At 41.1% G+C, this 53,437-nt stretch overlaps 1 protein-coding gene across 1 annotated transcript; it reads left to right on the plus strand.

The window, feature by feature from the left end:
- The first annotated feature begins 1,975 nt into the window (after positions 1-1,975).
- Positions 1,976-51,768, plus strand: COL28A1 (collagen type XXVIII alpha 1 chain). The gene is made up of 36 exons (XM_075831501.1): positions 1,976-2,126; positions 12,023-12,591; positions 14,422-14,442; positions 17,018-17,077; positions 18,776-18,829; positions 21,289-21,333; positions 23,579-23,605; positions 24,032-24,076; positions 24,467-24,511; positions 24,860-24,913; positions 25,899-25,967; positions 26,449-26,517; positions 27,218-27,286; positions 28,035-28,103; positions 28,271-28,339; positions 28,425-28,493; positions 28,719-28,787; positions 30,854-30,925; positions 31,173-31,241; positions 31,570-31,641; positions 32,200-32,268; positions 32,568-32,636; positions 32,852-32,920; positions 33,027-33,095; positions 33,578-33,646; positions 34,367-34,435; positions 34,598-34,666; positions 35,101-35,181; positions 39,196-39,231; positions 39,383-39,419; positions 39,799-40,356; positions 42,882-43,225; positions 47,190-47,298; positions 47,517-47,657; positions 48,083-48,274; positions 51,713-51,768. Exons 1-36 carry the CDS (start codon positions 1,976-1,978, stop codon positions 51,766-51,768), a joined length of 3,804 nt encoding a protein of 1,267 aa, XP_075687616.1.
- Positions 51,769-53,437: the final 1,669 nt, after the last annotated feature.

A 53,437-nucleotide genomic window follows, 5' to 3' on the forward strand; every position in this document is an offset into this window, starting at 1 on the left:
GCATTGGTAAATGAACGGTGTATATCACATAGGAATAGACTTCCACAATCAGTTATTCCTTGTAAGGAGAAGCTGCTGATTAAAGGTAACTAAACATTCGACAATTCAGACCCCCACCAATCGATAAAACGAAGCGGTAGAAGCGCTCGTGTGAGCGCTGTGTCACTTCGTTTCTGTTCGGCTTTTCTCGGAAAGCTGATGTAGCGGTGTACGGGCCCATAGACTTTCTATTGAGCCCGTACACCGCTACATCGGCTTTCCGAGAAAAGTCCAACAGAAACGGAGTGACACAGCGCTCACACGAGCACTTCTACCACTTAGTTTTAGCGATTGGTGGGGGTCTCAGTGCTCGGACCCCAATGATCAAAACTTTTGACATGTCACTATAGCATGTCAGAAGTTTGTTGAACGATTAGTTACCCTTTAAGGAGAGAGCAGTGGTGGCAGAGATGAAGTATGGTACTGAGAGCCTAGTTGCAGTATTCAGCTTACCCTACTTCAGATCCACGGTAGAGTGGCCATCTAGTCCTGAATTAAAGGGGTTTGCCGGTCTTATGTTAATAAAGCTTAATCACTGAATGCGTACAGGTTTACTGCCTTTGAATGTAAACAAGTGTGTTCTCATTTACTGACAGCAAATATCTTGAAAATGGTGAAGAATTGAATCACAAAGTATATTAGAAAGTTGAATAACTTGTGTCAATTGAGAACAGTAGGAATTGGTAAAAGAAGGTGGGCAAAAGGGGGCTTTTAAATGAATAACTGCCCATCCGACAGCTACCGAGGGTGATTCGGTGCATTCTGAAACCCCTGCCATAGGCACCAAGCGAGCTTGGGGCTGTCAAACAAAAATTATTTACGAAATGTCACCTAGCCGTGTGAAAGAAGTCTGATCAATTAGGAATTGGGACCCGGAACTCCCAGCAATCCTGGGCACTGACCATTCCCGCTCCCAGCTATCGATGGAGAAGCATGGATGTAGGGTCACTCTTCACTAAAATAAATGAGAGACTAACAGGGGCTTTTATTCATACTGACTGATGGCTGGGCCAGAAACAGATTATTTTATGGTAAAAGGACTCACTGGGGGATAATTTACATGTCATAAAAAGTCTATTATTGGACACCATCGTTATCAGAGTGCATATAAGAAACTGTTAAATGGAATTAACCATAATTTTTATAAGAGTTTATACAATTACATTATTGATTGTCACCACACGTTTCTGTGCTGTTGGTCTGATTGGCTCTTTGCATTTTATCTTGTGTAATGACAGATCATCGTAGTGTTGTCTGCTGATTGGCAGTCATGGTCATGTGATGTGTCGTCACTGTCGACGGTATGTCATCGCACAATATTGGGGCCTTAGCTGTCAAGTGGCATGGGGCAAAGAGAGGACTGGTAACATAAATGTATTGAATTTTTTTAATTGTGTGTGAATAGCTAAACCTTTACCTAGAGCCATAGCTTAATATCTGTGTCACCAATATGTGCAGAGTGCTGCAGATTATGTCTGAAATTTATAGATTAGTATAAAACTGAATGAACTCGACTTTACAATAGTGTGTGCATTTAGCACTCCAGAAAACTCTCAGCGCCACCTAATGGCTGAAATGCATAGAAACAAACACCTGGCCAATAGAATGCTTGATTTTTGCTTTCAGCTATATTATGTCACCTACATTTTTGAATGATCCATAGTTATTCACCCTCATATATGACCTCAGTCATTATAATAAGCCCTAGTTTGTGCCAATTGGATAGAATAAATAATTCATTAGAAACAATATGGATAAAATATGGATAAAGCTACAGCAGCCAGTTAAAAGAATGCATTTATCTGTCTACTGCAAGTTACATCATGAACACAAATGTCTGACTGACGCTATCATTTGAAAGTTTTTAGAAATTATTTTATGCTTTGTAGGGTTTTCTTAAATTAATAAATAATTAATTTTCCTTCATAGGTCAACCATGTTTCCTCGGGTCTGGTGGTTCTTGTTCTTATTACATGCCCAGGCTTCTGTGGCACAGAATTATTTTGAAGAGAAGAGACTTGGAAGAAATAAACCCAAAGCATTAACATCCGGTCCAGTGGAGAAGATTCCCAACCTCAGTGAACAAGGTAAATCAAAGCGTGTCTTGAAAATTAAGTTTGGGTTCTTGTCTTGTGTAATATAGTTTATATAGTGAAATAGATAGATTGTCTTTTCAAGAAAGAATTTGTTTCGATTGTAAATGTGGAATCATGTATTTTGTTTCTGTTTCGTTATTAATCATGCTACACCATACAATGTGTTTATGGCACCCTTAGTACTCTGATAGCACCCTACAGTATGACTTTACTGCTTCCATAGCAACAGTGCCCCCCATAGCACCATACAATGCCCCTGTAATACCACCATAGCATCATTATAAACATACGTCTCACAGGTCAGGTAACCGGTTAAGTGCAGTCAATTAGGTATCAAAGCACTTCCAACGAAAAATAGCCGACACCCATATATCATAGACAGAATAAGAGAACAATGAGTCACAATGCCATGAATAAATAGAAAATAGTATACATTTTATTATAATAAAAAAGACAAACAGTATAAAAATGCAAAAGAGGATCTAAAAAACATTGTCTGTACATAGACCACACAAACAGTAATAATACATTCACGGGTAGATATTCACTGATACACACGGAACAACGTTATATACCATGCGGCTACAAAAGGACACCTGTTTCAGTTCTAAGTACTATTATGGTATCAAAGTGTTGAGACGTAGTATATAGTTTAGAAAAAAAGGTACAAGTTGTACATAAGAATATATGTGGAAAAAGGGGGGAAAAACTGCCTGAGTTACCACAGATAAATCGAGTAAGGGTGTCCTGAGATAGCCTTAAGTGTGAGTCTATACCCACCTGGTAACACCAGGGGGGTCCGTGTGATAAATCTTACCCATGGAAATAAGGAGAATGTAGTGGTCCGCACAATGGTTGCAATGCCCCAACGCGCGTTTCGCAAGTACAGCTTCTTCAGGGGGGTATTGAGCAATAAGTGTCATGTCCAGTTTATATCCGGAATCCCGTGTAGTCAGCAGGTGTGTTTCGGCGTATCACGTCCGATGGTCAACGGCGCATGCGCGGGACTCACCTGAGATCCCGAGTCCTCTAACGCCTGTCGTCACACAGCTACTGCGCGTGCGCATCCCCAGGACGCGTCTCTAAGGAGACAGCGCACGCGCAGAGCCCGTGTATTGACGAGAGGAGAGAGGAGGCATATCCTCAGTGTCACGGCCGCATGCGCTACCCCAAGGGAGAGGAGAATGTCGTGAGTATATATCTACAGTTTGGAGTCATATAAAGTGGCTTCTATGTGCTGAATTGAACATATCCCGGAGAGGATCTAACCAATGTGTACAGGATGCAAACTAGTTATAAAAAAGGGAGGGGCAAAAAATGATGTGAAATGGCAGTTAGTCAAATGAATACAGATACTATATAGTATATGCAAGGGATAAGAGGAACCCATGAAAATAATGAAACTACATAAGGTGAGTGCCAAAATAGTACAAAAAGTGTCATACACATAAATAAATCGCGATGTGATGTATCAATACGAAAAAAAACACAAAATAAATAAAAACAATAAGTGCAAACGAGTGATATTAAGTACATGAAAGCCATGTAAAGAAGATGTGAATGAAACTAAGCAATGCAATAAAGGTGATGTAATATAGAGAATAAAGGAGGGAGGGGAGCTGTCAATTCAGAAAAACCAACACCATTGATTTGAGTCAAAAAGTATCCACGAGAGAAAGAATCTCTCATTAAAGGCTTGTTGATAGATGGTCAAGGAAGTATCTGATGACTCCTGATATTATATACACCATCACAGGTACTCGTCTGATAACTCCTCACAGTTTGTATATCGTCACTGGCACCCAAGTGTCAAGCACTGTAAGGAATCCTCTAACAGGATCTAGACATGGACAGAGAAACAAAAAGTTAATAACATATGATAAAAATAACAGCAGAGCAGAGGGAAGTAGACCGTTTTAACCAAGAAAATGGGGAGGATTAACATAACCTTATAAAAAGGCAGCGAAACGTAATTTTTCATTGAGGCCGAATGGGGTCATAGTTCCTAGTGTAACAATCCACCTACATTCCTTCCGTGCAAGCAACGTCTTAGCATCTCCCCCTCTGACACCACAATGTATCATGTCTATACCCCAAGCCAGAAACTTTTTGGGGTCACACCCATGGTATAATTTGAAGTGTTTAGGAATAGTCTTCAGTAATGTTAGGTCATCAATCTCCTTTGCAGCGATTATATCTCGTACATGATCACAGATGCGAATTCTGAGTTGTCTAGTTGTTAATCCTACATAGACCTTTGGACAACCGCATGTCGCGTAGTAAATGACATGAGTCGTACTACATGAAATGTAGTGTAAGCAGTGGCGTAACTACCGCCGTAGCAGCGGTAGCGACTGCTACGGGGCCCGCGGCATGAGGGGGCCCGTGTCGCCCGCCGGCACGGGCCCCCACCATGGCCGGAAGCTCCGCTAGCAGCCGCTATGGCTGCTACAGCGGGACGCCACTGAACACTATGGCAGAGCAGGGAGGTATCTCCCCGCTCTGCCATTAAACAAAAGACATGTATCCCCTCTCCACAGGAGAAGGGATACATGTGTGATCGCTGGCAGTGATAGGGAGAACGGGGGACTGAAAGTCCCCTGAAGTTCTCCATCACAAACCTCGGACTTCCGGGGTCTGTGTCGGCAGCTCCGTAGAAATGAATGGAGCGCCGGTCGCGCTTGTGCGCATGCGTGACCAGTGCTCCTTTCATTTTTATTGAGCTGCCGACACAGACGCCGGAAGTCAGAGGTTAGTGATGGAGAACTTCAGGGGACTTTCAGTCCCCCGTTCTCCCTATCGCTGCCAGCGATCACACATGTATCCCTTATCCTGTGGATAAGGGATGCATGTTATTTGTAGGACACATTATAGGTCGCATTTGGGGGGGGCTGTATGGCGTTCCCTACAAGGGGGGGGCGCTGTATGGCGTTCCCTACAGGGGGGGCGCTGTATGGCGTTCCCTGCCGTGGGGGGGGCGCTGTTTGGCGTTCCCTACAGGCGGGGGGCTGTATGGCGTTCCCTACAGGGGGGGCTGTATGGCGTTCCCTACAGGGGGGGGCTGTATGGCGTTCCCTACAGGGGGGGCTGTATGGCGTTCCCTACAGGTGGGGGGCTGTATGGCGTTCCCTACAGGGGGGGCTGTATGGCGCTCCCTACAGGGGGGGCTGTATGGCGTTCCCTACAGGGGGGGCTGTATGGCGTTAGCGCCATACAGCCCCCTCTGTAGATAACGCCATACAGTCCCCCTGTACATAACGCCATACAGTCCCCCTGTAGGGAACGCCATACAGCCCCCCCTGTAGGGAACGCCATACAGTCCCCCCTGTAGATAACACCACACAGCCCCCCCTGTAGATAATGCCACACAGTCCCCCCTGTAGATAACGCCACACAGCCCCCCCTGTAGGGAACGCCATACAGTCCCCCCTGTAGATAACGCCATACAGACCCCCCTGTAGATAACGCCATACAGCCCCCTCTGTAGATAGCGCCATACAGCCCCCCCTGTAGATAATGCCATACAAACCCCCTGTAGATAACGCCACACAGCCCCCCCTGTAGGGAACGCCACACAGTCCCCCTCTGTAGATAACGCCATACAGCCCCCCCTGTAGATAACGCCATACAGCCCCCCTCTGTAGATAACGCCTTACAGCCCCCCCTGTAGATAACGCCATACAGCCCCCCCTGTAGATAACGCCATACAGCCAGCCCTCCCTGTAGATAACGCCATACAGCCCCCCCTGTAGGGAACGCCATACAGCCCCCCCTGTAGATAACGCCATACAGCCCCCCTCTGTAGATAACGCCATACAGCCCCCCCTGTAGATAACGCCATAAAGCCCCCCTCTGTAGATAACGCCATACAGTCCCCCTGTAGATAACGCCATACAGTCCCCCTGTAGGGAACGCCATACAGTCCCCCCTGTAGATAATGCAATACAGACCCCCCTGTAGATAACGCCATACAGCCCTCTCTGTAGATAACGCCATACAGCCCCCTCTGTAGATAGCGCTATACAGCCCCCCTGTAGATAACGCCATACAGCCCCCCCCTGTAGGGAACGCCATACAGTCCACCTCTGTAGATAACGCCATACAGTCCCCCCTGTAGGGAACGCCATACAGCCCCCCCCTGTAGATAACGCCATACAGCCCCCCCTGTAGGGAACGCCATACAGCCCCCCCTGTAGATAACGCCATACAGCCCCCCTCTGTAGATAACGCCATACAGTCTACAGAGGGGGCTGTATGGCGTTATCTACAGGGGGCGCTGTATGGCGTTATCTACAGGGGGGGCTGTATGGCATTATCTACAGGGGGGCTGTATGGCATTATCTACAGGGGGGACTGTATGGCGTTATCTACAGGGGGGGCTGTAAAAAAGGCACTATCTACAAGGGGGGGGTTGTGTGACACCCAGGGGAGGGGGGGCCCCAGTCAAAAATTTGCTATGGGGCCCAGTCTTTCCTAGTTACGCCCCTGAGTGTAAGATTTTAAAACGGTGTCCATTTTTGATAGAATCAAAAGAGGTGGTCCGTAAAATGTTGACACATGCCACGCAGCCTCCGCATGGGTAGCATCCTTGGATCGGACCCCTTGTTGAGAAGGGGTTCGATTGTATAGGTATATAATGGATTTTCAGCAGTAGATCTTTAAGGTTTTTGCTCCTTCTAGCCGTCATCTGTGGATTTTCGGTTAGGACTGTTGACAAAGTTGGTTCCATCTGTAGGATGGGCCAATATTTTTGTAATATGGCTCTCATTGTCTGCCACTGATTATTATAAGTTGAAATGAATCTGATCTTACTATTAGTCATGTCCTTTTTTATCATCCCACTCGGGTGTAGCAGTTGTTTACGTTCCATTTTTTGGGCCCGACTATACCCTTGCTTTATGCATCTCTGGCTATAGCCCCTTTCTCGGAATCTATTTTTAAGATCTTGTGACTGATTCTCAAACTTAGTCTCAGAAGAGCAAATCCGCTTCATCCTGAGAAACTGACCAACTGGGACAGCTCTGACCATAGAGTATACGTGTGCCGAGGTGGCATGCAGGAGGGAGTTGACCGACGTCTCTTTCCTGAAGACGTCAGTCTGTAATACTCCTCCCTCATCAGCCTCAATGGACACATCTAAAAAATCAACCCTTCGTCTATCAAGGGTGTAGGTCAATTTTATGTTCAAAGTATTGATGTTTAATTCCTGCATGAACTTAATCAGTTCTAATTCTGTGCCTTGCCAGATGATAAGTACATCATCACATTTATCTGTGGTTTACTCGGGCAGTTTTTTCCCCCTTTTTCCACATATATTCTTATGTACAACTTGTACCTTTTTTTCTAAACTATATACTACGTCTCAACACTTTGATATCATAATAGTACTTAGAACTGAAACAGGTGTCCTTTTGTAGCCGCATGGTATATAACGTTGTTCCGTGTGTATCAGTGAATATCTACCCGTGAATGTATTATTACTGTTTGTGTGGTCCATGTACAGACAATGTTTTTTAGATCCTTTTTTGTATTTTTATACTGTTTGTCTTTTTTATTATAATAAAATTGATACTATTTTCTATTTATTCATGGCATTGTGACTCATTGTTCTCTTGTTCTGTCCACCATAGCATCATACAGTGCCTAGAAGGGCCATAAAGCAGGGGCGTAGCTAGGGGGGGTAGGCGGGGCATGTGCCCCGGGCGCAACTAGGTGGTAGGGAAGGGGGGGCGCCGCAGAGCAGCTGATCGCTGCTGATAGGCGCCCTGTATTTCGGACACCTGCAGCAGCTTTAGTAAAAGCCAGGAAATCACGCAGCGGCATTCTGACTGGGGTCTGTGACGGCCAGGGAGTGGACCAGTCCAGACACCTTACCTGTCACCTGACCTCAAGTCAGTGACATTAGGACAGATGACTCAGGTCAGGGGACTGGACTGGTCCACTCCCGTGCTGCACCCTCACAGCATGTAGGGTGCGCCACTGGGCTCTGCCTCTACTCTGTGCTCTGCTGTTACACACACGGAGTAAATAACAGCCGAGAAGCAGAGGCGGAAGCTCCGCCCAAACGCCTTCTGACCTGTGATCCTTTCAGCAAGGAGTCATGGTGAGTGTCTGTGTGTATATGTGTGTAGTGTGTATACAGTATGTGTCTCTGTGTTTGTATGTGTATATGTTACAGTGTGTGTTAGTGTGTGTGTGTGTGTGTGTGTGTGTGTGTGTGTGTGTGTGTCTCTGCATGCGTTTGTCTCTTACATCTACTACATTATCTGTACTCAGAGAGTTATCGCTGTGTTATCTGTGGTGTTACATAGGACTGCAGATAACATCTACTACATTATCTGTACTCAGAGAGTTATCGCTGTGTTATCTGTGGTGCTACATAGGACTGCAGGTAACACTACTACATTATCTGTACTGTGCATATATGTGCCTGTGTGGGTATATAATGGTCTGTTTGTGAATGTGTCTTTGTTTTTGTATATTTGTGACTTTCATGTATTTGTATATGTCCCTGTCTGTGGATTTATCTGCCGGTGTGTGTGTATATGTGTTTGTATGGCTATATATTTACCTATATGTAAGTATTCCAGAATGTGTGTATGTATATTTGCTCTTATGTCTAAATATCTGTCTTTATGTATGTACAGTATATATGTTCTAGCATGTCCATATATGTGGTTAATTTTTGGTTTGTGTAGGGGGCGGCAATAGAGAGTGCCGCACAAAGCGCCATCCAAGCTAAGGCCGGCCCTGGCTGTCACCAAACCTAGTCAGAAGGAACTCCGCTGCTTCCTGCGCCGCATAACCTCCTCGACTCCTCCGGTAAGTCACACCAGGCAGAGCGGAGAGTGGTAGCGGTAGGCTACCGCTCACCACTCTGTTTACAGTGTGGCGCTAAGTACAAGTGGGGAGCGTGGCGCTATTTAAAAGGGGGGGAATGTGACACTATTTACAAGGGGGGGAGTGTGGCACTACTTACAAAGGGGCAGCAGGCTGTGTGTAGCACTATCTACAAGGGGGGGAGTGTGCTGCTATTTACAAGGGCGGAAGCGGGCTGTGTGTGGCACTATTTACAAGGGGGGCTGTGTGGCCCTATTTACAAGGGGGGCGGTGTGGCGCTATCTACAAGGGGGGATGTGTGTGGCACTATCTACAAGAGAGGGTCTGTGTGTGGCACTATCTACAAGGGTGGCTGTGTGTGGCACTATCTACAAGGGGGGCTGTGTGTGGCGCTATCTACAGGGGGCTGTGTGTGGCCTCTTCAATTTATTTCCTTTTAATTTATTGTTATGGTAACTCCCTTATATAACTATATTGCTTGTAAAACGTAGAAATGCCTTTATGCTCGAGTTACATTACAAAAATTGTGAAAAAAAATTACACCTCATTGATTAGTAGAGAAAGAAACCATGGCGAGGGGGAAGGAGATGTCGGGAAATAAGTTGGGGGTCGCTAATCTGAATCTTTGCCCCGAGTGCAGGAGAACCTAGCTACGCCTCTGCATAAAGTTTTAATTTTTCCCAACTCCCAAGTCTGGCCTGGTTTCCTAGGCAGCAGGTCTCTTCTGGCCTGTTGTCTATCCAGTCTGTGTAGAGATGCGGGACTGTACAGTTATGTCATCATGCTAGCCTGTTTCTCAAAAAGCACCCACTTTAATGTCCGCACACACTGCAGGCCTACAAGTTACAAGTGTCGCCAATTTCTGACACCCAGAACTTTTCTAGTTCTCCGTCGATGGAGCTGTGTGAGGGCTCTATTTTTGCGGGCAAGCTGTAATTTTTTTAATACCATTTTGAGGTACATGTGACTTTTTGATTACTTTGTATTCCACTATTGGAGGGCAGGCAAAGTAACTTAAAACCATCAATTATGGGGTGATTTTTTTGGGGAAGGGGTTTTATAGTGTTGACCGTGCAGAAAAAATAATGTTATATTGTAATACCAAGAATGTTGATTTTTTTTATCTGTTTTTCAACTTGAAATCCTTTTTTCTCTATATTTTTAAAAACGTTATTACATTTTTTTAGTCCCACAAGGGGACTTGAACATGCAATTGCTGGTGCAATAGACTTCAATAATTATGTATTGCAGTGTATTGTGCTTTTTGCTGTCTCCTTGTGTACCTAACTTTTCGGGTGACATTTCAGAATAAGCTGTCATATGTGTGTACATGAGGAATAACACTATTTCTGGCAATTATAAGACTTGTATTCTGCATTTTTTTGCAGTTTTCCCTTCTGCAGGCTCTATCTCTATCTCTCAATTGTCTCTGAGCTAGTGGACGGAGCCTAATGGCTATTATGTCTTCTGTAGTCAGCATACATAGAAGAGGAGAATCCTGCTCTCCTATCTCTATCTATGTATCACATATATAAAGAAGCTGCAGCAGCATGGAGGACATTCAACCTCAGTAATGAGCAGTGTAGCTGAAAATCCAGCACTGGGGTGAGATACAACTCTTACCAGGAAGCTGCAGCACGTCAGTGTGTGTCTCTCGCTCCTGCTCCCCCCTCTCCATAAACTTGTATGAGAATGCGTTCTGTGTTTATTTCTCTTCTCTTGCTCCCTCCTCACGCTTCCCTTCCACTCTCCATAGAATTCTATGGGCACCGTGTCTGTGTCTCTTTCACTGCTCCCTCCCCTTCCCTCCCCCTCCACAGACATGTATTGTCAGGCAGTAAAGAACCCCCCCCCCCCCCCTTTCTGCAGTCCATCTGTAACTAGGCACAGATTTTGCTTAACAACAGGGGGTGGACAGAAGATTACAGGAAGTCAGACATCTAGTGGCAGTAACTTCACACAGAAATTGCATAGATAAAACATTTTAACAGTAAGTAAATTAAAAAGTTTATACGTCAGGTATACTATTAGAGTAGCATAAGTTGCTTGAAAAGCAAGTGTACATTTAAGCCCTGCCTCTGGTGCACCCACCTTTCTAACAGTTTAAGTGACATGGTCACTAGCGACTGCGGTATCTAAGTGGTTAAACAGCTGGGATCGGAAACAGGTGACACCTACTCTGTATGGAGCGGGCTCAGCTCATGTTCTCGCTCCATACTTCCCCTCTCCCAACCATGATGTAAATGTACGTCAAATGTCGGGAGAGGTTAAAAATACTCTACTGTTTTGTCTCTACAGCTCTTATGCAGACCCATGTGTCTCCATGGTTACACACTACACACTACAAAACTAACCTAAGGCCGGATTCACACGAGCCGGCATCATGATGACACTCTGACACTCTGGTTTTATGTTTACAAACAGAAAAGCACGTGGTGCTTTTCTGTTTTCAATAATTAATGTTACTGCTGTTGCGCGAATTACGCGCGGCACCCGGAAGTGCTTCCGTGTGCCGAGCGCGATTTGCACGCACCCATTGACTTCAATGGGTGCGTGCAGCGCGAAACACGGGCAAATATAGGACATGTCATGAGTTTCACGCAGCGCACATACGCTGCGTGAAATTCACTGACAATCTGAACGGCCCCATTCATTAACATAGGTCCGTACGACGCGCGTGAAAATCACGCGCGTAGCACGGACGTATAACACGTTCGTGTGAATAAGGCCTAACAAATATATAAAAGCAAGCAGTAGGAGACCGATGGGAGTGTGATTGCAGGATTAGTCTACACAGGGGTTGCCTGCAGCCTGTAACTATGGAGACACATAGACCTGTAGAGGAGCTGTAGACTACTGTAGGAAAATTTTAATCAAGACTATTTGCACAGTTGCTTTACTTTTATTTTGAATGCATTGGAGCAATATTGGTTGTAAATTGTACATACCCTTTATTCATGTTTTTAATAAATGTGATTATCATCATTAAGTAATTTGCACCTACACTCTACGTGGACCTAAGTTTATGTCCTGTGATCTTATTACAGATGAAGACTGCCTTCTGGAAATGGCCTTTCTCCTGGACAGTTCTGAAAGCGCTAAAGAATATAATCACAATCAAGAGAAAAAATTTGTTTCTCAAATGGTAGACAAACTAAAGGGTATGCAACTGGACTCCAAGAGGCCTTTCAGCTGGAGGATGGCACTTTTGCAGTACAGCAGCACAGTATTGATTGAACAAACATTCAGAGACTGGAAAGGACCTGACATTTTTAAGGCTCGCATGGCTCCCATTGCATATATCGGTCATGGTACATTCACCTCCTATGCCATCACAAACCTAACTCAGCTGTATATGAATGAGGGTACACACAAAAGTGTGAAGGTGGCCATACTTCTAACTGATGGGGTAGACCATCCCAGAAATCCTGATATATTTGCAGCCACTGCTAATGCCAAGAACCATGATATTAAGCTTTTCACTGTTGGAATGACATCCGTAGCCAAGGAGGCCTCCAATGCTGCAAAATTGCGTCTCCTGGCTAGCGTGCCTGCTACCAGATTTGTCTTTCATTTGCAGGAAATTGACATGGTGGATAAAATCCTCAAGGAAGTGGTAAGTAACCATATCACTGTCTTGTATTAAAGGGGTTTTCCATTCTTTAAAAATTATGTGCAAATATTTTAACTGCAGTAAGATTAGTCACTTACTAAAGTACTGTCTGTAGCTGAAATGTCTCTGTAAGCCAGTCTTACGTGCAGTCACACGACCATGCTCCTGGTGTTTATCCCCTGCTTGTGTGACGTTCAGTACACTAAAGACATGGTTATCTCCCCTGTGTCTCCTCCCTGAGGTACAGGGTGTCACACATCACCGGCCTCCTATCTCCCCCTCCACCCCTGTCTCTGAAGGGATCATGTTTCACATGCTGGTCTGCAGATATAGCAGCAGAACAACAGAATTGTTTCCCAGTAGCAGACAGTGAGTACTAACAGCACTATCTTACACCTTGTAATAGAGAGGTATGCAGGCAGCTGTAAATAGAAGCAATGTCTATGGGGGGAGATAGGAATTATGGGAACTGTAGTCCTTTACATGGTTATCCCGTCAACAGAAAGCCCTAGCAAAATGAAAACAACAGTGCTGCACAGAGCTGGGTAACAAAATGAAAATGAAAAATAACTATTTCTGAGCTATGGTGGAATCATCTGGTGACCATTCAGACACGTATAGTGTAAGTGCTTTCAGGTTTGTTTATAAGCTCTGAAAACTCCTTTAATTAATACCTATGCAAAAATGCAATTCTCGTTTGTATATAGTGGAACTGTCTGTCACACACTTTCTGTCTGTGATTTACTGGTTCGTAATGTATTAGTATATTGCCCCATGTCACATACCACAAAAAGGTTACCTCTATACAGATATAATAATAAAATAGTGCCAATGACAGCAGGAAATACCAGTATTATCATCACTGGGATCTCTAGTATAAGGCCTCATTCACATAATAGTGTTCCCAATCTGGATTCTGTAATTTACATTCCCTTTTTGTTAGAAAGGTGCCCTGAAAATACACTGATCACCGGTTGTTCCACTGCTGGGACCTCCAGTGTTCAGATATAATCTGCGGGGAGCATTACAGGAACTGTTCCACTCCTCTACAGCGCAACTACAGGGTAAATTGGGTATTACATGGTGGCAACTGAAATCAACTAGCTATTTGTGTTATGTGGACATGCTGGGTCCTCCAAAGAGAGAAGCTCTTTGTAGCCTATCTCTGTTCTGGACAATTTATGGAGGTCACGAATTAGGGACCCCCTTCTAGTAACAATCTAGCAAGAATGTCCTTATAGTGTACTGTATTTAAAAATTGATTTTCTATACCAGAAAACTCTTTAAAAAGAAGCCTAAAGGGTGACTTGCACCACATTTATCAATTAGTAACATTGTTTTGCCACCTAGGGACAATTAAGATGCTTGAATTTTGACTGCGGTAGGGTGCGGTGGGAGTGTGGATTATTAATCATAGATATGGGACATATTTATCAACATCTTAAGAAAGAATTTTGCTTGATATAAGTGGGCCACATGACAGACCTAGTCCAAAGCTGCATTCACAATTCTTCTGGTTCCAGAACTATAATCCACCAGAAATCCTTACTATTTTTATTTTTGTTTAAATTTAATGTAATGTCTGCCACATTTTTATTATATATGTAGCTTACAGCCACCACCCGCCCAGCCTAAGTAACATTGACACAGCAGGATGGCACAGAGCTTGCAATTTATTGATAATAATTTGTATTTATAGATTCATATCTTGTTTCAATGTTTTGATACGTTTTCTTTGAAATTTCAATCGAAATATTTAATAATGTTTGGTGGTTTGTACTTTGTAGAAAGCTTCATTCTCCCTTATGCTTTGTATCTTTTTTCCTTTTGCAGAAAGAGCTCGCCGAAGAAGGGGTAAGTTTTCAGCTGTCAATTTAATAATTTTCAGTATTTTTTATGAAAAAAAACTTAGAAAATTTGAAGAGTGTAGCTAAATATAAGGTAAAAAGATTAGTAACATGACAGATGGATACACTGAAGATAGATAGATAGATAGATAGATAGATAGATAGATAGATAGATAGATAGATAGATAGATAGATAGATAGATAGATAGATAGATAGATAGATAGATAGATAGATAGATAGATAGATAGATAGATAGATAGATAGATAGGTAGGTAGGCAGGCAGATAGATAGATAGATAGATAGATAGATAGATAGATAGATAGATAGATAGATAGATAGATAGATAGATAGATAGATAGATAGATAGATAGATAGATAGATGATAGTTATGAGATAGATAGATATGAGATAGATAGATATGAGATAGATAGATAGATAGATAGATAGATAGATAGATAGATAGATAGATAGATAGATAGATAGATAGATAGATAGATAGATATGAGATAGATAGATAGATAGATAGATAGATAGATAGATAGATAGATAGATAGATAGATAGATAGATAGGTAGGTAGGTAGGTAGGTAGGTAGGTAGGTAGGTAGGCAGGCAGGCAGACAGACAGACAGACAGACAGGTAGGTAGGTAGGTAGGTAGATAGATAGATAGATAGATAGATAGGTAGGTAGGTAGGTAGGTAGGTAGGTAGGTAGGTAGATAGATAGATAGATAGATAGATAGATAGATAGATAGATAGATAGATAGATAGATAGATAGATAGGTAGGTAGGTAGGTAGGTAGGTAGGTAGGTAGGTAGATAGATAGATAGATGATAGATAGATAGATAGATAGATAGATAGATAGATAGATAGATAGATAGATAGATAGAGAGATAGATAGATAGATAGATAGATAGATAGATAGATAGATAGATAGATAGATAGATAGATAGGTAGGTAGGTAGGTAGGTAGGTAGATAGGTAGGTAGGTAGATAGATAGATAGATAGATAGATAGATAGATAGATAGATAGATAGATAGATAGATAGATAGATAGATAGATAGGTAGGTAGGTAGGTAGGTAGATAGATAGATAGATAGATAGATAGATAGATAGATAGATAGATAGATAGATAGATAGATAGATAGATAGATAGATAGATAGATAGATAGATGATAGATAGATAGATAGATAGATAGATAGATAGATAGATAGGTAGGTAGGTAGGTAGGTAGGCAGGCAGATAGATAGATAGATAGATAGATAGATAGATAGATAGATAGATAGATAGATGATAGATAGATAGATAGATAGATAGATAGATAGATAGATAGATAGATAGATAGATAGATAGATATGAGATAGATAGATAGATAGATAGATAGATAGATAGATGATAGCGGCGCACTGAGTAAATAGCATAGGCGTGTTACAATACCGCTGTAGCACACCACAGCAAGTTGTGACTGCTATATCTGTATGAGGAATATTAGTTTGATGTTCTGGTTAATAATCAAGCTTTACAATTCTACAGTTATACAAGGGTTGTCTCACCAAGACAACTGCTTTTTAGAAAGAAGCCGGTGAGTCAGGCGATATCATTGGCTTCTTTTTAAAAAGGGGTCGTCTTTATAAAACACATCTAGACAGAGATTTCCCCTGCAGCGGCATTACATTTTTTACATGCCAGACTTTCACGTTTTCAATTACCCTGCAGCGCCACCACAGGGGTAATGAAGCGTTACACATTTCCCATTAAAAATCAGTGGGCTGTCCATGTATTGCTCAGAAAGCAAAAGGCCCTCTTTCTGCTCTGCCTAAAAGACACGGTAGCTGAAATGGGGGTTCCCCTCTTCACCCAGAATTCCCGAATACGGTATTTTAAAATGGGTTGTCTAAACGACACTGCTTTTTCCTACAACATGCTAAAGGAAAGAATAATAATATTCTTTATTTATATATGGGGCCAACATATTCCACAGAGCTTTAGGGCACGTTCAGACATGGCAGAGTTTTTCCGCTGCAAATGTTGGTGCAGATTTGGGGCAATTACGCAAAGAATCTGCACCAACATTTGCATATTTGACAGGTAATTCAGACGTTGCAGAAAACACAGCGGACTTGCCACAGATTTCAGTTTTTGCATTGCAAAGGCTGAAATGCGCAATGAAATTCCGCTTCTTCTCCGCAACAGACAGTACATGCTGCGGACTGAGAATTCGGCCTATGTTCCGGAGCAGAGTTTACCGCAATGTCTGAACTAACTTGCCTAAAAGTGTATTGAAACAACTGTAAAAAACGGCCACTGGAGAATTCGACTGCGGACTGTTCGCAGCGGCATTCCACAGCAATTCCGCCACGTCTGCCCGTGCCCTTACAATCAGCTATAAGGGCTTGCTATAATGTGAAGATTTGTATTTACTATGCACAGTACATGTGCATATTGCTGCCGGTTTATATGTCAATTCCCTGTAGCAATACGTGTACTAGTGTAAAAACACTGATACATCTGCCCCCAAGTGTACTGTATGTATCTACCAAGTGGCAATTCTTACTCACTGACTACTCTTTATTTACAGTGCCGACAATCACCTGTATGTACCTGTGAAAAAGGTGAAAAGGGACTTTCTGGAACACCTGTAAGTAAAGCAAAGCATTGATATTGACTGTGACAATAATATTGGATCTGCAGACATTCTTCATACATGAAATGTACTATGTACAATGTCAACTGTTGCATATATGGTAATTCAATTTTAAAGCTAAAATTTTTTTGAGATTAACGTTTCTTTTTGCATTTTTGCCCTCAGTTCCCATCAGTATGCTACCATATTTGTCCACCATTTTTAACAGTTTTGTCTGCAAATAAGACAAAGACTATAAACTGTTGTAAAATAGTCCATAGTCTTCTGACAAGGTGGCAGGAAACCCATGGGGACCATCTTACTTCTGTTAGCAACATTATATTAAAGGGTAATTAAACTTTTAAAATACTTTAGACATGTCATAGTGACATGTCAGAGATTTTTTATCGGTTGGGGTCCGAACACTAAGACCCCCACTGATCGCTAAAACAAAGCAGCAGAAGTGTTTGGGTGAGCGCTGTGCTGCTGGGAAAGCCGAGCAAGTGGTGTACAGCTCAATAAAAGGTTTATGACCGAGGAAAGCCAATCAGAAACTAACCTGCAGAGCGCTCACCCAAGCGCTTCTGATGTTCAGTTTTAGCAATCGGTGTGGGTCTCAGTGCCCAGATCCCCACCGATCAAAATATCTGACATGTCACTATGAGATGTCAAAAGTTTTTAAAAAGTTTAGTCTCCCTAATCAGGGAGAAGTGTTCACTGGATGGCTTCCCTCCAGCTTCTCCCCGCCGGCTCATCTTGATTGACAGGTTTCTCCCTATTTATGTAGGCAGCCAGGGGAAAGTTGTAGGGGTTATGCCCACCTCTTCAAACCTGGCATGTATTAAAACTATGATTTAAAAAAAAAAAAACAACGCAGTTTAGTTTAATCAGGGCGCCTGTCGCTATATCATTCTGCCTGCAGTTATTGTTGTTTATGCAAGTCTCTCTGTCATTAAAGAGTTGTCACCTGTCTCTGTTCCAAAGGTTTAAAATGTTACTTGAAAATAAATACCTTGATTGGTTCTCCTTAGCTTCTATCAGCTGTTATTGCCAGAGGTTTCTGGAGCCGGCTTCAATCCAGAAAGAGATTGTTGTGGTTAGACAGTCCCTTTAAGGCTATGTTCACACTGAGTTTTTTGACAGGTTTTTTGACGCGGAAACCGCGCCGCAAACTCGTCAAAAACGGCCCGAAAATGCCTCCCATTGATTTCAATGGGAGGCGGAGGCGTCTTTTTCCCGCGAGCAGTAAAACCATCTCTCGGGAGAAAGGGATATGCCCTATCTTTGGGCGTTTACGCCTCTGACCTCCCATTGACATCAATGGGAGGCAAAGAAAGCCTATTTAGCGGTGTTTTATGCCCGCGCAGCTCAATGGCCGCGGGCAGAAAACGCTGCGAAAAACGTTGCGAAAATCGGCGTGCAGGGAGAGGAAAATCTGCCTCAAACTTCCAAACGGAATTTTGAGGCAGAATTTCCGCCTGCAAAAAACTCTGTGTGAACATAGCCTAAGACTCTGCCTACTTGACACAGGAAGGAGACGAGTAGTTTCTGGTCATACAATTGGTATTCTAATACTTTCATTTTTGGTGCATTTTTAGTGAAGCCACACTTATAAGTAAGTTTTCCCGAATTTATTCTGCTCGCGCCGTAACAAGTGGAAGTAGAAGCTTTTTTTTATTATTGTACCATAATGCAGATTTTTCTATTTCATAGGGTAAGAAAGGTCGGCCTGGTGATGATGGTATTCCTGGACTGAAAGGTGGTAAGGTACGTTATCCCAGATACCTGAGATCATGTAAACACCTAAAATGTGAAGAACTTAATTACATGTATTGATTCTTTTATATAAAATCCTTTTTACAATTGATAAAACTATGCTGGCCTAGGGTGTAACTTCCAAACATGTGGTTCATCAAAAATATCACAAAATTGAATCCTGGATGTCTGTCCTTTTTTCCGGCAGCACCCACTAGTCCTTGTTCCATTTTCATTTTATTGTGTAACTACAATGAAGAGAAAATAAAATGTTTAGGTCCAAAATTGTAGTCGTGCCTGAGTCTGCTGGGGAGTTTCAGCAGCCCTCTTTTGGCTGTGACGCATCATGTCAGCCTGGAGACGGGCTTGGGTCTGTTAAGAGGTTTCAGCAGCTCGGGCAGCAGCCATGCGCTTTGCTGCAGGAGTCCTTCGTCCAGTTACTTTTTGGAGGCATGACTGGTGTGAAAGATGTTACATTTATGAGAATGCTGAAATCCAGTATAGGTGCCTTGTAGTATAGGTTTGTTATGGAAACCCAGTGTAAAACTGTGTGTATATCAGTGAGGCTAAGGCTTTATTCAGACGAACGGGAATTACGGACCTATATTACTCTATGAGGCCGTGCAGACATGTTCGTGATTTTTACTCAGCGTGAGTCCGCTGAAAAAAAGTCACGACATGTCCGTTCTTTGGGCGTTTTGCGCGAATCACGCACCCATTGAAGTCAATGGGTGCGTGAAAACCACACATGTCGCACGGAAGCACTTCCGTGCGAACAGCGTGATTCGCGCAACAGTTGTCAAAAGGATGAATGAAAACAGAAAAGCACCACGTGCTTTTCTGTTTACAAACATCCAAATGGAGTGTCATTATGATGGCGGCTGCGCGAAAATCACGCAGCCATGCATCATATGCTGCTGCCCCACAGAGCTGTTAAGTGGCTTTTGCGCACGCAAAAACGCCACGCTCGTGTGAACCCAGCCTAAGAATGAAGAACCTGCGAGCTTCTATTAACTAATACGGGTCATGTGATGTGATATGGATGAGGACCCTTGATGTGAAAGCCAGTGGTGCCATATTTGCTATTGTATTGCAAGTTTTTGTGAATATGTCGAGAACAGTAGGCCCTAGAGAGCTGAAACCAGGTGTAAAACCTTCGAAGCGCCTGATCTATTTGTGTGCCAAATTTGATGAAGATTGGTCCAGTCGTTTGCACGGAAGCACGGGAGCACAGACCGCAAAAAGAGAGGACATGTCTTATTACGGCTGCATTTTGAAATGAATGTACACGGGCATGTGCACGGCCAGTGATTTGTGGATGGCCTTACGGATGACTCTCCACGGCCGTCCAAGCCACAAACCAGGGGCCGTGCACACCACTATGGTTGTGTGCATGAGCCCTTATTGTTTGCATTGTGTGATAAGGGATTAGGGGCCTCTCCTGTAACAACTCTGTATGCAAATCCTATATAATAATACTGCCTATCTATGAACAAGCTATAACTTGTTCTTGTATCCAAAGTTAGGGATGCTCACGCAGGGCGGATACGCTGCGTAAAAGCACACAGCATATCCGCCCTGTGCGCCGCAGGGAATTCAAGCCGAAAAACCGCACCAAATTGTGGTGCCGTTTTTCAGCCGGAATGTCCGCTACGGAAAACTGCACGGTCACATGGGTTGAAACGGCATCCCAGGAGGCCGGCCTGGATGAAAAAACACAAAACACGCAACATCTGCTATTTGTTGCGGGTTTTTCCTCTCCATTGAATTCAATGGGAAAATCCTGCAACAAGTAAGCAGCGTTTAAGCAAATACAATTGACATGGTGCGGATTAAAAAAACATATGTCAATTTCTGAGAGTTTTTCCGCTCAGCATTTACGCAGCGTATAGACGAGATTTGTTCAAATGTCATCCGCTTTGCTGCTACTGTATTATGCTGCGGATTTTCCGCAATGAAATCCGTTGCGGAAAATCTGCAGCATTTACGCTACGTGTGAACTGACCCTAAGGTCTTATTCACACGAGCATATTTTGCGTCCATGTTACGCGCGTTAAGACAACGGCCATCACACAGACCTATGCAATTCAATGGGTCCATTCAGACATTCAGTGTTTTCACGCAGCGTGGGTCCGCTGGGTGAAACTCACTGCATGTCCTATTCTTGTGCGTTTTTTGCACAAGTCAATGGGAGCGTGAAAATCACGGACAGCACACAGACGCACATCCGTGTGCTTCCGTGATTCACGCAAACGTTGCTTAAGAAATGATAAGAAAAACACCTCCTTTATTTATTTTTTTTGCTGACGTAAAAAACGTGTGAGATACGGATGACATACGCACGTAAAAACCATAGAAACGCGCTGTACACGGATGTCGCACAAAACTGCAACGCGTTTTTTACGCGCGCAAAATGGACACGTTCATGTCAATAAGGCTTAAATGTATGTTCCTCTTTTTGTTCTTTGCAGGGTGAATCTGGCCTTAATGGTATTCCTGGAAGAGACGGTATAGAGGTAAATTTTTAAATCATATGGAAATAAAATATTATTATAAAGAAATACAGGATTGTGTGGGTGATATTTTACAATACAAATAGTGATGGCACCTGGGTGATAGAGCGGCAGTGTAGTGTGAACTGTACCTCCCAACACGGTGCACGCCGGTTGGTCACCACCACTTTACTGGTTCAACTTGAAAGCCACGCCCCCTTGTACCAACACAATCGACAACTGTTGTTGTGGGAGGGTTTTAATAAATGTGGCATTCAGCATGGCAGACGGGTGGCAGAATTGTATTAATACATTTCCCTTCTGATTGCCTATGAGGCATTAACTGTGTATGTCTGATATTACAAAGAGAAGAAAGACTGCAGCACTCCAATAGAAAGAATATTTCCTTTAAGGGTATGTTCACACGGCGGGGGTCCGTAACGGCTGAAATTACGGGGATGTTTCAGCCTGAAAACATCCCCGTAATTTCAGCCGTACCGGCATGTGCAGGCGCTTGAACGCCGCGTCAATTACGGCCGTAATTAGCGCTGCTATTCATTGGAGTCAATGAATAGCGGCTCCAATTACGCCCCAAGAAGTGACAGGTCACTTCTTTGACGCGGGCGTCTATTTATGCGCCGTCATTTGACAGCGGCGCGTAAATATACGCCTCGTGTGAACAGACAAACGTCTGCCCATTGCTTTCAATGGGCAGATGTTTGTCAGCGCTATTGAGGCGCTATTTTCAGACGTAATTCGGGGCAAAAACGCCCGAATTACGTCCGTAAATAGGCCGTGTGAACATACCCTAACTCTCCAAGACACGACTCGCAACGTTTTAACCCTCAAATATACGTCTGATATTAACTACTGGTTATAATTCTAAATCATAAAGTTCACATATACAAGAACTTTTGGAAATAATACATTTAGAGAAGTTAATTCAATATATTCAACATTCATCAGTCCTTACCGTGCAGCTCCAGTTCGGAGCCATTTTAAAGAAGACCCGTCAAATAAAACAAGCAGAATGGTCATCACATTTGTGATCCGCTCGATCTGCGGAAGAATTAGACAGAGACGGAGATGTATAACTTTATAGTAATTGACGCAGCAACAACTCATGTTTTAAATGCAAAGTCTGTCTAGCTGTCTATTTACTAGAATCTCAATCACTTACATGTAAGAGAAAAATGCAGAAAATGCATCGTGTGTGAACAAGGTCTAAAGGATCATTAAAAAACAAAACATTTTAAAATGCAATTATCATTTAATTTCGTTTTTCCACCAATAGATTGGTTGGGTATGACTGCTGGGACCTCCATTAAATTCTAGAACGGGGATCCCTATCTCACCTCGTCAGGAAAGTCATGGATATGAGGAGTTCCATGGAGGGGTGGCTGAGCAATCAAGCTGCTTTTCCAAGGGTGTATTTACATGTAGGCGCTCATATCATGTTTTAGACTTCAACGGATTCTATGAAAGAATTGGAAACTTATGAGGGTGCTCACTCATTAACCTAGGACTGTGCCGCAAAAGGGTGTGGCTTATTTTAAGTTAAATAAAAAGAGGCGTTTCTATGCCATTTTGGGGTGTTCTAGGGCTGAACAGGGTGAAGCTTAAATATCTGGCTCTGCATAAGAACATCTGATGAGCATAATGAACATTTACAATGGGAAACCCCCAATTTTTACTCTTAATTTTACCTGTTAGGCCACGTTCAGACGTGGCGAAATTGCTGTTCAATTCTGCTGTGGACAGTCCGCAGTGGAATTCTGCAGCAGACGTTTTTTTACATTTGTTTCCATACATTTTTAGGAAACTTAGTTCAGACATTGCAGAAAATAACTGTGCGGAAATTAGGCTGCGGTGCAGAATTTTCAGTCTGCAACATGCACTGTCTGTTGCGGAGAAGAAGCGGAATTTCACTGCGGATTTCAGCCTTTGCAATGCAAAAACTGAAATCTGTGGCAAGTCCGCTGTGATATCTGCAACGTCTGAATTACCTGTCAAATATGAAATTGTTGGTGTAGATTCGTTGCGTAATTGTCCCAAATCTGCACCAACATTTGCAGCGTAAAAATTCTGCCACGTCTGAACGTGGCCTTACACGTGTTTACTCAGACTTGTCACAGGTCAGGACTAGTGATTTTTTGGGTTCTGTTACATGCGTAACATATACAGAATTAGTTCTATTATTTTTACTTTTTATGATACTATTCACATTGTCTGCAATTAATGCTTCTATTCACTGTTCTTTTCTTCTTAGGGAAAACCTGGATATAAAGGAGAGCAGGTAATGTATTTGGCTTCTCAACCAGTGATTTCACATTTATAAGGACATACAGAGCATTACGTTATTAGATATTGACCCTTTAGTTTCATCATTCTGCATCATTCAAGGCCATGGCAAAAATGGTACAAGAAATTATTGCAATCATTTTTTGTAACACATTGATGGCATATTGAATCACTTGAATTAGGCAGAGCTGCAATACCAGACACAGCCTATGGAGAAGAGTGGCACTGTCTCTAGAAAAAAAAAACGCAAACCTTGTGTCTAGTCTCATTCAACCCCTTTATGTATATCCAACCCTGCATAGCCTATATTTTAATTTGTTTGTTTGGTACTATCTTCTCTTTTATTATTTTATAATACTTTCAACTCAAAAATGTTAGAAAAACTAAATAATATTTGGCTTAAATGTATGTTTTATTTTAGGGAGAGAGAGGAGAATGTGGTATTCCTGGTGTCAAGGGAGATCGGGTATGTTGTAAAACAAGGTGATACAATGGAACTGGAATATTTTATCAAATTATTATTATTATTATTTTTTTATTTTTTTGTTTTCACAAAGGCCATATTCAGACTTGCTGCAGATTTGAGGACATGCTGTATATTATCAAATCTGCATGGATTTGTGGATTTGCCCCAGATTTCACCCCTTGCAATTTTTGACACCACACCTGCTGCATGATAGCAGATTTAGCAGATAATAATGTACATATAAATGTAGATGCGTAAAACAAATATCTTACTGCAGTGTTGTGTTATATTTGCACTATTACCTCTATTCATGTATCCGATTGATATGCATCTGACCATTTTCACAAACATTACGATTATATGCTAATATTTTTTACTTTGATCATTTAGGGTCCTGAAGGTCCAACAGGCCCAAGAGGACTGAGAGGAGTGCAAGTAAGGAAGCAATGACTTGGAACCTAAATGATGCTTATTTGAAGCAACAATATATGAAGTTACATGACACGTCACATTTTATTCACTGGAAGTAAACAATGAAGATTATTATTCCAAGACAGCAAGCTGAGATCTTGAAAACCATGAGAAATTGATACAGAAAGTCTATTAGAAAAACTTTTTATTATTTAAAGAATAACCTTTATTTACTTAAATCGCAATACACCTTTAAGTTTAACATAATTTTGTTGAATTACGTATGGCCAACAGCTTTCAGAGATAGGCATATGTAGTGGTTCATACATTAGTAAATAAAACATACAAATAAGCTTTACTATTTTTCTATAGGGCATTCAAGGACCCCCAGGAGATCAGGGACCCGAAGGATTTCAAGGAGCAAAGGTAAATAAAAAATAAAATAATAAAAAAAATAAATGGATAAGACACAAATCAAATTCCATGTAGGCTGTCAACAGACTGCTGACTTTTCTGCAATAGTCTGTATCATTTGCTGCATAAAGAAACGGTAGACAGTTATAAACAGTGGTCTATAGTTTGTTGATATTTCGAGGGTCAACCATGGAGATTTATTTTACCAATGTTGACCCTTTATTAGCTGGAAATGTATCAGAAGGTCAAAACGTATATTAGTAGGCTGCAAATAATACAGTACCCTAATTCCATACTTCAGGAAAACTTTTTTTTACTAAGTAACTTATCACTATTATGGTATAATAAAAACTCATTATGGAGAAAACATGTGAAAAAAATTACACTGTATAGATTGTGTTTAGCGACCAATTAAATCTTGGCTTTTATTTCCTAAATTTGTACTAGTTTTCTTGCATTATTTAATACCAAGTTATAACATCACTCTTTATAAATTTTCCACAACGTATTACTTAAAGTATATTTACCCTCATGGGGATGTAAAGGCGTAAATTGAACTTCCTAGGCCCCAATGCAACGTCTGTAATGGCCCCACCATCTACCGTGTGCGATTTGGCCCCCACAGGCACCATGGCGACTGCCGCCTCTGTACCTTCAATAGTTACGCTTCTGACAGAATGCCTTGTTGGATTTGTGGCCTTTCCCACCCTTAATTCTAAAGAAGAAAATAGCAATATTAATTCAAATGAAAGAGGTTTTTTAATAGAAGCCGTTTAGGAACATGCACCACTATGGGGGTAGGCTTCGTGCTTGGCTGATTCTACATTGTCTAATGTTAACTCTTTCTGAGGCAAGCAAGTATTCAGAAAGCACCACCCTGATCTTTCAAGCAGCACTCGTAAAACATAGCAATGTTTAGCATCATTTAGTCATCAAGTTAACCTTTAACAAAAACGGTGTTGCTATGAAATCAATGCAATCTTATTGATTGACACAGGGGGATAGAGGCGTTGCTGGACCACCAGGCGTACAAGGAGAAACAGGAATAGGACTACCTGGACTCAAGGTAAGAAAAATCAAAAGTGAAGTGTTTCCTAGCAGTCGTCAAGAAGGCCAACGCCTTAATGGATAAATAAAAATTTCAAGAAGAAAGTTTCACAATCTAGCGACTTTTGCATGAATGCAGCCAAAATTAATCTAATCTCCCCAAAGGACAACTCTAAGAACATGCACATTTGTAAATTTTAACATAAAATCTTGAGTGCAGTATCCAAAAATTTGCTCTTACTATGAACAGTTAACACATTAAAGGAGTCGTCCTTGACTTTAATGGGCGACCATGTAATACAACATTTTTAACTGCATCAAAATGTGGACATGCCAGCAGCTACGCCAATCGATAACCTGATCGCTAGAGGTAGAGCCTACAATCAGCTCACAGTGGGGGAGATGCCTCAGGAAAGGAGGTCGTCCATTAATAAACTTTTTAATCAATTTTATTTTCTTTAACCATTGATGAGTCAAATACTGTAAATTAATAATTTTAGGGAGACATGGGTCTACAAGGAAGACCAGGACCAAATGGACCACCGGGAATTGGAGAACCGGGACCAGCGGTAAGTATTTCTTCACATTTCCAATGGTTCACACTGAATGAAGCTATTGAGATGTAGACCTCAAAAATAAATGAACCCTTTTGGTTCTTTAAGAAGATCAATACAATTCTGTAGTATAGTATGTGATTTGCTTTAAATGTCTTGTAAATTTTATATCAAAATAAAAATCTATATTTCATAATACAAAAATATATTTAGTCACATCCTCTCCTCAACCAACAGATTTTATATGGAATGCAATAACCAAGTCATTTTCTAAACAAGGATCATGCTGGGACAGGTTTCCGGAATCTATTCTGATTCTGACAGATCTTCAATAAATTCTTTAGCAGAATTTATATTAACTACAGTTTTACAAAGCTCACAAACAAAAACATTTTTATGTATAAATCTCAAAATATACTGTTTATTGAGCACCAGTGACTGACAATTTTAAGATGTAACGGATTAAGATTAAGTCTCAATGAACAATAAAAAGTTTAACATTTCTGTTTGACACAATCAGTAAAACAATAGGAAATATTAGCTTCCAGTCATAGTGATTTTGTCAGTTGTCTTATTTGAAGCAACATGTCGGAATTATTGTAAAACAAGTCACAACTGGATATCCTGGAAAGAAAAAAGTGTTTGAGCATTATAGTGCCAACTACTCAGACATCATATGTGAAGAATGATATATTGTATGATTTCATTGTAACAGGGCCCTCAGGGAGCGCAGGGTCTCCCAGGAGAACGGGGATCACAAGGAGAAGGACTACCTGGACCTAAGGTAACGCCTATCCTATACATATTAAAGGAAAAATCTGGAAAAAATAAGTTCCACAAAATAATTCTTAAGAAGTTCTTTAGTCACCTCCATTGTATAATCTTTGTTAGCTAAGCAGAACTCAAATATGTTGACCGCTGTCCTGCAAATTTCTACCAAAATACTCACTTGGCATGATTCCAAAAATAACATGATATCAGGGACTTGCTATTTATGTATTTCACTAATATAATTTTTATACGGGTTGTCTGATCCTTTTTCAAATTCCCTATTAGGGAATTTTGATTTAATAGGGAGGAGGTCCCCAATTCAGTACCCTACTCTATCAGCTACAAAGAGTGTCTCTTGTTCTGGAAGACCCAACATATGATGCACTACACAGCCAGCATTTTGATTACAATGGGAACTGTGTAATGCTTCATTTCCCCTGTGGTGGCACTGCAGGGGATTTGTACGCTTTCTGTTGGGTTCCCAAGCAGATTACAGCTGATCATTGGGAATCTATGCAGTGGGGAAACCTATGATCAGCTTGTTGTCAAGGGACCTTTCTAACACAAAGGGATTGTCCAAAGCAGACAACTACTGTAAACACACTAAAACATTCCAAGAAGACCCAAAAAAGATTTGTTGTTTTTTAGTTAAACATAGTGGATTAACTTTTAACCTGTCCCTGTATTATGCCTATTATGTGTAGTTAGTTAAAATATCAACTTATTATGGCAAAAATGTAATGTACTGTTTCCTTTTATAGGGAGACCGAGGATTTGAAGGACCTAGAGGAACTCGTGGCCCACCAGGTTCTGGCATTAAAGGTGATAAGGTAAATGTGGCACTGTATTGTTCTGTTTCCTTAACTGAGTCCTGTAATAAACTATTAATATTATTATGATTATTATTATTATTATTATTATTATTACTACCACTTTATAGAATTGTTCCTGTTTTGCTTGTTATTAGTCTTTTTCTTATCTGGCTCTTGTTTCCTAGGGAGAGTTTGGACCTCCTGGATTTCCTGGCCCAGTTGGTTTAACTGGTGTTGGAATACAAGGAGAAAAGGTAAAATAAAATAACACATTAAGTAAAGAGTATTTAACACAACAGGAAATTTAAAGTAAAAACTAAATATTTTAACTGTTTTCAGGGAGTTCAGGGTCCTTTCGGCCCACCAGGCATGAGAGGACCACCAGGAGAAGGACTCATGGGACCTAAGGTAATAAAAATATAATATTATTTCATAAATAAAAATACCACATAGTTGTGGTTTGCATCATTTAATTTCCTAATTATTTACCTGTAGCTGGTTAAAACACACATGTGTATCTGTGGGAAGAAAAATCTTCACAAGGTTACCATACAGAAAATGAAAATCATAACTAAAATGTCATGTAAAATATTATCAAATAAGTTCCTATAAACCTTTCTTATTTATATACAGGGAGACCAAGGTCTGCCAGGAGAATCTGGACTATCTGGAGAAAGAGGGATCGGTGAACCTGGAGCAAAGGTACTTTATTTAATAGGACTATTTAATAGGACAAGGTTAGAAGAATAGTTTGGCTTCTTTTTTAGAAATAGTGTCTCTTTTGTCTAAAGTCTATGTCTGGTGTTACCGTTTATCCCCAACCAAGTGAATGGAGATGATCTGCAATACCAGACACGTCCTTTGGACAAGAGAGGTGCTGTTTTCTGGCAGAAAAAAACTGACTTTGCCTTCTAATCCTGAACAACCCCTTTAAGGTCTGCCTTTTATAACTTGACTTCTTATCTAAATTTTTACCCATAGTTGTTGACCAGCAGTGCTTAAAGTAGAGCTTATATAAGCTTCAGATCATCTGAGCCTATGAGAAAGTAATTGTAATTTAAAGACAATTACCTGGTTCATATAAGTTGTTTATCACCCTTAACATTCAGAAACAACATATTGTCTTACATAAATATAATGAAAAATATGGGATGTAGGCTTAATGCTATATTTATGAAGTCCTGTGCCACTTTTTCCCCTTTTTCAACATTTTTCTACTTTTTTGACTATGCCAAATTCATAAACTGAGCGTGAGTGCCAGTATTAATATTAATTTTACCAATTATATTAAATCAAAATAACATAGGCCTGCATTAGGATAACATTAAGGGCAAAGCCACACGTGGCGGAATTGCTCTTGAATTCCGCTGCGGACACTCCGCAGCGTTAATCCGCAGCGGACCCGTTTCTCCATTGCCTTCCACTTCTTTTTAGTAGGCTTCGTTTAGACGAAGCTGAAAATTCCGCTGCGGAGCATAGGCTGCGGTGCGGAATTTGGTGTCCGCAGCATACAATGGATGTTGCGGACCAGTGGCGGACTGGTTGCGGACTCATTGCGGAAGTTCTCCATTGACTTCAATGGAGATTCTAAATTCCGCAATGAAGTCCGCAGCTGTCATGCACATGTTATGTGTGCTGCGGATGCGTCTTGCTTTTTGGATATGACATTTCTTCATTCTGGCTGGACCTATGTATTTCTAGGTCTACAGCCAGACTGAGGAAGTCAATGGGGCTCCCGTAATTACGGGAGCGTTGCTAGGAGACGTCAGTAAATAGTCACTGTCCAGGGTGCTGAAAGAGTTAAGCGATCGGCAGTAACTGTTTCTGCACCCTGGATCCCAATATACAGCTACCTGTAAAAAAAATAGAAGTTCATACTTACCGAGAACTCCCTGCTTCTGTCTCCAGTCCGGCTTCCCAGGATGACGTTTCAGTCTAAGTGACGGCTGCAGCCAATCACAGGCTGCAGCGGTCACATGGGAGGTCGGGCTGGATGCCGAAAGAGGGACGCGTCACCAAGACAACGGCCGGTAAGTATGAAATTCGTTTACTTTCACTAGGGAAAGTGCTGTCCCTTCTCTCTATCCTGCACTGATAGAGAGAAGGGAAGCACTTTTACCGCAGTCCGCAGCAGCTAGTCCGCATCAATTTACTGCACATTTTGGGCAGATCCACCGCAGAATCTGCAATGCAGATTCTGTGCGGCATTGATGCGGACAGTTGCGGAGGAAATCCGCCACGTGTGGGCATGCCCTTAATCCAACATTTTTATTTTGGGGAAATAATAGGGCATCAATGTGGGATCTGTGTGGGCCTCACTAAACAGCAAATCAGCAGATTGAAGGCTTCTTAACGGCAGTACCTTCAAATAAAGGGGCGGAGCTATGGCTGAGCTGTAGTACCAGACATGCCCACATTGACAAAACTACAGTCACTGCTCAATGCATATGTTTTATTTGAAATCCCTTTAGCCCTGATATATATGCAGTAGCTATAAAGGTTCATAGGGTAAATTTACACTATGCTAACAGGAGACTGTAGGGCCATCTGGCATGTATTAAAACAGCAGTGGTATAAATGAACCATTTTAAAAAGTTAATTATTCAAATAGACACATTTCTAAATAAAGTTGGGAGAGCAATGGATAAAATGCTAATTTATCAGGCCTAAGAGCCAAAATCAATAATACACTACAATAGCCGCAGGGTGTATTTATATCCATTACTTATATGCCGTTATTTTTAATAAACTTATTTTCTATATTTCAGGGTGAACCAGGGTCTACAGGTTTGGCTGGCTTACCTGGTTTACCAGGAGAAGATGGTGCTCCGGGACAAAAGGTTTTAATGCCTATAGATATATAAAAAAATATATATATTTTAATGCTAATTTTGTAAATTTGTAATGACCAAATGGGCAAAAGAGCAAATATATCTAATAATGATGGTGGTTGCTTTATTAATGTTATTACTATATAAAACTTGTTTACATTGATTAATGGTATTGATAAATGTTTAATAAATTATTCTCATTTATATGCACGTAAGGACATCAAAATTAAGAAAATCTATTTTTGTCTTAATGTAGGGTGAGCCAGGACTTCCTGGCCTCAGGGGTCCGGAAGGGTCTCCTGGTATTGGCATACAAGGGGAAAAGGTAAGTCCCAGATATTCAAATAGAAACTTTATTTTATTAATGTCGATAGGGTTTTATTATCTCTCGGAGAAGTGCTAATTGCAAAGGGTGCCACTCTTGGAGCTTCCACAATCCGCTTCTATCGTCTGGGAATAAAATACAAGGATTGCACTCTTGACACAGCTCTCAGATCTAGAGGCAGTTACAATTGAGGGAAGACTTTTTAAAGTTTAGCATGTCCTAATAGGGCATTTAGCAACATTTTTTTGTTGTTATTATTGTAGAAAAGCACTATTAAAGCCTGATAGGTAGTAACACATTTTCTCACATGTTGTGTTCTTATTTTAAGGGAGACCAAGGACAACGTGGCATCCGTGGATTAACAGGGCCACCAGGACCTGCTGGACCATCAGGACCAAAGGTAATCAACTGCCATTGTTATTACAAAAAAATAATTTAAAAAAATTAACTAAAATAACTGTTTTGGGGACCATGTGCTGTATCACTGGAAATAATCATCTATCTAACTTTTTGGTAAATTCATTCTTTTAAATGGTTAAGGATTTCTGTTGGTTGGAAAGCATTGATCCTCCTATAGGATTAGATGATGGACATTAAATAAGGATCTCCATAAAATATTAAATTCATCTGTTCGAATATTTTTAAAAACACGTTAGATATAAAAAAATAACTTTTTTAGACTCCCTATTGATAGCAAAACCTAGTAAAGATTCTTTAGTTGTTATTTCCGATCTTTATGTAGATACAGATGTACTAACATAGGATATATCCAGTGGAACCCCTAAGGTTTCGTTTTGCAGTGAGCTTAGAAGCTAACTTCGTGCATCCTAAATGGGTGAATGGGTGCCACTTTTTGTTGTGTGTTGTGAGTATTATGCAAAAAAAACAAGGCCAGGAATCATAGTATGTCACTTATTTTACTGCCTATTAATGAATCAATTTTATGCTGGTGTTTTAGGGTGAACCTGGTGCTGCAGGACGTATTGGAATGCCAGGTCCCCCCGGTCGGGCAATAGTGGGTCCTAAGGTATGGTTTGTTCTTGGATGTTATACAATCACTTAAATGTGGCACAGATAAATGAATATGCAATTGTGACATTCGTAGTTGTGTTGATGTGCTGTAAAATACTAATTCCTCATTGACACCTAATATATTTGGTAAAATACGTGTGGTTGCTTCCATGTCCTGTGGTTCCACACATGGATATCCATACTGTACAGATACAACTGTGTTGAGTAACGTCTTATTTAAGTTTATCTTTCTATACTTATTTTAAATAAATAATATAATTATTTATATCTAAATAATTTTATATCTTATTTAAGGGAGACATTGGCCCATTAGGTTCACAAGGTCTAATCGGAGAACCAGGAATTGGGATTGCTGGTCCAAAGGTAATGTGAAATTTATCAGCCATGGTCAACATTAATTTTGAGTACTTGAGAGTACAGAAATGTCAAATGCACTTATATCTTTGCTGCTAAATTTAGGTATGACCGAATCTATCATATCATAGCTATCTAATTCTGAACATTTTTCTATTATTGTATAGATCATAAAATAGAATTAATAATGTAGATATATAACAACTGAATTCTATGTTCTGTAGGGTGACAGAGGCAATCCAGGACCACCAGGGCCATATGGACCAAAGGGAGATGGATTTGCAGGACCTCCAGTAAGTAAAGTCTTATATTTTTCTGGTTTTAGGAACAACACGAATTTTGTGAAGCCTTTTGAAATCTGAAATCTACTGATTGAGAATTTATTCTATTTGAAATTAGGGGATGCCAGGACTTCCAGGACTTCCAGGTGAAACAGGACAAGAAGGATTTGGACTTCCAGGACCAAAGGTAAGTAGTAGTAGTTGATTGGGCTATGAAAACCAGTGCTTCATTTTTGGGCAGATGTCTGTTAACCAATCATATAAATAAACAGTTATTATTTCACCTGAAGATAAAGACATTTCTGCCCCTATTGCCAAATTTACTAGTTCTAGGTGAAGTTGTGCTATAAATATTATTCTACACAACAGTGCTCAGTGAGCAGCAATATGGTTTCTCAATCCCTGACCTTACAAGATTAATGCTGGCTTGTTGAGTACATCAGTCACTGGAGGGAGATAATTTAGGATAACTTCTTCATCCTGGGATTTGTCCTGGCTTCTAATTCATCTAATTTGGCATCTACACACGATCTTGTTTGCTGATTTGGCGGTGAGTCAGTCCCACCAAATGATCAGATTGCACCATATATGGCAAGGTTTATAAAGAGTCATATCCAGGAATGTAATAATGCTATAATAAACATTGTTTACAAATTTATTTATTTAAAGGGAGACCCGGGATTCAGGGGTCCACTTGGTCTACCTGGTCCCCCGGGTGAAGGATTGCAAGGACCTAAGGTATGTAAACTTTTAAAATTAACTGCATTTAAGACTTATTTGTTTTACTTAAATATTGGTATATACTACTGTACTGACTGTTTAGGTCTCACACATGTAATGTTTTATTACTTTTATGTTTAGGTGAACAACATTTTAGACAGTCCAGTGCCCAAATTGTGGCAGAGAACCCCAGCATGCCTCATGCTTAGAGTTTGAGAGTTTTCCCCAATAGCCCTAGGGGAAAATTATGCAAGAGCAAATCCTCATAGAGCTATATACAATTTCTCATCAGTAACTAAGCAACCTTAAAGGGGAACTAAACTAATATATGCTGTCGATATTTAACCAATGAACCTGGCTATAAAAAAAAGCAGTGCTGAAGATGAAGCATATATAGCTTGTATAGATATGGATTTGTTGGCAAGTTTCGAAAAACTGATTTCTATGTGACCACCTTCATCCTACCGGCATGGCGTGGCTATAGACCTGCCCCGTGTTCCCCCGTCATGCTCTATGGAACTTCTCAGCAGCACAACAGAGTATACATTACAGTGTGAGCACTCCATGTTATCATACTATATAATGCTGTTAGTACTATGCTGTGTAATCCCGTTACTAGTGTAGAATCCCCCTATTTGTTAATAGAACAAAAATACTAAAAATTACCACAAATTTCTACAGTGTTTTTGTATATGTTGCTTATTTCATATTTGTCACTAATATCAATACTGCTTTTAGGGAAATGTAGGAAAATCAGGAATACCAGGTCCCCAGGGACCCCCAGGAGAAGGCATACAGGGTTCAAAGGTAAGTGGAATACTCATGACCCGATGTGTTCTATTTGTCATGTCTTTAAAAAAGTCTCAAAAATAATAAATAGTTTTTGGAATTTTTTTCTTCATAATCCTTTAAAACTTTCTACCCTTTTTGTTTAAAAACTTATACATGTCTTTTGTACTCTGCTTTCAGGGAGAACACGGAGGTCAAGGTATGCCCGGGCCACGTGGACTTCCAGGCGAGGGACTTCTAGGGCCAAAGGTCAGGACACATTTTCTTTATTTATTTAAGATGAAAAATTCCAGTTTCAGATTTAGATTTTGGGTATGATGATGCATAGGATTGTGAATTTATTGTTAGAAGTCTGCGATTAGGGTTAAAGGAAAGACCTTCACAGATAAATTACAAAATTAAATAAGCAACTTCTTAATTAAAGGGGTTCTGTACTTAAATGTGTGATTCGTTCAGGTCCATCCGATGAGACCCACACTGATCACAAGTACAAATGGACCACATTGTTTGTCCCCAGATGTCGGACCTACACTGATCACACACTGATTGCATTATTTTAAGTGTATGAAATCAATATTTAAACATATAGAACCTCTTTAAACAAAAAATGGAAAACTTTATTTAAAAATAAAATAAAATCCAGGTTAAGGCCCTTTTGAATGTGAGTCCATTTAACTTTTCAGGGTGACCGTGGTTCTTCTGGTGAAAGAGGAAGAAAGGGAGATAAAGGTGACAATGGAGATCCCGGAACCCCTGGAGAATCGGTAAGTATTTCTCTTATAGACAATAATGTTTCCAACCAAATTGTCCTTTGTATGAGTAGCTTAGTGGTTCATGGTGATACTGGATCACCTGCATTTACTTTGGGTAAATCCTGCCATATACATACGACGGCTATCGGTAATCTTCCATAAACATGCACATTCTAACCAGCTGAGCATGCATGTTTATTTTAATAGGAAAAGGGGGATTAGCTGCTGCTAGACAACCCTGGCCGTGTTTGTCTCCCTGGCAGAGCAAAGGATCGGGCATGTTAAAATCTAAAATAAGAGGGCCACACAGGGGTGTAGCTAAGAGCATGTGCCATTGGTTCTGTGTGGCGAGAAGTGCTTTTCTAAATCTTCAATATTAAAGGTAAGGCCGCACATTGCAGCTGCTGTGCAGTTTGTAGTTGCAGTTTTGTATTTTCAAAACCACTGCAAGTAATATGTCAATAGAAGAGAATGGTAAAATTGAAGTGCAGTACAGACAGTGACACCCCACTGACAAGAGTCCTAAAATTCCTCCACTTTCTTGAATCTTCTAAAAGCTATATTTGTGTGCAATGATAATACTAAGCAGTCACCCCTTCATTAATAGTAGGCGTGTGAGTGGCTGTTCATAAGTATATTGCACCTGTGCAATCTCCCTCTATGTAGCATTGTGGTTTATCTGCATCCTGCTGGGAAGTGGTGTGTGTACCTGCCCTTATAAGCAGGGGCGTAACTAGGAAAGACTGGGCCCCATAGCAAACTTTTGACTGGGGCCCCCACTCCCCTGGGTGTCACACAACCCCCCCCCCCCTTGTAGATAGTGCCTATTTTACAGCCCCCCCTGTAGATAACGCCATACAGCCCCCCCTCTGTAGATAGCGCCATACAGCCCCCTGTAGAGTGTAGAGAACGCCATACAGCCCCCCTGTAGATAACGCCATACAGCCCCCCTGTAGATAACGCCATACAGCCTCCCTGCAGAGAACGCCATACAGCCCCCCCTGTAGAGAACGCCATACAGCCCCCCCCCCCCTGTAGAGAACGCCATACAGCCCCCCCTGTAGGGAACGCCATACAGCCCCCCCCCTGTAGAGAATGCCATACAGCCCCCCCCTGTAGGGAACGCCATACAGCTCCCCCCCTGTAGGGAACGCCATACAGCCACCCACCCCCTGTAGGGAACGCCATACAGCGTCCCCCCTCCCAAAAAAATGCGACCTACAGTGTGTCCTACAAAATACATGTATCCCCTCTCCACAGGATCTCCACAGGATAGGGGATACATGAGTGATCGCTGGCAGCGATAGGGAGAACGGGGGACTGAAAGTCCCCTGAACTTCTCCATGGCAAACCTCTGACTTCCGGCGTCTGCGCAGCTCAAGAAAAATGAAAGGAGCGCTGGTCACGCATGCGCACAAGCACGACCGGCGCTCCATTCATTTCTACGGAGCTGCCGACACAGACCCCGGAAGTCCGAGGTTTGTGATGGAGAACTTCAGGGGACTTTCAGTCCTCCGTTCTCCCTATCCCTGCCAGCGATCACACATGTATCCCCTGTCCTGTGGATACCCTGTGGAGAGGGGATACGTGTCCTGTGGAGAGGGGATACGTGTCCTGTGGAGAGAGGATACATGTCCTGTGGAGAGAGGATACATGTCCTGTGGAGAGAGGATACATGTCATGTGGAGAGGGGATACATATCCTGTGGAGAGGGGGGGGATACATGTCTTTTGCTCTATTTTGCGCCTTCAGGACCAGACACCGTTTAGCCATTTTTAGCACGTGTTAGTTAAATGGCTATAACTTTTTTATTTGTTGGGCTAACGACGTGATTTTTGCAACGTTTTTTCCGTAGACAATGCAGGTTTCATTTTTTATCGTTTTTATACACACCTTTTTTGCTATTTTAGAATTTTTATTCATAAAGTTTGAAAATAATAGTAAAAAAATAAGCTTTTTTACATTTCAGCTATTTTTTTTTGGGTAATAACATAGTTTTACCCTAAAATAGACCTTTTATTTGTGATCGCCATTGTCTACCGTAAATTTTTATATATTACATGTCTATATTAGGGTAATTGGGTCAGCGCTAGCGTTACAACAATGATTGGCGGGGGGGAACATTTTTTTTTTGGGGTGGGTATTTTATGTGTATTTATTATTTACATTTTTTTTGCACTTTACTTTATTATTTTTTTATTACTATGGTCTGTCCCCCAAAGGTCAAAGAAGACCTTTGGGGAAGTTTATATATTTTTTTTCTTTCTTTTACACCATCTTTTCCACTGTAACTGGAGCTGCACAGCAGCCCCAGTTACAGGGGAAATCAGCCCTCTCATAGTGACGATTGTCACTAATAGGGCTGTGCTGGGTCTAGTAAGACCCAGCAGCAGCCTGCCACTAACGGCACCCGGCGATCATGTGACCAGTCACATGATCACCGGGAGGAATAGAGACAGCGCCGCTGCTGCTGTCTCTATTCCTGTACACAGCGCGAATTCAGCGCTGTGTACAAGTGATCAGAGAAGACAGAAGCAGCGAAAGCTGCTTCTATCCTCTCCTCAGGGTCCCCGGCAGTCACTGACAGCCGGAGACCCGCCATTCAGCTGCCCGATCGCGCGGGCAGCAAGTTAAAACCCGAGCCGTAGAAAGTCTATGGTTCGGGTTTTAAGGACCCTGACCGCTGGCCGTAAAAATACAGCCAGCGGTCGGGAACCAGTTAATGGCAGAGCGGGGAGATACCTCCCTGCTCTGCCGTAGTGCTCAGTGGCGTCCCGCTGTAGCAGCCATAGCGGCTGCTAGGGGAGCCTCTGGCCATGGTGGGGGCCCGTGCCGGCGGGTGACACGGGCCCCCTCATGCCGCGGGCCCCGTAGCAGCCGCTACTGCTGCTACGGTGGTAGTTACGCCACTGCTTATAAGTAAGTATGGCCTGTTCAGTGATTTTAAATTAATGTAGTGCTTTTTCAGTGATTTGTTTATAATAGGAGTGTACGGACTCGCAATACGAAGGGGACCCTTCACGCGGGTTGCGAGCGTGCGTATTTTGGCCAAAATATCAACCAATACCTCATTTTTATCATTGATATTTATAGTGTATCATGGATATCTTTTCAGGATGCAGTCAGGCCTTCTAGTGCTGGGGAGAATAGTGTGTCAGTATAGTGGAAGGTGCTGGGCAGCCCACCTTGTCTAATAGTATGGGTGTGACTAATAGGCTGTATGCCAGCATGGTGCACTACATGCACCCATGTAACTGACACTCTTATAAAATCTGTAGTAGGCTTGTGAGTGGCTGTTTATCAGTATATTGCACCTGTGCAATCTCCCTCTATGTAGCATTGTGGTTTATCTGCATCCTGCAGGGAAGTGGTGTGTGTACCTGCCCCTATGAGTAAGTATGGCCTATTCAGTGATTTGTCACTTTCTTGGATCTCTCAATATCATCTCTGCCCAATTACCTAGTTACTTATTCTATATCAAGTACAACTTTCTAAGATTAAGAGAAAGCTGAGGCAAAATGGCGTCCAGCCGGATTTTTTACTTTTTCTGGACAAGTTCCCCAAAAGTCATGGACATCCAAAAATTTTACAGGCAAAATGGAAAACCATAATGAATTATAAAAATAAAAAGTGATGCATGTCTATAGCTTCCAATAGCTATATGACCACATTAGTAGCATGTACTGTGAACTGTGATAATTACAATCTATCTGCACCAGCTTCTCCAGGTAAAAAAAAAAAAAGAAAATATGGGCGCATCAAATTTTTTTACGCACTGGAAAAAAGTTCCCTATTTTTACACTATCCAGGAATTTACCGACGTTTGCCAACCCTGCTAGGCAATCATAGTCAACTTCCCCTCTTAGGGAAGCAAACATTTTTACTGAACTCTCAAGAGCTATCAGACATTTTTTTTCTGCATCTAAGAACTCCATGCATGAGTGTATATTTTTGGCCAAGGATGGGATCCTGCAAGAGCAGAAAAGCCACTGTTCAGAAATAACAACTATTTTTATATTATCACAGGGTAAAACTGGAAATAAAGGAGATGCAGGATTAACAGTAAGTTAACTGGTATTATTTTTATTGTAACTATATATTATATACATTATTTTATCTTTACATTTATTTTACATAACATTTTTGGATCTACATAATATATTTAGATATTTTTTCTCATATTAACGAATATATCTTCTTTTAATTCGCACAGAGAGAAGATATCATTAAGATGATTAAAGAGATTTGTGGTAAGCTATAATACTGCTTTACTTTATTTGGTTTTTCTTTTTAAAAAAGATAGATTCGAGTTACTACAACTTTAAAGGTGATGTCCACTTAAAACAACCACATTTTTTCTTGTTTTAATGCATCCAAAATGAACAATTGTGCAACTTTGCAATAGGTCTTGATTAAAAATTTTTGCTTCTGCAGCTCCTTTTGCAGACCTATGCGTCTCCATGGTAACAGACTACAAACAACCTCTGTGTAGTCTGATACTGCAGTCATACTTTCTTTAATCTGTCCCCTACTTTTTATTAACATATTTTGCAAGTGGGTGCACCACTTAAAATACTAAAATGTAAGCTAGAAGGCTATTAATGAACTTTTCTGTTTTGTTCTCTATAGGCTGTGGTGTTAAATGTAAGGAGATACCTATGGAACTTGTCTTCGTTATTGACAGCTCTGAGAGTGTTGGACCAGAAAACTTTGAAATTATCAAAGACTTTGTGACAGCCCTTGTTGATCGTGTAACAGTTGGACGAAATGCCACTCGTATAGGGCTTCTGCTCTACAGTTTAGAAGTGCGGCTAGAGTTTGGCCTGAATAGGTTTACCACTCAGCAAGATGTAAAGCAAGGCATCAGAAAAATGATGTACATGGGAGAGGGTACCCACACAGGAACTGCTATTCGAAAAGCTACACAGGAAGGTTTTTACGGAGCAAGAAATGGTGTCAGAAAAGTAGCCATTGTCCTTACAGATGGTCAAACGGACAAGAGAGAAGCTGTGAAACTGGACATAGCTGTTCGGGAGGCTCAAGCAGCCAACATACAAATGTATGCCATTGGAATTGTGAATTCCACCGACCCAACTCAACAAGAATTCATAAGGGAACTAAATCTCATTGCTTCTGAACCTGATGCTGAGCACATGTACTTAATTGATGATTTCAACACTCTGCCAGGTAAAACTGAAAAACTTATTTCACATAATTATCTTTATTAAAGGGCATGTCCATAAAGCTGCAGGCTTCATATTGTATTCACTTGTATTCTCTCAGCATTCCCTGTGGGCTCAATATCTTCACAGAACTTGCTCTGGTGATTTGATGGTTAAGAATCTTTACAAGAGGCGCCATGCAGTAATCTGATGCAGGAAAATAAACTGGCCCTCTGCATTATATAAACTCTGCTAATACTACAACTGAGACAGGCAACAAGCTTATTGTCTTTTTCTAATGACATCCAGCAGAATTGTCAGCGCAGCCCTCGGATACAATACAGGACATAAATCAGGAGGATATAAAGATATAAACTGTAAAATTGTGTCCAAGGGTGGACCCTTTACAGGTATAGCCGTTTTAGGCCCCTTTCACATCACGTTTTTGGCCTGCGTTTGAGGTATATGCCAGAAAAAGAACCATAAGTATATGTTAAACATAGGCTGTGATAGATGTCTATTACAGTGGAATCTGTCACCCATAGACCATTATTGGATATGTATAGCATATACATCATAAACATGCCATACAGTGGGATACATCACTTATAGGCTTCAATGTTAAAAAACATATATACTATGGGATGGCGTAAATAAAAGTATACTCACATAAACCATCCGACGGTGGCCAAAAGGACGCTATTTTGGCCTCCGTCGTACAAATGAAGCCCTATGGACACATTTAGTGTGTTTTCTGGGAGCATTCCTGGGGCACACGATAAACATACTTCACAAGACCTTAAGGCTACATTCACACGATAGTGAAAAAAAATGGCCATTAAAAACTGATCAACTGGCAGTTTTTCATGGCCATTGTGCATCAGTGTGTCTCCAAATTTTCATCCATTTCCAGTCCATCTGTCTGTTTTTAATGGCCGTTTGTCATCCGTTTGCCAACCGTTTTTCATGGCCATTAAAAAATGGATGGATTTTATTTGTCATGTTTTCTTTTTTATCCCAACCCCCTGAAAACACCACAGTGTTCATGTAGATAGTGCTGCAATGTCCCTGTAGATAGTGCCACAGTGCCCACTGTTGATAGTGCCCACATAGATAGTGCCAATGGCCATATAGTGCCCACTGTAGATAGTGCCACAGTGGCCACTGTAAATAGTGCCACAGTGCCCACAAAGTGATACAGTGTCCACATATAAAGTGCCATAGTAAGCACATATAAAGAGCTAGTGCCACAGTGCCCATGTAGATAGTGCCACACATAGTGCCCATGTAGATAACGCCCCAGTGTCCCTGTAGGAAGTACCCATATAGTACAACAGTGCCCTTGTAGATAGTACCATGCCCCCTTAAAGATAGTGCCACCCCCTGTAAATAGCGCCACACCCCCTGTAGATAGCGCCAGTGGGGCTTCCTCTTGGAGCATAATCCCCAGCCTGAGCGTCCGCCACACTTTGGCCAGGGATTCCACTCAAGGAGGAGCCCCTTACGTCACTGTCCATGTATGAACAATGATGCATGGGGCTCCTCCAGAGCGGAATCCCCGGCCAGAGCGTCGGCAACGCTCTGGCCGGGGATTCCACTCATGGAGGAGCCCGTAATGTCACTGTCCATATATAGACAGTGATGTCAAGGGCTTTCCCGGGCTCAGCGCTTAAAGTAGTGCTGTGCCCGGGGAGTCCTCTTGTAAGGGCCAGGATCAATCTTTAACGGCCGTCACAAGGCTTGAATCCTGAAAAACGGCCATTGAAAACTGAACCATTGAGTTCTATGGGGGCCGTCTGGCTGTTAAAAAGGAACAAAAATAGAACATGTCATATTTTTTGACGGCCAGTGTTCACTGCCCGTTAAAAAAAACGCTGTGTGAATACAACCACACAACTTCATTGTTCTTAAAACGGCCGTGTGACGGCCGTTAAAAATACGATCGACTCATGGCCATTTTTCCCTGTCGTGTGAATGTAGCCTAAAAGAGTGTCAAAGGAAAGGGGCAGTGAAGGTAGCAGAGGCCAGGAGAAGAGAGGGCGAGGGTGAGATATTAAAAGTGCAGAAAGAGAAATAGATGAAAAAGATAGAATAATTAGGGAGATGCTAAATAATACCATAGAAGAAAACTCAATTACCATTATATATACAAAAATCACCGCTCATACAAGTCATAGATTGTTACCTGAAACCCCTAGCTGCTGGGGACATCCATAACTAAGTGGGCCCTATTCTAATTTTTACTATGTGACCTCATAGTTATTTATCACGCTTCTACATGAATCCAAATGAGCAGACACAGTTTTCTCCTGAACAGCTGAATTCTCACATCCCAAAAATAAAATCCAAATAGTTTGGGGTTTTTTACCTTTTTTTTTTATATCAGCTGCAGAGAAAAAAATAATTCATATAAGGGTAGGTTTGCTGGTAAAAATAAAATACCATTTACAACACATCTCAACTTACTGGCAAGTAAAATTTTAAATAAATAGTAAAAGTATTGCTAGTATTATTAGTCCTATTAATAAAATCTTCCATAATATTTTCTAGCTTTGGAGTCGAAATTGGTTAACCAGTTTTGTGAAGATGAAAACGGTGCTCTTATCTACAACCGAGTCGGAAGCAAAATCAATACAATGTATGTACAGAAAGGCTCTTCCAGTTCTACCTTTACTGCTTCTCAAGGCAACAATGATAAAGTCAATACAGAAGAAAGTCTTAGATCAGAAGAAAAACGTAGGTTAGAAGAACGAATTCGGCTAGAAGAAGAAAGAATTAGACAAGAAAGACATAGACAACAAGAAAGAATTCGACAAGAAGAAGAAAGGATTCGTCAAGAAGAAGAAAGGCGAAGAACAGCGGAGACTTTTGTAGTCCGAGAGCCTCAAGTTCCGGTATGAAAGTTGTCAAAATGTTAAATGTAAACTTGTCTACTCACATTAGGGCTTCTGTATTGTGGAATTTTGCATTCTAATTGAGTAAAGTAATCTTTGGTTAATTTGCTGCTGCATAATAGGTATTGCATTAGAGGAGATAGAGAGGGATGGGGGACAGCTAGAGACAGACACGGGACACATTTCTGCAAGTGTTCGAGAGGTTTTATGCTAATCTGTATGAATTGAAAGCGCAGCATACCCCACAACAGCTTGAGGAATACTTGGGAAGTATCCAACTCCCCAGACTGGGTCAAGAGGAGAGAAGTACGCTAGAGGAACGCTATTTCCTCTAGCGCTAGAACGCTAGAGGAGTACGCTATTTCCTTGGAAGAAACCACACTGGCAATAGGGAAACTGGCTAACGAAAAGGCTCCAGGGCCGGACGGCCTACCCGTGGAAATATTTAAGGAATATGGGGAGGAGCTTGCTCCACAATTACTAGATAGTTTTGAAAGGGGGAGTCTTCCCGACTCTCTCTATGAAGCGACAATAGTGGTTCTGCCTAAGGAAGGGAAAGATATACAACTACCGGAAATCTAATAGTCCGCTGTCTCTATTATCCTCTGATATTAAAATACTGGCAAAAGTACTGGCGCACAGATTAACTAAGGTAGTGAGTTCGGAAGTACACAGAGACCGATCGGGATTCATGCCCTCAAAATCGACAGCTGTGAACCTAAGACGGCTTTTTCTCAATCTGCAAGTGATTCCGGATAACCTTATGGGAAAAGCTATCTTGATGCTAGACGCTGCTAAAGCGTTCAATAGTGTTGAGTGGGGTTATCTGTGGACTATCCTGAGCAGAATGAGATTTGGTCCTAAATACATATAATGGATAGGATAAGAGCGAATGGAGCGTTCCCCAGACAGTTCTCGCTAGCTAGGGGGACAAGACAGGGCTGCCCGCTATCACCACTGCTGTTTGCTCTGGCAGTGGGACCACTGGCTTGTGTAGTGTGCCAATATGGTCAAGTACGGGATCTGAGATATGGTACAGTGGGAGAATGCATAGCTCTATATGCAGATGACATCTTGTTATTTATGGCAGATACCGAAAATACCCTTCTGATAGTTATGGAAGCCATTAAAAGATTTGGTACATTCTCAGGATTTTCCATTAACTGGACAAAATCAGCTATTATGCCAATAGACCCAGTTAGAATCCCTAATGATGGGGAGAACCAATTTGATAAAAATTATTCTCTTGCCCTAGGTGCTATATGTAGTTCACAATTCCCCATATTGGATTCCCAAATACGGGTTCAGAAGATTACATAACCTATTCAGGGACTTGGTGTGGAAACGGGGAGTGCCTAGAATAAAATTATAAAAACTACAATTGCCACATGATGAAGGGCGTCTAGCTTTACCAAATGCATGGGTATATTACCTTGCCGCACAGTGTCAACACTTTCGGGGGTGGGATGATAGGGAAAAATAAGGGTCCAGTTCGCGTATATTTTCATATTTTCGGGGAGGGGGAAATCCACTGGCGGGATAGGAAGCACATACCTACAGGAGGTTAGCTAGTAACAAGCCGACGCTACTCTTAATGCACAAAGTGTGGTGGCAATGCAAGCAGATACTGGGGGTGGGGATATGTAATATGTATACTCCGCTGTGGAACAATCCATTTTTGTGGGAATTGTATCAATTGGAGGGCATGCATGGATGGGAGCAGAAGGAAATAATAAGGTTCAGACAACTATTTGATGAAAGAACCCTAAAATCCTTCAAGCAATTAAAGGACGAGTTTCAGTTGGCACAGAATATGCTTTACTAGTATCTGCAGATTTGCTATGCCGTACAGACACAATCAAACTCGGTGGATCTGACAATTAAGACCATGGGAGTGTTGGATTATATGGCTAGAGCGTCCATTTCTAAGGGGTTGATTTCTACGATATATAGAAGTATATTATCAAAATACCTAGGGGATCTCATGGAACCCATTAGAGAGAAATGGGAGCAGGATGTAGGCCCCATACCCAAAGACCACTGGGGGGAAATTATAGCATCACCAGGCACTCTGTCCATAAATATTGCACAGAGGAGATCACAACTTTTTCTGATACACAGGGTGTATAGGACTCCATGGGTTCTGAAGGGGATGGGAGTCAGAGCCGCTGCTAAGTGTCGTAGATGCCCAGAACAGAAAGCAGCCATTTTCCACATGTTCTGGACCTGTGGGGTGTTAATTAACCTATGGGGGGGACATATCAGATTTGGTAAGAAAAGTCTATGAGGTGCGGCTTCCAGCAGATCTGCGTGTGCTGCTTCTTGGGTATGTTGGGAATTTGGAAGGAAACAGGCTGGAAAGTTTGGTCATTGCTAAGATTCTGTATCAAGTCAGGAAGAGTATGGCCAAACACTGGTTGGATGCAGAACCACACTCCGAGAAAGAAATAATTGGGGCAATAAATCATACTGTTCTGATGGAGCATAAAATATACTCAAAAAGAGTGCTATTAAGAAATTTGGAAAACAATGGGACAGATGGATCAATCACTCAGGGTTGGCATCTGCTAAATTGCTTAGACTCCGAATGTTCACCTAGGGGGAAAACACTATTATCAATGTATGGTAAATGGTACCGAAGACAGCTTAGTCAAATTCCAGGGTCAGGGAAGATCCTATTACATGACCTGACATGAGAAAGTTATTAAGGTATAGAATAACTATACTAGGGAGTGGGGGATACACTGGGGGACAGGATAAAGGGATGCTGGGGTAGGCCAAATCGCTATGACTATAGCTTTATTTTGTCATTGTAATACTGTATATAAGACTAGATGTAGCTGTATATTGGAATACACGTTAGATGCAACGTCATTGACCCTGTACTGTTGGAAAATGAAGAAGGGTAAAGGGGTGGAGGGCTTTGCTGAGAAGGAGGGGAGGGGGGAAGTTGGGGACTGATAAATTGTTATGTTTCTTGACCTGATATGTCCATGCCTTGATGTCTGTAATTTGCAAATGATGGACCTCATTTTTTTTCTGACTCGTAAATAAACTTGAACTGATTTTAAAAAAGTAAGATAGAGGACAGAAGGGAGTATAAAATTATCCATATCTCCTCTCCTTTATTACAGAATTGGTGATAAGGTTTATAAAATGCATGATGCTCCATTTGCTTATTGGATCCAAGTAGGGTGTAGAAGAATCATGTCTGGGGGAGGCTGCATGTCTATTCTCCAAGTGCTAAGAGAAAATTAGAGATGGATCGAGGTTAGAGAAGCTCACATATGCCATTTGAAACATGTGGTCAAAGAACCTTGGTGCATAGTTGTCTTATTTGGCATAAGTCAAGACTTTATCCTTTCAGAAAATGTCAACCTTGAAAACAATTTCATGATTGTGGTCAGTCTGGTAAAGAACTCACTATTACGCATTCCCAAATTACATTGTGGTGTAACCCGATTACTTTACCAACAGAAAATACCTGTTATGTTTTCCAAACAAGAACAAAATGCCCTCCACCCCTCAAACATTTCTTCTAAGCTGTAAAAGTTTGGCTATGTTCACACCTGCATTGGGAATTTCCGTTGTTCTGCTCCATCAGAAGAGCAGAACCAGGGAAAGCCAAAAGTGACGGTTTTGTTGCATCACAGACACCACCAGCGGCCGACTAAACTCATTGGCTTTAATGAGTTCCATCGGCTTTCCATCGGGGTTTCCGAAGCTGCACTATGGTTTACGGCAATCTCTGCCGGATCTGCGATGGAGGCCGATAATGGAGCCTTCAACGCAGATGTGAACAGAGCCTTACTAGAAAGATAAAAAGAATTAGTTTTAGGTCATTGAAAGGTAGGATGTAACCAACTGTGATAAAAATGTATTTTGGCAAAAATAAAATTAGACGGAAAGCAATTGTTCCAAATATTCCCTTTTGTATTAATCAACAGTTTTTTTTCTTTTGTAGCAAAGAGAAGTTGTCTCTATTACAAACGTAGATGAAGGAGAGGACGAAGATTATGACGACGAGGAAGAGGACATAGAGCAGCCAGCAGTATCTTCTAATAATAGAGGTAGTTAATGCTTTGTATTCTGAACTATCTGTTCATACTATTAAGTCAATTCCTTAACTAAGCTTTGATGTAATAGGTTTCAAGAATATATGGAAGTGGAGATTCATAAAACATTTTTAATTAATAAAATTACACTGACATGTAGAAGATGGTGGCCGAGACATTAATGCACTTACCCATGTCTGTTTTCTATTTGCTGTATTCATCTGTCCGGGCAATAGTTTTATCATCAGCTGATATTGCAGCTCCTTCAATATCACAATCATCATCATCATCATCATCATCATCATCCTCATCATCTACGACTGTCATATTATCTCCAAGTTCATCAGAGGAAGTTGAAACAATAATACCAAAAATAGGTGAGCGTAATTAAATTTTAACCCATCTCTAAACCCAACCTTCGGCATTAGGCGGTATAGACGCTTCGTAGATGGCCAAAGCCTACATACTTCTTATCCTCTCTACCACTAAGTGTTAATTCCCAATTTGGAGAAGGGGATCAGACACCAGGGATAGTGCGCATGCTCCAGGAGGCATTATAGTAGAATTAGATATTTACAGAGTCCAAAATCAATTATAGTCATGGTTGCCCGCCATGTAGGGTTCATTTGCCCGAATAAGAGCAATATTGTCTTTATTAAGATTGTAATTAGTTTTTCCTATAACTAGACTGCTATTACATAGCAACATAGCTGATGGCTGACCAGTGATACATAGGGTGCCAAATAGTCAATCAAACCTAATAAATAATTATATGCTCTCATCTCTTTTTACATTTCTTTAGACTACATCCAGGACGCACGTTGCAGGCTGCCGTTAGATCAGGGTCCATGCCGGACTTATATCATAAAATGGTATTATGATAAACAAGCCAATTCTTGTGCCCAGTTTTGGTATGGTGGCTGCACTGGAAATGGCAATCGTTTTGATAATGAAGATGAATGTAAGAAATCCTGTGTTCTTTCATTCGAGGGAGGTAAGTTATGGACAAATTGACTGTAGATCTTAGGAGCCAGTTAGATTTTTTTTTAGTAGTCAATAAGAATTCTGATAAGCATGAATAGAAAAGAAAAACTAAAAACTACCAGCAAATGTATAGGTGGACTGAATATGGAGAATAAGCATAATGTTTGAATATGATAACTTCATTATTTTTTTTCATTTATAAAATTGGATTTAAACATTATTATTAATCAAAAGCTTTGGCAGAGAGTCAACTGATTCTAGTCCCATGCAGTATAATGCTAAATGCTGGACTCGTAAATGAGGATAAGTACAAGATACTGTAAGTGTAAGGATATGTCCACCTAATACATCTAAATAAAAAAGCAACTTTGAAAATAGTCTTCTTTAAATATATCCTTCAACTTTGTGTATACAGCTCCTATGCAATGCTATGTATTTCCATGATAAAAGATTATAAACAAACAAACAAACCCTGGTTAGTCTGATCCTGTAGTCAAACTTCCTAGAACCTGTTCATAGTCCTTGCTAACATACATTTGCTAGGTAAGCAAGAAGTAAAGGACAGATAGAAGGGGGATATGACTGCAGGATTAGACTACACAGGGTTTGTTTATATTCTGTAACCATGGAGACACATAGGCCTGCATATGAGCTGTATACACAAAATGGTAACATATTTTTTAATCAAGTTGACAAAGTTGCTTTATTTTTATATTTTAGATACATTAGAGAAATACCCAAAATTGGTCGCTAAGGTGGAAATACCCTTTAAACAAAGTATATGCAAAGTTACTCAACATTCTATGTACACTACGGTTCAAAAGTTTAGGGTCACTTAGAAATGTCCTTATTTTTGAAAGAAAAGCACAGTTTTTTTCAATGAAGATAGCATTAAATTAATCAGAAATACACTCTATACATTGTTAATGTGCTAAATGACTATTCTAGCTGCAAACGTCTGGTTTTTAATGCAATATCTACATAGGTGTATAGAGGCCCATTTCCAGCAACCATCACTCCAGTGTTCTAATGGTACATTGTGTTTGCTAACTGTGTTAGAAGGCTAATGGATGATTAGAAAATACTTGAAAACCCTTGTGCAATTATGTTAGCACCGCTGTAAACAGTTTTGCTGTTTAGAGGAGCTATAAAACTGACCTTCCTTTGAGCTAGTTGAGAATCTAGAGCATTACATTTGTGGGTTCGATTAAACTCTCAAAATGGCTAGAAAAAGAGAGCTTTCATGTGAAACTCGACAGTCTATTCTTCTTCTTAGAAATGAAGGCTATTCCATGCGAGAAATTGCCAAGAAACTGAAGATTTCCTACAACAGTGTGTACTACTCCCTTCAGAGGACAGCACAAACAGGCTCTAACCAGAGTAGAAAGAGAAGTGGGAGGCCCCACTGCAAAACTGAGCAACAAGACAAGTACATTAGAGTCTCTAGTTTTAGAAATAGACGCCTCACAGGTCCTCAACTGGCAGCTTCATTAAATAGTACCCGAAAAACGCCAGTGTCAACGTCTACAGTGAAGAGGCGACTCCGGGATGCTGGCCTTCAGGGCAAAGTGGCAAAGAAAAAGCCATATATGAGACTGGCTAATAAAAGGAAAAGATTAATATGGGCAAAAGCACACAGATATTGGGCAGAGGAAGATTGGAAAAAAGTGTTATGGACAGACGAATCTAAGTTTGAGGTGTTTGGATCACACAGAAGAACATTTGTGAGACGCAGAACAACTGAAAAGATGCTGGAAGAGTGCCTGACGCCATCTGTCAAGCATAGTGGAGGTAATGTGATGGTCTGGGGTTGCTTTGGTGCTGGTAAAGTGGGAGATTTGTACAAGGTAAAAGGGATTTTGAATAAGGAAGGCTATCACTCCATTTTGCAACGACATGCCATACCCTGTGGACAGCGCTTGTTTTGGAGCCAATTTCATCCTACAACAGGACAATGACCCAAAGCACACCTCCAAATTATGCAAGAACTATTTAGGGAAGAAGCAGGCAGCTGGTATTCTATCTGTAATGGAGTGGCCAGCGCAGTCACCAGATCTCAACCCCATAGAGCTGTTGTGGGAGCAGCTTGACCGTATGGTACGCAAGAAGTGCCCATCAAGCCAATCCAACTTTTGGGAGGGCCTTCTGGAAGCATGGGGTGAAATTTCTCCCGATTACCTGAGCAAATTAACAGCTAGAATGCCAAAAGTCTGCAATGCTGTAATTGCTGCAAATGGAGCATTCCAAGACGAAAGCAAAGTTTGAAGGAGAAAATTATTATTTCAAATAAAAATCATTATTTCTAACCTTGTCAATGTCTTGACTATATTTTCTAGTCATTTTGCAACTCATTTGATAAATATAAGTGTGAGTTTTCATGGAAAACACAAAATTGTCTGGGTGACCCCAAACTTTTGAACGGTAGTGTATATTAATAGTATATATGAACTACACATTTAACTATAAAAGTGATCTCCATGTAATGCCCATTTATATACACGACACAGCTATGATGTATATATTTATTATTATTTTTTATAGAATTTTCTTTTTTTACAGAAAAATAATGTGGAAAAAAAAGAGAAGCGCTACTCTACAAACTGAAGGATTCAATGAAATATTTCCTTAAATGTGTGAATTCACCATCTGCACTGTTTATAATGATATAACTGGAATCACTCTTTTTGCTATACCATTATCTCAATGTTTTGTTGACTTCCATGTCTTAGGGACAGGATCTTATGCTGTTAGACAAGACATTGTATAATATTAAGGGTCACATTCTTTCATCTTATGGATCTACTTTGTCTAATAGCGCAACAGTAGCTACAATTTATGCTCACTTAGACTTCGTTCACATCTGCGTCAGGACTCCATTCGTGGGTTCCGTCGGACCTGTCTGTCGGGGGAACCCATGAACAGAATCCAAACTGAAACAAACGGAAACCGTAGCTTTCCGTTTACATCAAGATTGATTTCAATGGTGGCGGATCCGATGCAAATGGTTTCCGTTTGTCCCCATTGTGTAAGGGTTTCGTTGTTTTGACGGAATCAATACTGTAGTCGACTGCGCTATTCATTTAGACGAAATGACGGAACCCTTACACAACTGTGACAAATGGAAACCATTTGCACCAGATCCGTCACCTTTGAAATCAATGGTGATGGAAACAGAAACCTATGGTTTCCGTTTGTTTCAGTTTGGATTCCGTTCATTGGTTTCCCTGACGGAAAGGTGAGACGGAACCCATGAACTGAGTGCTGACGCGGATGAGAACAAAGCCTTACTGACTTGAACTGATGTCACACAATAGTAGATCAGAGCGGTATGTTAGTTTTTTTAATATTTTTTTTGTGAACAGATTTCCCTTGGGATACACTATTATAACTTTATATTTAATTTTAAAACTGACATACCTTACCATATTTTTCTCTATTTTCTCTATAGCTCTACCTTCCATTGAAATGAATGAAACCAGAAAGGAATACTCCAGTCACAATTGATAGACTTTGGTATGCCGAATGCAAGGCCTGAGAGGGCAGTGTATAACACAGGGATGCCCTCCTTGATATTCTTTCAATCTCTGTGTCATGTGCCGCCTCTTAAAGAGGCTCTGTCACCAGATTTTGCAACCCCTATCTGCTATTGCAGCAGATAGGCGCTGCAATGTAGATTACAGTAACGTTTTTATTTTTTAAAAACGAGCATTTTTGGCCAAGTTATGACCATTTTTGTATTTATGCAAATGAGGCTTGCAAAAGTACAACTGGGCGTGTTGAAAAGTAAAAGTACAACTGGGCGTGTATTATGTGCGTACATCAGGGCGTTTTTACTTCTTTTACTAGCTGGGCGTTCTGACGAGAAGTATCATCCACTTCTCTTCAGAACGCCCAGCTTCTGGCAGATCACGCTGTGACGTCACTTCCCCAGGTCCTGCATCGTGTCAGACGAGCGAGGACACATCGGCACCAGAGGCTACAGTTGATTCTGCAGCAGCATCAGCGTTTGCAGGTAAGTAGCTACATCGACTTACCTGCAAACGCCGATGCTGCTGCAGAATCATCTGTAGCCTCTGGTGCCGATGTGTCCTCGCTCGTCTGACACGATGCAGGACCTGGGGAAGTGACGTCACAGCGTGATCTGCCAGAAGCTGGGCGTTCTGAAGAGAAGTGGATGATACTTCTGATCAGAACGCCCAGCTAGTAAAAGAAGTAAAAACGCCCCGATGTACGCACATAATACACGCCCAGTTGTACTTTTACTTTTCAACACGCCCAGTTGTACTTTTGCAAGCCTCATTTGCATAAATACAAAAATGGTCATAACTTGGCCAAAAATGCTCGTTTTTTAAAAATAAAAACGTTACTGTAATCTACATTGCAGCGCCGATCTGCTGCAATAGCAGATAGGGGTTGCAAAATCTGGTGACAGAGCCTCTTTAAGCCTTGCACTAGGCATAACACAGTGTTAAAGATTTGCTTAAAGTGTCCCTTTAAGAGGAACAATTTGCATACCTAGCTTTCATTATGTTTATGTCATGTGGACATTCCTAACTTAGTGGTGTCAAAGTACCTTCTCCTTCTGTACTAAAGACAAGTAGGCATCGGGTCAAGGCTGATTTTCATTCTAACTTTCAGTCTCCACGTACAGTAGGAAAAGCAGCTCTGAAGCACAAACTGCTGCCCGGTCAGATAAAACACTGTGCACACAAACAAGAACAATCAATAGCACATGTAGGTTTTCTTATTTGGGAGATGTGCTCTATGTCTACCTTAGAGACGTACTGTATTATGGACCTATGTTTTCTCTCTGAATTAATTATGTATATCAAATGGACCGATCCACGTCCCTGTAGCAATACAATGTAGTCATGAATAGCAGCTGTTATTAGATTGATTTAAATGTACTATATGTGTTTTTTACTTCTAATTATTTTTTTACAATTACAACTAATGAGTTGTTTGTCAAACATAAATTATATTTATAATATCTCTTAGTCCATATCACATAGGACTGTCACAAACAGAGCTGTAAACATTAATGTAACCTTAGATATTTGTACATATTACTATTTTTTTTAGAGTAGAGATGTCGTGTTTTTGTTTTGTGACACTTTTCAAATCTATTAAAATGAAAAAAATAATAATAATTGTGATTTGTTTTTATTTTTGA

The sequence above is a fragment of the Rhinoderma darwinii genome, chromosome 6 (assembly GCF_050947455.1).
Source record: "Rhinoderma darwinii isolate aRhiDar2 chromosome 6, aRhiDar2.hap1, whole genome shotgun sequence".
In the NCBI taxonomy this organism is placed as follows: domain Eukaryota; kingdom Metazoa; phylum Chordata; class Amphibia; order Anura; family Rhinodermatidae; genus Rhinoderma; species Rhinoderma darwinii.

Bases quoted from the DNA above. Each gene is read 5' to 3' on its own strand.
- COL28A1 (XM_075831501.1), top strand. From the start codon at position 1,976: ATGTTTCCTCGGGTCTGGTGGTTCTTGTTCTTATTACATGCCCAGGCT. The intron at 23,606-24,031 runs GTAATGTATTTG...GTTTTATTTTAG, and splicing joins CTGGATATAAAGGAGAGCAG to GGAGAGAGAGGAGAATGTGG. The intron at 24,914-25,898 runs GTAAATAAAAAA...TGATTGACACAG, and splicing joins AAGGATTTCAAGGAGCAAAG to GGGGATAGAGGCGTTGCTGG.